This window comes from Triticum urartu, chromosome 5A, assembly GCF_056163025.1.
Source record: "Triticum urartu cultivar PI428250 chromosome 5A, HENAU_Tu73, whole genome shotgun sequence".
NCBI classification, from domain to species: Eukaryota; Viridiplantae; Streptophyta; class Magnoliopsida; order Poales; family Poaceae; genus Triticum; species Triticum urartu.
In genome coordinates this window covers 560,924,658-560,996,746 of record NC_141877.1, presented here as the reverse complement: position 1 = coordinate 560,996,746, position 72,089 = coordinate 560,924,658, and the positions used below count along the sequence as shown (strand labels likewise).

Sequence of the window (72,089 nt, the reverse complement as noted above, 5' to 3'; positions counted from 1 at the left end):
CGCTTAACGTTCGGTGACGATCGGTAATATGAGTTTATGTGTTTTGATGTACCGAAGGTAGTTCGGAGTCACGGATATGATCATGGACATGACGAGGAGTCTTGAAATGGTCGAGACATAATGATCAATATATTGCATGACTATGTTTGGACTTCAGAAGGGTTCTGGGCAAGTTCGGACAAATATCGGAGTACCGGGGGGTTACCGGAACCCCCCGGGGAGTGTAATGGGCCTATTGGGCCTTAGTGGAGAAGAGGAGGGGCAGCCAGGGCAGGCTGTGCGCCCCCTCCCCCTCTAGTCTGAATTGGACAAGGAGGGGGGCGGCACCCACCTTTCCTTTCCCTTCTCTCCTCCTTCCCTCTCTCCTACTCCTACTCTTGGAAGGGTGGGAGTCCTACTCCCGGTGGGAGTAGGACTCCCCTTGGGGCGCGCCTAGGAGGGACGGCCTCTCCCCCTCATCCACTCGGGGAAGGGGGCCCCCCATAGAAACACAAGTTGATCAGTTGATCTTTTAGCCGTATGCGGTGCCCCCCTCCACCATAATCCACCTCGGTTATATCGTAGCGGTGCTTAGGCGAAGCCCTACGTCGGTAGCTTCATCAACAACTTCATCACGCCGTCGTGCTGACGGAACTCTCCCTCTAAGCTCTACTGGATCGTGAGTTCGTGGGACGTCACCGAGCTGAACGTGTGTAGATCACGGAGGTGTCGTACGTTCAGTACTAGGATCGATTGATCGTGAAGACGTACGACTACATCAACCGCGTTGTCATAATGCTTCCGCTTACGGTCTACGAGGGTACGTGGACGACACCCTCCCCTCTCGTTGCTATGCATCACCATGATCTTGTGTGTGCGTAGGAAATTTTTTGAAATTACTGCGTTCCCCAACAAAATGACACGTATGTATCATTGCTATTAAGGATAACAAGATGGGGTCTATATATTCCCACATGAATAGATCTTGTCTACATCATGTCTTCATTCTTATTACATTACTCCGTTTTTCCATGAACTTAATACACTAGATGCATGCTGGATAGCGTTCAATACGTGGAGTAATAGTAGTAGATGCAGGCAGGAGTCGATCTACTAATCTTGGACGTGATGCCTATATAATGATCATTGCCTCGATATCGTCATAATTATTTGAAGTTCTATCAATTGCCCAACAATAATTTGTTTACCCACCATATGCTATTTTTCTCGAGAAAAGGCACTAGTGACATCTACGACCCCCGGGTCTCTTCTTTATCATATTTGCCTTCGAGATCTATTTTTATTCGCTTTTATTTTTAGATCTATTAATCCAAAATCCCAAAAATTCCTTGCTGCAATTTATTGTTATTTATTTTATCTCGTGTTCCTGCGAGATCTATTTATCCAATCTACTACAATTTTATCTATCTTTTCACCTTGTTGTGATTGACAGCCCCTCTTTTACGTCGGGTTGCAAGTATTTGTTCTTTGTATGCAGGTACCGTTTTCGTAGTGTTGCGTGGTTCTCCTACTAGTTCGATAACCTTGGTCTCATCATTGAGGGAAATACCTACCGTAGATGTGCTGCATCATCCCTTCCTCTTTGGGGAAATACCGACGTAGTTCAAGCCACAATCAGCCTCCCCTTGGCCCATTAGGCCCATAGACCTCCCGGGGCCTACCGGAACCCCTTCTGGTGATCCGATGGTTACCCGGTACAACCCGAAACCTTTCCGGTGTCCAAATAGCATCGTCCTATCAATATTTACCTCCGGAGCTCCTCGTCATGTACGTGATCTCATCTGGGACTCTGAACAATATTTGGTCACCAAATCATATAACACTATATCGTCAACGAATGTTAAGCGTGCGGACCCTATGGCTTCGAGAACTATGTAGACATGTCCGAGTCACTTCTTCGGTCAATAACCAATAGTGAAACATGGATGACCATATTGGTTCCTACATATTCTACGAAGATCTTTATCAGTCGAACCTTATGACAACATACGTAATTCCCTTTGTCTATCGTTATGTTACTTGCCCGAGATTCGATCGTCGGTATCTTCATACCTAGTTCAATCTTGTTACCGACAAGTCTCTTTACTCGTTCTGTAATACATTATCTCGTAACTAACTCCTTACTCACTTTGCTTGCAAGCTTCTTGTGATGTGTACTACCGAGAGGGCCCAGAGATACCTCTCCGATACACGGAGTGACAAATCCTAATCTTGATCCATGCCAACTCAACAAACACCTTCGGAGATACCTGTAGAGCATCTTTATAATCACACAGTTACGTTGTGACGTTTGATAGCACACAAGGTATTCCTCTAGTATCCGGGAGTTGCATGATCTCATAGTCGAAGGAATATGTATTTGACATTAAGAAAGCAATAGCAATAAACTGAATGATCATATGCTAAGCTAACGGATGGGTCTTGTCCATCACATAATTTTCCTAATGATGTGATACCGTTATCAAGTGACAACACATGTCTATGGTTAGGAAACCTTAACCATCTTTGATCAACGAGTTAGTCTAGTAGAGGCTTACTAGGGACATGGTACTTCGTTTATGTATCCACACATGTATTTAAGTTTCCGATCAATACAATTCTAGCATGAATAATAAATCTTTATCATGAGTAATGAAATATAATAATAATAACTTTATTATTGCCTCTAGGGCATATTTCCATCACAAATAAAAAAAAAAACCTTTGAGCATAAGGAAAACTAACACCATTTTCCTATTTGAAATGGGGGTCAACCATCTCCATATTGTTACCGAGAGACCAATGTCTTAAGATAAACTTGATAACCAACATTAATCCCACTAATCATGCCGTAATCAATACCAAAATACATTTAGGGTTTATATATGCAATTTCAACTTCTTGCACGACAACGCCTTTAAGAAGGAATAAAAAAAGCCTTGCGCCTCCGTCACCCCTTTCAGATGAAAATGGTCTAAGACAAAAATATTCATCCTGACTTTTGAGACCAACCATCGAAGGGAGCACATCAACAAGGAGACAAAACATTTAATGAGGTAACAACGCAAGTTTGCCGCTACTAAACTGAAATATTCAAGGTGGGGACAAGAATTTTTAGCCGCAACATGAGGCAGTGTTCCAGTTATCATCTTGAAAACGGATCTTCAGGTAGTCACGGCAGCTTGTATTCCATGATAGGACGCAACGGTATGATGGTAGCTGATGTATGGGTCATCTTCCCACCATAGACCGCTGCCCTAGTCGTTAGGGGGTCGCTCTCATGTCGTTGCGTGATCTAGCCGCTACCATTCCTCACCTGCGCAGCATCCACCATGACCCAAGGGCCACTACCCTAACACCCTTTGCATGAGCAGAGACGTCCGCCGGCATGTTTGATGCCGACTGGAAGCCGTTAGGGCGCCCGTGCCCCATCAACGATAAACGTTGCTATTGCCGACAAGGGCCTCCACGTGCAACCTCTCCGTGTGCCCTAGACAACAAACATCCACCGTCATGTTTTGTTGTTGATTCAAAATAGATTGAGTTTTTCTTAAGCTACAATGGATTTAGACAAATCAACTTTAGTTTACTGCAATATTTTTTTATTTCAGAACTTTAGTTTAGTAAAGAAGTGCAACGTTCGCTTTTCTGAATAAAAAGGTGTAAGTGGCACTTTCACTGCACTGTTTCACTTGTCTGAATTGAACAAGACTTAAAATGTGTCAACGGCTTAGACATAGACATAGACATCAGAATGACCTGTGGAAGCAGCTGTTCAGCTCGCTCGATGTGCAGCTTTGCAGGCCACGCCCTGGCATAGACCGTTACCAGCCAAAACCACTAGACCACCACAGGACAAACCGAAGGAATCTCACCTAGAACGAGATCTTTTGACCAAATCAGGGCTACCGCGCAGCCTTGCACAGTGGGTAAGAAGCAAAATTACCACAAGAAAGAGGGGGGAGAGGAACAACTGAGGAATTCATAACTGTAAACCAAAAATGTAGCCTGCATAAACTTTTCGGATTCTTTGTCTAGCAAATCTACGGCTATGCTAACCTCTTCCTTTCGCCCCTTCTCTCTTTACACGGTCCAACAAAATTGAGAAAGATATGCGGGTATAGAGTGAGAATACTATATGTATAATATATCCTAGGTAGGCAGACTGATGGACCATTGAACGACGAGCATGAGCAGATGACGGAGACGGAGGAGCTAGGTGCTGCAATGGCAGGGGAGGGACGCTATCTTCATCGTGCAGCAAAGGGGCCTGGACCCTGGGCACCGGCGATAGCGCAGCTCCATCACAAACTCATTCGCCGGAGCACCCACCGGCCTCAGGACCTCTTCCTTCGGCTTGCAGCTCAGCCACCGCTCGAGTAGGCCGTGCAGCGTTGTCGAGGGGCACACCGACTCATCATGGCATAAGATCTCCACCTGCATTTCGCACAAGTGTATACACAAGGGGTCAAACAAAAGAGCAGGTTCACATACTCTCGGTTTGTGGGCACACAGACTCGCGCACACTCACTAACAGGAAGAGATATGATAGGATGGATCATTGAGCTGCAAAATGTTTTAGTGCCGTATTCTTTGGGAGCTTTGAACAGAAAAATGGTGCAATTAAATCCTACTATGTCACCATCCAAATCTACAAATGCAGCAGGGTGGTTCCTTTTAATGGAAATCCATGGGGACAGTGGCCCCTTCACAATTTCTGAAAAACAAAATCTAGAAATGTAGCAAAGTCCAGATTTATCGGTAAATGTAGTACATGGAAGCAAGCACCTTGATAGCAGGGCACAGACTTGAGTAGGGTTTGTGGAGTGGCAGCAATCAAAAATGGAAGTACAATGACATCTAAAAGGCCCACCTTATCGTCACTTGCTAGCTCAAGTTTTTTCATAATCAGCCTCAGGATGGAGGATACCCGCATAGTTCCATCTCTGAAACAAGAAGAAAAAATCATATTGAAGAACAGAATGTATTAAATTCTTGGAATCTACTAACATGTTATTACATCAGCGAAAACTGAATTGCTGGTAGGAATGAATGAAAAAAAGCATGCAGGATTTTCGGATGAAATATCTTCTCCACCTGTCATAAAAATTCGCAAGACCACTGTTTTTCTAGGTTCTTCACCTTCATATTTTGAGATGAAGAGAAGAACTCTTGCTAATACCAGAGCAATCTATGCATCTAGTAAAAAACAATCAAAGATAACAGGAAAAGGGGCATCAGCACACTGAGCCATCTAAGCTGGGAAAATATCTCCACCAACATATGCTATGATTAAGAGGATGCTAAGTATGAGAGGCCTATATCATTGTTGACAAGGAAACTTGAAGCCTAAAGGGGAACTCACTTAATTCTGTAGAAATTCTTTTCTAGCTGAGGCAACAGTTTAGCTTCTACCCTGCAAAACAATTTTCATTTTGATGTGACAACACAAAACACATGGTCCATCAGAATCTGTATATATATATTGAATAGAGATGCTGCAAGAGGTCTTACTGGTTCGGTGAAGTGACTAGTGAAAACCAGACTTGGGTAGTTATTCCATCATGCGAGTCTGCTTCTGGGCTTTCCCTCGGAGTATGCTCTGTGGTTGTTTTATTTTTGTGACTTTCCTTGAGACAAGGACTTGGATTCTGCGATTTCTTCGCGCTTGCCACGACTAAACTCCGTAAGGGCTTCTCAAGCTCTTCCTTGTCAATCGTCCCATGATTCTTTCCATCTTCAGAAATATCTACACTGTTCTGTTTGGGATGGAAGTGTAGTTAGAATAAGAAAATGTTACAAGACAACTGGCATAAAACTTGCATATGAATTATGTGTTGATAACACTTCAATACTACCTGTTTTTTATTTGCAGATGTTGTCATCTTGGTAGATTTTAGTGCCGAGGCCTTCTCAGCCATCTGATAGCGGTCTTCAGATTTATTTGGCAATTTACCGAGAGAAAACGTCTGGGATGTGATAGTCCTTCTTGCAGCTTTGGTTCTCCGTCCTGTCAGAGTAGACTGTGTTGCCATCTTTGGGGTTTCAACCAAGGAAGAAATGGACCTCTCTTTTCTCTTCGCTGGCAATGTAATAGTTGGAGCCTCAAAAGCATCTACATCTGCCTTAGGTGGAAACAAATAATTTCTGATAGCCTGAATACTTATATCAGCCCTTCAAACAAGGAACCAATCAATCATGTTAGGTAGCAGCATATAGTTGAGTACCTGAGTCGAGATTGCAGGAAAAAAAAAATGATGGTGGCTGGAATTCTAAGATTTTGCTTCACCAAACAAAAATGTATATACACTGTTTAGCAAGCGTGTGTATTTCAGCCAGTGTTATTAGACAAGATAACAATGTAGCAGGCAGTCGGCACGAAGAGCTGTGATAGCTGTTACAACTTACGCAAGATTTATACAGTAGAATCCACAGGAGTGTAATTATAAGCTAGTATACTCTCACTAATAACCAGAAGGAACTATTTTTAATTCAAATGTGTATAGAGATATTAACAGTACATATACTCTTATTCCTCACAAAAATATTAAGTGCACTTTTCTGCGGTACAAGGGTCGTACATATACTCTTATTCTTCAGAAAAATGTTAAGTGCACTTTTCTACTGTTTTATATAAGGGTCCAAATGAGCTAATTGTTTCTGCAGCTATTAATAAATGGTGTGTGTGAACACCATATTTTACTGAAAGGTACGAATTTTAAAATGGAAAACACAATGGAAATGTATTTGAACTCCTATCACTTTAAGGATCAAGTTACAAGTGTCGACATATTTGCTTGTTGGAATCGCAGATATCCTTCATGATAGTTTTATATGGATTCTAACATGAATTTTATTAGTCTGTTTTCTCCATTCTGGCCATCTGTTGCTCTATAGTCTATACATCCTTATACTGCCAAGTTCTTAAGGCTGTGTTGGGCGTCGTCGGCGAAGGGAAAACTTACAGAGACAAGGACAGGAGTGTCGGACTGTGGGGTCTGGTCAGTCGGCTGCAGTACGAAAACTGTTGGCCGCTGATGCAGGGCTTTAGTACGTGGACCCTGAGGCAAACTGCCGACTTATCCAATGATGCTCTGACACGTGCAATAGGAGGGAGAGGAGCCACAAAATTTTGTGTTGGCCCAATTATTACTGAGATGAAACAAGCTGGAGGACTTGCAGCATGAGCCATTTTGAGGCAGCCGGAGAACTATAGAATTTGTTCTATTGTTACAGATGAACAGAAGATTTTGGATCATGTATTCTTACTTGATTTAGTATCCGTAGAACCTCCAAATGGCTCATTCTGACATGCACTATATGTACTATTAGTGTAAGAAGGCCTAAAAAAGTGGCAGCACCACTTCTTAAGGCTCACATGTTATTAACGCTATGCAGGTGTACTTACAGGAATTTAAAGAAAAAAGAGAACTGACAAGTTGGAAAAACAATGTTGTACAGCAGATAACCTTGGTATTTTAACAATTACTTACCTGAGTTTCTCTTCAGGAGTGATCCCAAGAGCAACGTCGCATACTGGGCAGGCTTCGATCTCCTCCTCATCTATTTTCTTCATAATACATTCCCGGCAAACTGCTTACAAAAATATGGTCACAAGAGGAACTCTACAGACAAGCATGCGAGTATCATACAGAGATTTGAAAGAACCGAATTTTATGTGCTCGACAGAGGAAAGCTACATTATGAGTAAAATACAAAGTAGCAACAATGCAATAAGAGTAGATACTTGACTTGCATCCAGATTGATAGCTTGAACAAGACTGACAACTGCGCTGTACTTGCGATGCAGCAGTAGCTGTCAGGCTTATCAATCAAGAACGTTTGTTTAGATAATCAGAGTGATCATCCTCCTGGCATCTACATCATGTGGTGCAGCCACTTTGTCAAAAAAAAAGTGGTGTGGCCATTTTTTTTTATAATGTGAAGCGCGGCTATACCAAAAACATAGATCTGAGATACTTCCCCAATACAAATAACTATATAAGACAGCACGCCACTGAATACCCGTTCTACTAACCAGAAGCATCGATAACATAACCAAACGGACAGGAGTCAAGCATTTGCTAAAGAGGTATGGTTGCTTGCTGGCTCTCACCATCCATGAGTAGCGAGCAATGCTCTCTCTGTAAGCTCGATCCCTGGATGATGGTGGAAGAAGATCAACAATTCTGACAAGACAAGTGCAAAGAGGAGCAGTGGAGGTGGCTTGTGCGACTGTAGTTGCATGGCATATTTGCTTGGAATGAGAGAAACAAGAGGATTTTCAGAGAACAGAATACTACGGCTGCTAATGTTTGGGAGCTAGTGAGTGTAGGATTTAGCCTCCTGATGGATGCTTTTCAAGAGTAGTTCTGCTCCTTTTTTTTGTACAGCCGAAGTGTTGTTGACACCTGCTAATGTTCGGATTTTTATTGTTTCCCTTCTGCTCTGTTTGAGCCACCCTGCACTTAATGCAACAGCAAAACACCTGCTACTTACAGTCACACGCGCACATACACACACAAAAGATTCAGCTTGGCTGCATTGTCGACTCCAGAGAACAGGGATGGCATGGCGGCTCCGGTGGGACTGGTGCGCGAGAGCACGGGCGAAGAAACCATGGCTTCGATCGGCCGCACAGTGTTTCTCCGGAGTAGCTCCGGCGCACGCGGCTACCGGAGAGGAAACGCCTGCCTCTTGGTCCAGGATGACGAAGCAGACCCAGCTCCAACGAGAACGCCGGCCAAGCAGAGCGAACGCGGCGGAAGGTGGCCGCCAGGGCCAGACCGCAGCGGCACGCAATCAGAAGCCTCGGCAATTCGCACGAGACCGGTGGCGGCTCCGGCGCTCATCTGGGATCAGGAAGTCGCGTCGAACGCCAACCTGATTACCACGCCACCACTGACAGAGAGACAGACGGAACAGGGACAGAGAAAGCAGAACATCCGACACCAAAACCAAGGAGGGCAGCGTGACGCGACGGGGGGGCATGGGGGCGTCCGCGCGCAGCGGCGCGGGACGCCGGCGCGTGCAGCGCAGACACGACGGAGAAGAGAGAGGGAGGGCGGACGGAAGAGAAAAGAAACCGTAGAGGCGGCGGGGGAGCGGGGTAGAGAGAGGGAGAGAGAACTCACAGGTATGGCCGCACTCGGTGAAGGCGCTGGCCTCCCGGAAGTAGCCGTCGCAGAGAGGGCACGTCACGCACGGGGCGAGCAGCGCCCGCCGCACGCGAGCTACCCCCGGCGCGTGCCCCATCTCCCCGCCGCCGGCAACCACCTTCGCCACCTCCTCCTCCTCCTCGTCGGCCTCCTCGTCAGAAGAGCTCGGGGCCCGGGGGAGGCGGAGAATCAGGAATACGCGGCGCGGGGCGATGGAATCGAGGGCATTGACCGGCCGGGACAACAGAGGCGCGGCGGCTGCGGCGGCGGAGCTCCGGCGAGGCGCGGGGGTTTGTGGGGCCGGGGAGTACGAAGTCTTTTCCTATTGCGCTGTATAAATAGAGGAAATTGGAGTGGCAGAGGTGATTGCGTGTTGGCGGCGCCGGGTGCGCGTAGCCTATAAGGACCTATGTGCGATTTGTATTCGGAACTGTCTTCCTATTGTTTTTCCAAATTTATCTGCTCTTTTTCCTGTTCCGAACCAGGCCGTTCCAATTTTCGTTGTTCCATAATTAGTGTAGATAAGATTCATTTTGTGTGTGGGTAGGTGGCGAATTTCTTGTACAAAGCAAAGAGACCATAAAGAGGGGTAACTTGTTGTGTGTGTTTGGTTGCTCGGCTTGTTTTCGGCCTTCCTGCACGAGTCACCCTATGAAGTCTGCACAAGCTGAAACGCCGCGGTCGGGACCGAGTTCTGCAGTTCCTTTGGTAGCTCGCATGGCATCAGTGCTTATTTTCTACACGGGAGCTATGTCTCTCATATTGCGAGATGTAGCTTGGCCTCGCCTTACCTCTGGCACTGGTTGCGCGATGGCTTTAGTGGGCCAGCCGATTAAGACGGTTTTGGGAAGATTCTTTACATGTGCTTTCTACATTGTATAAACATGTTAAAAACAACTTGAACATCTTTCTACATTGTAGAAACATTTTTCTAATATTTCATGAACATGTTTTTGAAATCCGTGAAATTTTTAAAAAAGTTCAAGAACATTTTTTCAATGTTATGAAAAAAGCAATTACATTAACTATTTTGAGCAAATGTGCTTAACATATTTCTGAACGTGTGAACATATTTTGAATGATATAAATTAAAAAAATTGTGAACATTTTATTAAATGATAGGGACATTTTCTAAAAAACACACGAATATTTTTCAAATGTTAAGGACATTTTTTTGAATGCTATCAACATTTTTAAAATTTACATGTACATTATTTCTACATTACATGAACATTTTAAATGTGTGGTGAACACTTTTAAAAATTTGAGTAAATTAATTTCTGAAACATATATATTCGAAATATTTCAAGTTACGGGTCCCTATCTGAATGGTAGTCATGCCAGCTCTTGGTTTGTTCACATAGATAGCCGACCTCCATGGTAATTTCCCCTGTGAAGCCGGCCTCAGAAGTTGGTCTCCTGGGAAACACTTGTAAAATTTTTGAACATGAGGTCTCGGTCCCGAGAGCCGGGAAGGGGGTATACCAAGATCCGACCCAACTGCCGTCATCGGGCATTTTATTTGCCTGATGGTGCATCGAAGGGTAGATACAAGGAGGTTCTAAAGTTAAAAAATTCTTCTAAAAGGTCAAGCGGTTGGATAGAAATTTTGTTGTCTACCTCCCGCTGTTGAATGGGCTTTAGAGTTTCGGCCTTTAGCGCACTTCTTGTTTTTTTAGCTAGCGTCGCCTCTGGGCTTGGATTGAGTGGGCCAGCAGAGCATTCGTTTGCATGATGAGCCAGGTGAAGTTCTCCCATGGGTCGCCAAATGTTAGAGATTATTGGATTGCAGGCCTGGAATAATGGTCCAAAATAATTTCAATCTCAAAAGGCAGGAGACTGGAATTTCTGTTGCAACTGATCAAACGTGAAACCGTTAGGGAGGTTATATGAGAGTTTGGAAATAGCTCATCCCAATTGGTCTACCCTAATGTATAGAAATACAGGACCGGAAAAAAAAATAGTAGCAGTTACCGCCTAAAATTCATCGGGACATCAGGTTGAGCCAGCAATGGTGCATCTGGGAGGGATGTGAGGTCCAATCTTCTGTCTCTCAAGGGTCACCTAGGCCCATACTTGAAGCTCTCTCAAGTAACAAGCGATCAGCCTTTTCCTTGATGGATCTAGTCCTGTGTTGGCTCCTCCTCCATGTACCTTGTACGATCCATCGATCGATCGATCAAGTTGTTTCCTATTTGGCGCTTATACCGTTGTTTACGCCAAATCCTCGATAGATTCTTTATGGGCTACCCCGTATATGGCACCAATGCGAAGCGTCCCTTTCCTGGTTTTGTGAAGCCCCGAGAAGCTTCCAGCCCAAGTTTTGGCAAGTTTGTGGAAGCTTTTGTCTGGGTTTTTTTTCGAATGGTTTTCTTTGGTTTATTCTTTTTTTTCTTCTTTTTTTCAAATGCGCGGCTTCATCCAAATTCAAACACCATTATAAAAATTACAAACTTTTAAAATTTCCTGAAGTTTTTAAAAATACATGAACATTTTCAAATTCGTAAACCGTTTTTCAAAACTTGCAAACTTTATCATATCTATGAACTTTTTTTTGAATATATCAACTTTTCTTCAAACAGATGAATGTTCTCAAATCTACAAACTTTTTTATTTATAAACTTTAAAAAAATACATTAACTTTTTTCAAAATTGATGAATTATTTCAACTTCATTTTTTTTCAAAAACCATGAAATTATTTGAGTCACGAAATTCTTTCAAAGGACAACATTCCTAGAGGTTTTTTTATTTTTGTTGAACTTTTTCTGAATTTATGACTTTTTTTGCATTCGTGAACATTTCTCAACTTCATGGATTTTTTTTGAATTCATAAACATTTCTTGAGTACATGCACTTTTCTCAAATTCATAATTTTTTCAACTTTTCATGGACATTTTCCTGAATTCTTGGTGTTCTATTGAATTCATGACAATTTCTCGGGTTTGCAAAAATTTTACAAATTTGTGAACTTTTTTACGAATTCATGAACTTTCCTTAAATTCATAAAAAATTCTTTTGAATTTCCTGATTTTTTTTGGAGTTTTTGCATTTTTTAGAAAGTCAACGATGTGCTGTTCATCAGTCAACATTCCACCTGTCACCTGATGGAATGAACAGGCGAACGAGCGAGCGAACTATTGTTGTTGGCCAGGTCCACTCGAGAGTGCGGGCCGAACGGTTTAAGAATAAGCGTAACTGCGCTATTTATAGCACACAGATTTAGAAAAACATGATATTTCCGAAAGGAAAATGTAAAGAAAATTTGAAAGTTCACACATTTCAAAACCAATCACGAATTCAACGAACTTCACAAATTATAAAAAAGTTCACATATTTGAAAAAGTTCATCAAATTTGAAAAAAGGTTCATAAAAAAAGAAAACAGTTCATCAAAATTGAAAAATGTTTGTCGATTTTGAAAAAAATATTTATAAAATTTGAAAATGTTGGTCGATTCTGAAAAAAGTTTCCAAAATTCAAAAAAAGTTCATGGATTTTCAAAAAGGTGCACAAATTTGAAAAAAAAAAGTGCATCGAATTACCAAAAAAGTTCATCCAATTTTTTTTAAGAAAATCATTAATTCGGAGAAAAAGTTCGCGTGTTTGCAAAGAATTTCTCAAACCAGGAAAAAGAAAAAAGAAAAAGAAAAAAGGAAAATGATTCTTTTATGGGCCGGCCCGTGTAAGGCACACGTGGAAAGCTGATTTCCTTGCTTTGGGAAGCTTCCAGAACCTTCCTTGGCCAGGTTTACGAAGCTTCTGGAAGCTTCCTTTCGGGGTTTTTTTGGTGGGGGGGGGGTCTGGGAAGATTTTTGTTTCGTTTTTCTTTTGGAGTTTTTTTTGGGAAGGTTTTTGTTCGTTTGTCCTTTTTCCCTTTTTTCCTAATGTGTGAACTCTTTCCAATTTCTAAAACTATTTCGAATTTCACAAAAAAATTGCTTTTTCAAATTCCTGGTTTTTTAAAAAAATTCGTGGAACTTTCTCAAATTTGTGAACTCTTTTTTGAATACGTGAACTTTGTCAAATTTCGTGCCGGTTGCGCCCGTTAAGGTGTTATAACCACAACTAGGCACATGTACGCGCAAGGTGATCGAACCCAGAATCTCCTTGTACTTGAGAAACTGCAGTAACCACCCCGGCCACAATGCCTGTTGTGATAATTTCTCCATTTTTCTTATTTTTATTTATTTTTTACTTTTATTTTATTTTCTTTTTCTTAAATTCATGAACTTTTCCCAAAATCAAAATCGATGAACTTTTTCATAATAGGTGATTTTTTTTCCAAATTTGGTTAACTTTTTCAGAATCGGTGAATGAACTTTTTTCAAACTTGTGAAGTTCTTCTAAAGATTAATGATTTTTTTTCTTCTAGATTTATGTTTTTTTTTCTCAATTATGTGAAATTTTTAGGAAATTAATGAATTTTTGCAAAAAATAATGAACATTTTTTTTACAAAGGGATGAACTATTTTTCCAAAATCGATGAAGTTTTTTCAAATTTATGAACTCTTTCAAAATCGATAAAAAATCAAATATGTTAACTTTTTTGAAAATCGATAAACTTTTCTTCAAAACCGATGTGCATTTTTTAATTCATGAACTTCTTTCTAATTCATAATTTTTCAAAAGTCTTTGAGCTTTTAAATTTTGTTTGCATTTCTATTAAAAAACTCGTTTTTTAGAAATGTTTTCGAATAATTCAAGAATCTAAGCATGGCTACAGTTTGTGCCTAGTAGCTCTAGTGGTTAGGCAACCTGGACTGTAGCTAAAGAGCGCGAGCTTGATTCCTCATAGGAGCCACTTTTGTTTTTTTTTTTGGGGGGGGGGGGGGGCGGGGGGGGGGGGGGGGGGGGGCGGGGGGGGGGGGGGGGGGGGGGTTGCACTATAAATACATTTTCTCTGCACTGCATGTTCGTGGGTTGGCGAACCAGATGCGGCAATGAGTGCCAGTTGCTTGAACCGAAGCATAAAGCGTCGTATAGGAGCTCCTAGTCGCAACATAGGAGCTATATCAACTCACATCTAAGAACTGTCGTCATTCTGCCTCATTGCTTCATGTTACGTATCGAGACATGGCCACGTGCGGACGCACCAACTCCCACTGCAAACTGGCCATGGCGTGATCTTGACATACACGGCCGCAAGATCATGTGCACGTGCACAACCAGAAGCCGATCAATACCTAGCCTAGCGTGGTTAAAAAAATTAACAAGGGTAATTTTTATAAAAGGTGTTCATTTCAAACTCTTACCATGATCTATCAAAATTTGTGTCAACTTAAACAACTAGTGAAACAAGGTGCATTAGCTAGGATTTTAACTCATAATTAGGGCACACTTTGTTCAACTAGGAAATTGTTCATGTTGTGTAATTTGTGTTTATCAGTTGCATGTGTAATATGGATAAATTTCTTTTCGAAAGAAAATCACAATTGCAAGATGCTCCAAAAGACCTCATTTGGGAAGAGGAGATTTAGTATGATCTTGGCACGAGAAAATTGATATAACACTACCATCCGAATTTCATGGCTTGGAGGAATATCCTAAAGGCAATTCTCAAAGTTTTAGTTGTTGAAGGACCTTCATTCAGGCATTTATTATGTTCTACTTGAATGTGTCATTATATTATTTATCCTATAGGTTACTGAACGATGATGTCGGATAATGTATTTAGGAATTTGGAAATGCAAGACATCATTTTCAAGTAATTTCGTCTTTTGTTTTACTCATTCCATCCCAAAATAAGTGTCTCAATTTTAGTACAACTATTATACTTCTGCCGTCCTAAAATAAGTGTCTAGAAGGAATGATTTGATTTTGGGCATGAAGAGATTCTTGAGTTTCATTTCTTGTAGAAGGAAAAAATTTGTTGATGAATGTGATTTTCAACAGTACTACCGCTCATTTATTGCATCACCAAGGCCTGTTACGTTCCATGGAATAATTGAAAAGAAAATTTTCTTCATCCTAGAGCTACATTGCATTGATTACAGCTAATAGAGCAGTTGAACATCCTAAACAAACTACTAATAGCGACGGAGCGAGCAGGAGGGTGTTGGGAATCATAGTAGGAAACAAAAAAATTGCCGTATGAATAAAAAATCAGAAACACTATGATGATAGATACAAGGTTATCTGGTCGTTACCAACTCGGAGTTGGGGTAGAAGAAGAGTTGGTGAAGATTGTTCTTGAAGTCCTTCAAACTGTCCCATGAACAGCTCCCTCAAATGAAGATTGAACACACGATCTCTCTATGGGTTGCACATGTACCGAAGTAGTGGTTCGGCAGAGCTCCGTCGTCCGAATGAAGAACCGCTGAGAAAACTAGAGGGAGAAGTAGTCTAGCGATGTCGACATCTAGATCAACTAGACGCGAGAGAGAAAACTAGGGACAGGGCAGCAACGAGGCAACCTCCAAGGGTTTTGTGTGTTCTAGGGGTTGCCCTGCCCCTGTATTTATATAGGGTCACGTCTTAAGGAGTTGCTTGGGGCAAGGTCAAGACGCCAGGGCCTTACCTCTTGGCCCAACCAAGGTGTCCTCGTATGAGGGACCCTTTGGATTTATCCGGAAGGTTGCAAAACCTTTTGGACACTAGCAGAAGTTTCCAGGACCATCTCGGAACCTCCTAGAACATTTTCGGGAGCATCCAAAATACTTCTGAAACCACCCGAAACTCTTTTGATGCACATTCTCTCATTCTCCTTTATCTCTTACCTTTCTAAGAAATCACTAGACATTAAGTGTGTGATCTTATAGGTTTGGTAAAGTATAGACATGATCGGAACTCCTTCCGTCCAATGATCAATAACAGAACCATGGAGATCTATATTGACCGCTATACCCACAAAACCAATTAGTCTAGTGAACCTATAGTTATTGTATGCTATTCTCTTTTGCTTCGCAATACTTTACAAAACCCGAGTTGATCAGGGAAACAAACACGAGACTAAGAATCTATTTTTACCGTTTATTATTTTACATGTGCACATTAGTTTTCCATTGAGCCTCGTGGTTATTGCAAACTTGAGAACCATTGTAGTTATAGCATACAAATAGGACATAAAACATTAATTATAAACTTGGAAATAAATAATAACACAACTATTATTGCCTCTAGGGCATATTTCCAACAGAGGTATTGCACACAACATGTCAATTATTACCCTGTATAGGCTTGAACTTGTTAGACATACTAGGGTTTGGAACAATGCTCAATACCCTTGGTGGGTACGACTGTCATATATTTATAAGAGGAAACCGTACAAATACAGGTTATGTTACAACACGTATATCTACTATATACTTAGTCTAACACCCTCCCTTAATCTTAACTATGTCCTGAAACACTCAGAAGGCTAAGATTGCGTCGACATCCTTCAAAAGAAGGCAAGGGCAAGGGTTTAGTGAAAATATCAGCAAGCTGATCCTTAGAAGAAATAAACTTGATATGAAGGAGCTTTTGAGCAACACGTTCCCTCACAAAGTGATAGTCAACTTCGATGTGCTCCGTTCGGGCATGAAATACTCAATTGGATGAAAGATATGTGGCACCGATGTTATCACACCAAAGGACAGGTGGCTGAGTTGGAGAGACCTTCAACTCTCGAAGCAACGACTGCACCCACATGATCTCAGCTGTGGCATTAGCAATCTCTGTGTACTCAGCTTCAGTACTACTCCAAGACACTGTAGCTTGCTTGCGGGCTTGCCAAGTGATCAAGTTAGATCCAAAGAACACAGTATGTCCCCCCCCCCCACCCCCCCCCCCCCCCCCCGTGGATCGCCGATCATCAGGACTACCAGCCCAATCGGCATCAGAAAATGCTGAGATCAGTCCAGAAGGTGCAGGCTGAAGATGAAGACCATATGAACCCGTGTGACGAACATAGTGCAAGATGCGCTTAACGACTGACCAGTGAGGATCACGCGGTGCATGAAGGTACTGGCACACACGGTTAACTGCAAATGATATGTCTGGTCGAGTAATGAGCAAGTACTGCAGCCCACCAACAATGTTGCGGTACTCAGTAGCATCCTCGAGAGAGAGCAAATCACCGACAAGAGATGTCAGTTTGTCTGTGGCAGACATAGGAGTCGTAGCAATCTTGCACTGCAACATACCTACACGACGTAGGAGATCCTAGGAGTACTTCTTCTGAGTAAGAGTCAAGCCACCATCAGAATGAAGAACCTCCAGACCTAGAAAATAATGCAGTTTCCCAAGATCCTTAACATCAAACTCAACACCAAGAGAGGACACAAGCCGATCCGTAGCAGCAACAGACAAACTGACAATGATGATGTCATCAGCATAGACCAGGATGTACATAGTCACCTTAGGTCGCTGAAGAATAAACAGAGACGTGTCTGCTGTAGAAGGCACAAACCCATGCGCACGAAGAGCAGCGCCAGGACGTGCATGCCACACCCGAGGGTCCTGCTTCAGACCATAAAGAGCCTTGACAAGACGACACAAATGATGTGGCTGAGCAGGATCAACAAAACCTGGCGGCTGACGCATATAAACCTCTTCTTCCAGAACTCCATGGCGAAAAGCATTCTGAACATCAAGCTATCAAATCGACCATCCTCGAGTAATAGCCAAGGAGAGAAGAACATGAATAGTAGTTGGTTTAATAACAAGACTGAACGTGTCTTCATAATCAATGCCATACCGTTGTTTGAAGCCCTTGGCAACCAGGCGTGCCTTGTACCTCTCAATGGAGCCATTAGCATGTTTATTCACCTTGAATACCCATTTAGAGTCAATGACATTGACACCCAATGGAGGTGGAACCAGATGCCAAGTGTTGTTTTTTGGAAGAGCATGGATCTCCTGCTCGATCGCGGCACGCCACTGTGGAATGCCTAGTGCTGCCTGAAAATGTCGCGGTTCAGCCGTAGGATCGGCCTCCGCATGCGCCACACAGGCCGCAAGCCACGAGACATTGCCGTCAGTGCGCTTCTTCGGTTGGAAGATGCCACTCTTGCTACGTGTATGAGGACGCAGGATGACAGGCATAGGTGGAGGTAGAGCTGCCACCGCATAGGAGCCACTGTACATCAACGCCGAGGAGGACGCGCCTGAGGGAGAGTCAATGATCGTGTCCGGTGGCATGGTCAAGGTCGATGCCAGGCCTGGAGTGGTCGGCGAAGACGGGCCAGGCATGGTCGCCGATGACGGGACGGGCGATGAAGACCCACCTGAAGAACCGGACGGTGAGGCCGTCGGCCCAGGTGACAGTGCCGCGGGGTCAGCCGGCCCAGGCGACAGCGAGGCTGCCGGCCCAGGCGACGCGTGCGCCCCATCGGATCCACGTGCATGGGACATGAACGCGCTATCCACGTCGGGGACAGTCGGCATAGCAGCGGAGGCAGCCGACATAGCGGCAACTGGCGTAGTTGAGGCTGCATCATCATCAACAAGCTCAAGTCGAGCACCTCGTCCAGTCCTTGCACCATGGTTAGGCAACAATAGAGGAGAATATGCAGCATCCACAAATTGATCAGGTAAAACTAGAAAAGAGTGCAACTCGGTAATGGGAGTATCAGTGGGTGATGTGAGCGTGGAAAAAGGGAAGACAGTCTCATCGAACACAACATCACGGGAAATGTAAACACGATTCACCGGAATGGGGAGACACTTGTAACCTTTGTGGAGAGGACTGTACCCAAGGAACACACATTTTTTTATCGATACTCAAGTTTATGCTTATTGTACGGACGAAGATGCGGCCAACACGCACAACCGAACACTCTGAGGAAGGAGTAATCTGGAGTTTCATGAAGCAACACTTCTAGAGGAGACTTCATGTGAAGAAGTCGTGTAGGAATCCTGTTTATCAAAAAACAAGCAGTAACAAAAGCATCGCTCCAGAACCGAAATGGGGAAGAGGCATGTGCAAGAAGTGTGAGACCAGTTTCAACTATGTGACGGTGCTTGCGCTCAGCTGCACCGTTCTGCTGATGTGTATGAGGACAAGACACATGGTGTGAGATGCCAAGCTTCTGAAAGAAGGTGTTAAGATTACGGTATTCACCCCCCAATCTGACTGAACATGGCTAATTTTGTGCTTAAGCAACCGCTCAACATGTGCTTGAAATTGCATAAATACATGAAACACATCAGATTTGCGCTTAATAAGATAAATCCAAGTAAAGCGACTGAAAGCATCGATGAAACTGACATAATAGTTGTGACCACTGATAGAAGTTTGGGCATAGCCCCACACATCTGAAAACACAAGTTCAAGAGGAGCCTTGACAACACGACTTGATACAGAAAAAGGTAACTGATGACTCTTGCCTTGTTGGCAGGAATCACACACTAGAAACTCCTTATTACTCGACTCAATGGGAAGATGATGGCGATGAAGCACATGGCGCACAATGGGAGTGGCAGGATGGCCAAGGCGAGAATGCCACTGCGATGATGACACCCGAACACCACTGAAAACTTGAGATACTCGTGGCACATCAAGCGCATATAAGCCGTTGCGAGCTCGGCCACTAAGTAGAACGTCCCCCGTGTCCCGGTCCTTAAAAAATGGAAAGGGTGAAACTCAACAAACACATTGTTGTCACGAGTTAATTTAGGAACCGAGAGTAAACTACGTGTGACTGAAGGAACATGAAGGACATCAAGAAGACGCAAGGTTTTAGTGGTACGCGAAGGGAGAGATGCCTGACCAACATGTGAGATGGGCATACCTGATCCATTGGCAGTGCGGACCTGATCATGACCGATGTAGGGCTGGCGAGTGGCCAGCTTATCAAGCTGGCTCGTCAAGTGGTATGTGGCACCTGTGTCCATGTACCAGGCAGGATCCACAGAATATGAAGGAGTGAACCCAGGCTCCTGTGTAGCGACAACAGCTTGCTTCTCGTTACCCTTTCCATTGTTCCCAATGCCAAGGAAATCACGTTTAAAGCGCCGATGGCATTCAGACGCCAAGTGCCCCACAATACCGCAGAGCTGACACTCAATCCCACCACCACATGCCTCGCAGTGGAGCCGCTTGCGGCCAGTCGGAGGAGGAGCCGGAGCGGGCGGATGATGACCCTCAAGTGTAGGGGATCTATCGTAGCCTTTTCGATAAGTAAGAGTGTCGAACCCAACGAGGAGCAGAAGGAAATGATAAGCAGTTTTCAGTAAGGTATTCTCTGCAAGCACTAAAATTATCGGTAACGGATAGTTTTGTGATAAGGTAATTTGTAACGAGTAGCAAGTAATAAAAGTAAATAAGGTCTAGCAAGATGGTCCAATCCTTTTTGTAGCAAGGGACAAGCATGGACAAACTCTTATATGAAGAAAAGCGCTCCCGAGGACACATGGGAATGATCGTCAAGCTAGTTTTCATCACGATCATATGATTCACGTTTGGTACTTTGATAATTTGATATGTGGGTGGACCGGTACTTGGGTGTTGTCCTTACTTGGACAACCATCCCACTTATGATTAACCACCATTGCAAGCATCCGAACAACAGAAGTATTAAGGTAAACCTAACCATAGCATGAAACATATGGATCCAAATCAGCCCCTTACGAAGCAACACATAAACTAGGGTTTAAACTTCTGTCACTCTAGCAACCCATCATCTACTTATTACTTTCCAATGCCTCCCTCTAGGCCCAAACAATGGTGAAGTGTCATGTAGTCGATGTTCACATGACACCACTAGAGGGATGACAACATACATCTCATCAAAATATCGAACAGATACCAAATTCACATGACTACTAATAGCAAGACTTCTCCCATGTCCTCAGGAAGAAACATAACTACTCACAAAGCCTATTCATGTTCATAATCAGAGGGGTATTAATATGCATAATGGATCTGAACATATGATCTTCCACCAAGTAAACCAACTCGCATCAACTACAAGGAGTAATCAACACTACTAGCAACCCACAGGTACCAATCTGAGGTTTGGATACAAAGATTGAATGCAAAAGATGAACTAGGGTTTGAGATGAGATGGTGCTGGTGAAGATGCTGATGGAGATTGAGCCCCTCCCAATGAGAGGATCGTTGGTGATGACAATGGTGATGATTTCCCCCTCCCGGAGGGAAGTGTCCCCGGCAGAACAGCTCTGCCGGAGCCCTAGATTGGTTCCGCCAAGGTTCCGCCTCGTGGCGGCGGAGTCTCGTCCCGAAAGCTTGCTTATGATTTTTTCCTTGACGAAAGACTCCATATAGCAAAAGATGGGCATCGGAGGGCCACCAGGGGGCCCATTAGGCAGGGGGCGCGCCCCCCACCCTCGTGGCTGGTGGGTGGCCCCCCTCCGGTACTTCTTGCATTCAGTATTTTTTATATATTCTGGAAATAACTTCCGTGAAGTTTCAGGACTTTTGGAGCTGTGTAGAATAGTCTCTAATATTTGCTCCTTTTCCAGCCCAGAATTCCAGCTGCAGGCATTCTCCCTCTTTATGTAAACCTTGTAAAATAAGAGAGAATAGGCATAAGTATTGTGACATAATGTGTAATAACAGCCCATAATGCAATAAATATCGATATAAAAGCATGATGCAAAATGTACGTATCAACTCCCCCAAGTTTAGACCTCGCTTGTCCTCAAGCAAAAGCCGAAATCAAAAAATATGTCCACATGTTTAGAGATAGAGGTGTCGATAGAAATAAAATACGGACATGAGGGCATCATGATCATTCTTAGAACAACAACAACAACAACAACAACACACACACACACACACATATATATATATATGTATATATATATTGTCATATGATCTCTTATGCTAAAGTAACAATTCAATCACAATTTCAAGTATGAATCATAAACTTCATTGAGAACCAACAAACTCTAATCTCAGCCATTGAGGCAATTGCAATTTATCATAACATAGGAAAGAGTCAATATAAGAGCTTTTCAGCAAGTCCACATACTCAACTATCATTTAGTCTTTCACAATTGCTAACACTCATGCAATATTTATGGGTATGAAGTTTTAATCGGACACAGAGAAAGATAGGGGCTTATAATTTTGCCTCCCAACGTTTTACCTCAAGGGTAATGTCAACAATAATAGTTCATGAAGACTCACATCCAATTAGCTATATATATCAGGATCTTTCCAACATATTGTGCTTGCCCAAGGATAAAATGTAAAAAGGAAAGGTGAAGATCACCATGACTCTTATGTAAGGTAGAAGATAAAGGTAAAAGATAGGCCCTTCGTACAGGGAAGCAGAGGTTTTCATGCGCTTTTATGGTTGGATGCACAAAATCTTAATGCAAAAGAACGTCACTTTATATTGCCACTTGTGATATGGATCTTTATTATGCAGGCCGTCGCTTTTATTTCTTCCATATCACAAGATCATATAAAGCTCATTTTCTCTGCACTAATAAGTCATACATATTTAGAGAGCAACTTTTATTGCTTGCACCAATGACAACTTACTTGAAGGATCTTACTCAATCCATAGGTAGGTATGGTGGACTCTCATGGCAAAACTAGGTTTAGGGATATTTGGAAGCACAAGTAGTATCTCTACTTGGTGCAAAGAAATTGGCTAGCATGAGAGAGAAAGGCAAGCTCAACATGTTGGATGATCCATGAAAATATAATTTATCTCAGATGAAAGAAAACATAACCCATTACGTTGTCTTCCTTGTCCAACGTCACTCTTTAGCATGTCATACTTTAATGAGTGCTCACAATCATAAATGATGTCCAAGATATAGTATATTTATATGTGAACCTCTCTTTCTTTATTACTTCCTATTAATTGCAACAATGACCAAAACTATGTTTGTCAACTCTCAACAACTTTTATTCATCATACTCTTTATATGTGAAGTCGTTACTCTCCATAAGATCCATATGATCTCTTTATTTATTTTTATTTCTTCTCTTTTATTTTATTCCCTCAAGATCATAGCAAAATAATCAAGCCTTGACTCAACACTAATCTTTATTATATATAACTCACGGACTCGATTACATAGGAAGATCATAAAGAAAAAAATCACAACTAGATCATACTAAAACTTTATTCTACTAGATCAAGATATTATCAAAAGGATTGAACTAAGAAAAACGGTAAAGATAAAAGTTGTGATGGTGATACGATACCGGGGCACTCCCCCAAGCTTGGCAGTTGCCAAGGGGAGTGCCCATACCCATGTGTTTATATCTCCTTCTTTGTTGGTGAAGAAGATGATGGTTTTGTTGGTGGCATAGGCTTCTTCCTTAATTTGCGCTTGATGACATAATTTTGATCCCTCAGGTCATCAATCTCCTGCTCCAGGCTTAATATCTTTTTGCATAATTCCTGCTTGCTTTCCTGCAAGAGGCGAAAAGGGATAAACTCGATCTTAAGTTTCTTTGATCTATCAGGGGGGCTTGACTTTTTGAACTCCACATGCACGTCCCCAGGTTGAGGTAATTGGACTTCATCTTCATCTGAGCTCGTCTCCTCCTTTCCCTTAGGTTCATAGTCCTCTTCTTCTTCCATAGTCCAACCACAATGCTCCACATCCCCATAGACCTTAGGATCTGCAAGGTAATCAGCTACATAACTTTCTCCTTCCGAATCCTGGGACGACATGTTGCTCTAATCTGCAGCAAGACACCTCGAAACAAAGACAAGAGATATTTGTGTGATACGGTGGTCAAAACCTTCGGGATATTATATAATGAGTTTTTACCGACCAAAAGGAGTATCTTGCAAGAAAACTGAGTCCGGAGAGCACACGAGGTGCCCACGAGGCAGGGGGGCGCGCCTCCCACCCTCGTGGGAGCCTCATGTCCTTCCCGGACTGCTTCTTATTTTCCTATTTTTCTAAATATTCCAAAACGGAGAAAAATTGCCATTAGAACTGTTTTGGAGTTGGTTTACTTACCGTGCCACATACCTATTCCTTTTCGGGGTCTAAAACGTTCTGGAAAGTGTCCCTTATGTATTCCTCCGGGGTTACGGTTTCGATAATATTAGTTTCAACATTTATAGGATTACCTGAGATATAATGTTTAATTCTTTGACCGTTCACCACCTTTGGATTTGTGCCTTTGAAGTTGTTGATTTTTATGGCACCGGAACGATAGACCTCCTCGATAACGTAAGGACCTTCCCATTTAGAGAGAAGTTTGCCTGCAAAAAATCTTAAACGAGAGTTGTATAGCAATACATAATCACCTACATTGAACTCACGCTTTTGTATCCTTTTATCATGCCATCTTTTAACTTTTTCTTTAAACGGCTTGGCATTTTCATAAGTCTGGGTTCTCCATTCATCAAGTGAGCTAATCTCAAATAACCTCTTCTCACCGGCAAGTTTGAAATCATAATTGAGCTATTTAATTGCCCAATATGCCTTATGTTCTAGTTCGAGAGGCAAGTGACATGCTTTTCCATAAACCATTTTATACGGAGACATACCCATAGGATTTTTATATGCAGTTCTATAGGCCCATAATGCATCATCATGTTTCTTGGACCAATTATTTCTAGATCTATTAACAGTCTTTTGCAAAATTAATTTGAGCTCTCTATTACTCAATTTTACTTGACCACTAGACTGTGGGTGATATGGAGATGCAATTGTATGATTAACATCATACTTAGCAAGCATTTTACGAAAGGCACCATGAATAAAATGTGAACCACCATCAGTCATTAAATATCTAGGGACTCCAAACCTCGGGAAAATAACTTCTTTAAGAATCTTAATAGAGGTGTTATGATCAGCACTACTAGTTGGAATAGCTTCTACCCACTTAGTAACGTAATCAACAACAACTAAAATATGTGTATACCCATTAGAGGAAGGAAAAGGTCCCATATAATCAAAGCCCCAAACATCAAATGGTTCAATAACAAGTGAATAATTCATAGGCATTTCTTGACGTCTACTAATATTACCAATTCTTTGGCATTCGTCACAAGACAAGACAAACTTACGAGCATCCTTGAAGAGAGTAGGCCAATAAAAATCGGATTGCAATATCTTATGTGCAGTTCTATCTCTAGAATGGTGTCCTCCATAAGCATTGGAGTGACACTTGCATAGGATCTGTTCATGTTCATGTTCAGGTACATAATGTCTAATAATACCATCTACTCCTTTATAAAGATGTGGGTCATCCCAAAAGTAATGTCTCAAATCATAGAAGAACCTTTTCTTTTGCTGGTATGTGAAACTATGTGGTATAAATTTAGCAACAATATAATTAGCATAATCAGCATACCATGGAGCAGTTAGAGAAGCATTTATGACATTTAATTGTTCATCAGGAAAGCTATCGTCAATAGGTAGTGGGTCATCAAGAACATTTTCTAACCTAGACAAGTTGTCTGCAACGGGGTTCTCAGCTCCCTTTCTATCGATAATATGCAAATCAAATTCTTGTAGCAGGAGAACCCATCTAATAAGTCTAGGTTTAGCATCTTTCTTTTCCACAAGGTATTTAATAGCAGCATGATCAGTGTGAATAGTTACTTTAAAATCAACAATATAAGGTCTGAACTTATCACAAGCAAATACAACTGCTAAAAATTCTTTTTCAGTAGTAGCATAATTTCTCTGGGCATTGTCTAGAGTTTTACTAGCATATTGAATAACATTTAATTTTTTATCAACTCTTTGCCCTAGAACAGCACCTACAACATAATCACTAGCATCACACATAATTTCAAAGGGTAAATTCCAATCAGGTGGCCGAACAATAGGTGCAGAAATCAATGCTTTCTTAAGTATTTCAAATGCTTCTACACAATCATCATCAAAGAAAAAAGGAATATCTTTTTGTAATAGATTAGTCAGAGGCCGAGAAATTTTTGAGAATTCCTTAATGAACCTCCTATAAAATCCGGCATTACCAAGGAAACTTCTTATACCTTTGATGTCCTTGGGACGCGTCATCTTTTCGATAGCATCAATTTTAGCTTTGTCAACTTCAATACCTCTTTCAGAAATTTTATGTCCCAAGACAATACCTTCATTAACCTTAAAGTGGCATTTCTCCCAATTCAGAACAAGATTAGTTTCTTCACATCTCTGCAAAACTCGATCAAGGTTGGTCAAGAAATCATCAAAAGAGGATCCATAAACGTAGAAATCGTCCATGAAAACCTCACATATCTTTTCACAAAAGTCAGAAAATATAGCCATCATGCATCTTTGAAAGGTAGCAGGTGCATTACATAAACCAAAAGGCATAAATCTATAAGCAAAAGTACCGAAAGGGCAAGTAAAAGTGGTCTTTGCTTGATCATCAGCTGACACAGGTATTTGAAAGAAGCCAGAGTAACCATCTAGAAAGCAAAAATGTGTATGTTTGGATAATCTTTCTAGCATTTGATCAATAAAAGGTAAGGGGTAATGATCGTTTTTAGTAGCCTTATTTAATTTGCGGAAATCAATTACCATCCTATGACCTGTAATAATTCATTGCGGAATCAATTCATCTTTATCATTAGGAACAACAATAATACCTCCCTTCTTAGGGACACAATGGACAGGACTTACCCACTGACTATCAGCAATGGGATAAATTATACCTGCCTCAAGGAGCTTTAATATTTCCTTTCTTACCACTTCTTTCATCTTAGGATTCAGCTGTCGTTGGTGATCAATAACTGGTTTGGCGTATTTCTCCAAATTTATGTTGTGTTGACATAAAGTGGGACTAATGCCCTTAAGATCATCAAGAGTATATCCAATAGCAGCACGGTGCTTCTTCAGAGTTTTCAATAATCTCTCTTCTTCATGCTCTGAAAGGTTAGCACTAATAATAACAGGATATATCTTCTTTTCATCAACATAAGCATATTTAAGAGTATCAGGCAATGGTTTAAGCTCAAACACGGGATCACCCTTGGGTGGAGGAGGATCCCCTAGGATTTCAACAGGCAAGTTGTTTTTCAGAATAGGTCCCTGTTTAAAGAACACTTCATCTATTTCCCTTCTTTCATTCATAAATATATCATTTTTATGGTCTAGAAAATATTGTTCTAAAGGATCATTAGGAGGCACAACAATAGAAGAAAGACCAATAGTTTCATCTTTACTAGGCAATTCCTCATCACGGGGTTGTCTATGAAATTTAGAAAAATTAAACTCATGATACATATCATCCAAACCAATAGTAACAACATCCTTCTTGCAATCTATCTTAGAATTAACAGTATTCAAGAAGGGTCTACCAAATATAATGGGACAAAAGCTATCTTGAGGGGAACCAAGAACAAGGAAATCAGCAGGATATTTAGCCTTCCCACACAAGACTTCAACGTCTCTAACAATCCCAATTGGTGAAATAGTATCTCTATTAGCAAGCTTAATTGTAACATCAATACCTTCTATCTCAGTTGGTGCAATATCATGCATAATTTCTTTGTATAAGGAAATAGATATTGCACTAGCACTAGCACCCATATCACACAAGCCATGATAACAATGATCTCCTATTTTAACAGAAATAACAGGCATGCCTACCACAGGTCTATGTTTATCTTTAGCACCAGGTTTAGCAATTCTAGCAGTCTCATCACAGAAAGAAATAACATGCCCATCAATATTATCAGCCAAGAGATCTTTAATAATAGCAATATTAGGTTCAACTTTAACTTGCTCAGCAGGTGTATAAGTTCTAATATTACTTTTACAAACCACAGTTGAAGCTTTAGCATGATCCTTTATTCTAACAGGGAAAGGTGGTTTCTCAACGTAAGAAGTAGAAACAATAGGATCATTATAAGTGATAGTCTTTTCTTCAACTTTAATAGGTTCAACTACTTTTACTTCAATGGGAGGATTATATGTAAACACTTCTCCTTAGGGAGATCAACATGAGTAGCAAAGGATTCACAAAAAGAAGCTACTATCTCAGAGTCAAGTCCATATTTAGTGCTAAATTTAAGGAAAACATTGGTATCCATAAAAGATTTAACACAATCAAACTTAGGTGTTATACCTGACTCCTTACCTTCATCGAGATCCCAATCTTCAGAGTTGCGTTTAATTCTCTCCAATAAATTCCATTTGAATTCAATAGTCTTCATCATAAAGGAACTAGTACAATAAGTATCGAGCATGGAGCGATTGTTGTCAGAAAGTCGAGCATAATTTTTTTGAATAATCATTTATCTTGAGAGCTCATGATTGGGGCATGAATATAACATTGACTTAAGCCTCCACCAAGCTTGAGCGATGCTTTCTCCTTCGCGAGGCCAAAATATATATATATATATATATATATATATATATATAATTACGATCACGATGAACAAGATGCATAGGATAAAACTTCTGGTGAAATTCCAATTTCAATCGCTTATAGTCCCATGATCCCATATCATCACATAGCCTATACCATGTCAATGCATCTCCCTTCAAAGATAAAGGGAAGACCTTCTTCTTGATAACATCATCGGGCATACCTGCAAACTTAAATAATCCACAAACTTCATCCACATAGATTAAGTGTAAGCCCGGATGCAATGTTCCATCTCCTGCAAAAGGATTAGCTAGCAGTTTCTCTATCATACCCGAAGGAATTTCAAAGTAAACATTTTCAGTAGGTTCAATAGGTTGAGGGGTAACTAATTGTGGTTCCGGACGAGGTGAAGATACCCCGAACAAACCCCTCAAAGGATTACTTTCCATAGTAACAAGTGACAGTAAATTTCAGCACACTATATAAATTTTTCCTTACCAAATTCCACCTACCAAAGGCGCTTCACTCCCCGGCAACGGCGCCAGAAAAGAATCTTGATGACCCTCAAGTGTAGGGGATCTATCTTAGGCTTTTCGATAAGTAAGAGTGTCGAACCCAACGAGGAGCAGAAGGAAATCATAAGCAGTTTTCAGTAAGGTATTATCTGCAAGCACTGAAATTATCGGTAACAGATAGTTTTGTGATAAGGTAATTTATAACGAATAGAAAGTAATAAAAGTAAATAAGGAGCAGAAAGATGGCCCAATCCTTTTTGTATCAAAGGACAAGCCCGAACAAACTCTTATATGAAGAAAAGCGCTCTCGAGGACACATGGGAATTATCTTCAAGCTAGTTTTCATCACGATCATATGATTCACGTTCGGTACTTTGATAATTTGATATGTGGGTGGACCGATGCTTGGGTGCTGTCCTTACTAGGACAAGCATCCCACTTATGATTAACCCCCATTGCAAGCATCCGCAACTACAACAGAAGTATTAAGGTAAACCTAACCATAGCATGAAACATATGGATCCAAATCAGCCCCTTACGAAGCAACACATAAACTAGGGTTTAAGCTTTTGTCACTCTAGCAACCCATCATCTACTTATTACTTCCCAATGCCTCCCACTAGGCCCAAACAATGGTGAAGTGTCATGTAGTCGACGTTCACATGACACCACTAGAGGGATGACAACATACATCTCATCAAATTATCGAACGAGTACCAAATTCACATGACTACTAATAGCAAGACTTCTCCCATGTCCTCGGGAACAAACGTAACTACTCACAAAGCATATTCATGTTCATAATCAGAGGGGTATTAATATGCATAATGGATCTGAACATATGATCTTCCACCAAGTAAACCAACTAGCATCAACTACAAGGAGTAATCAACACTACTAGCAACCCACAGGTACCAATCTGAGGTTTGGATACAAAGATTGGATACAAGAGATAAACTAGGGTTTGAGATGAGATGGTGCTGGTGAAGATGTTGATGGAGATTGACCCGCTCACGATCAGAGGATCGTTGGTGATGACGATGGTGATGATTTCCCCCTCCCGGAGGGAAGTGTCCCTGGCAGAATAGCTCTGCCGGAACCCTAGATTGGTTCCGCCAAGGTTCCGCCTCGTGGCGACGGAGTCTCGTCCCGAAAGCTTACTTATGATTTTTTTCCTCGACGAAAGACTCCGTATAGCAGAAGATGGGCATCAGAGGGCCACCAGGGGGCCCACTAGGCAGGGGCGCGCCTAGGGGGGTAGGGCGCGCCCCCACCCTCGTGGCTGGTGGGTGGCCCCCCTCTGGTACTTCTTTCGTTCAGTATTTTTTATATATTCTGAAAGTAACTTCCGTGAAGTTTCAGGACTTTTGGAGCTGTGCAGAATAGGTCTCTAATATTTGCTCCTTTTCCAGCCCAGAATTCCAGCTGCTGGCATTCTCCCTCTTTATGTAAACCTTGTAAAATAAGAGAGAATAGGAATAAGTATTGTGACATAATGTGTAATAACATCCCATAATGCAATAAATATCGATATAAAAGCATGATGCAAAATGGACGTATCAGCGGATGGGGCTGGTTGCCCGTGGATGGCGGCGGTTTCTGCTTGGCACCACGGGCACCCCCGGGGTGAGCAGCGTTCACAGACGGGACCTCCGTGTAGACTCCGACAGAGCGGCGAGTAGCGAGCCGCTGTTCCGTGTTGAGGAGGCGCGCGTAGAGGTCACGAGGCGGCATCGGCGTGTCACGTCCATTGACGTTTTCAACAAGAGTCATAGTCCTCATCAAGCCCATTGAGAATGAACGAAGTAAACTCCTCATCACAGAGGCTGCCCAATGGAGGACATTGTATCAGCCAAAATTTTGACCTTGTTGAAGAAGGCCGTGACGGAGAGGTCATTCTTCTTGACCTCACCCGGCTGATTACGAATGGCAGAAGAACATGCCAGCTACTGCGAGGAGAAGCTGGAGTCGAGTATGGTCCATGCATCCCTCGACGCCGCGACAAAGACTACCATGCCGGCCACAGACGGAGTGAGCGAAGACTGAATAGCCCCCAGGATGGCTTGATTCTGAGCGATCCACCGACGATGAGCAGGGTTGGGTACCATGACGGAGCCACCATGGGACGAGGGTACTGGAACCATGGCCGGAGGGCACGGCAACGAGCCATCAACATATCCCTCAAGGTAGTGGCTACGCATCAGCTGCAACACTTGAGCGCGCCCCACAGGAGGTAGTTATCGGCAGAGAGCTTCACCGTCACCAGATGAGCGAAGTGGAACGGTCCTGGATCGGCCACCGGCGCGGAGAGCTGCGGTTCAGGCGTCGGGACGACACTGTACGGAACAAGTGCATCGGCCGACGGAGGCACACGGGAGTGTTGGTGATGACTGTAGGGCTGGTGATGACCGTAGAGCACCGAAGGGGCACACCGTAAGGGAGTGCGGGAGGCGCGGCGTACGACACAGGGGCGGCGGCATAGGGCGCACCATACGACGCGTACGACGCCGTTGATGGCGCGACGTACGGTGCGGGGTACGGGCCACCGTAGGGCGCCTGTACGGGAGCGCCATAGGGCCCCGAGACCAGCGGCGCGTCGGGGGACTGGGCCGGGGCAGGATGACCACCGTAGGACGCCTGCGCGGAGGCGCCGTAGGAGGCCGGCGGTGGAGGCGCGTCACACGACGTGATCGGGGGGCCGGCCGTGATTGGGTGCATCGCGGGCGATCGAGGCAGCGCGGGAGGCTATGACCACGACACAACAGATCGGGCCCAGGCGAGCGGAGGCGACGCTAGGAACGGCATTCCGTCGCCAGGGTGGAGAGAGGCGGCGCGGCGGAGACCGACGCGGCAGCAGCAGAGGAGGCGGAAGCGCTGCGCGGATCGAACGCGTCGTCTGATACCATGTTAGACATACTAGGGTTTGGAACAATGCTCAATACCCTTGGTGGGTATGGCTGTCATATATTTATAAGAGGGAACCGTACAAATACAGGTTATGTTACAACACGTATATCTACTATATACTTAGTCTAACAGAACTAAGGGGCGGCATGCAAAAGCAACGATTATATGCAGGGGCGAGTACCAAAATGACCCATGGTGGAGCGCCCTCTAGGGACGAACAAGAGATGGTTATGTCTCGAGTCATTAGAGATCATGGAGACCGGGCAACAAGGAGGACATGATGCTAATGATTTCCTCCTTAGCTACTCCGTAGATCAACGCAATGGCCACTAGGGCAGAGTGAGATGCGGGGCCGGGTTCGTCCATGTTGATGATACCATCCTTATCACTGATCTTGGCATCTACGAGAGCATCAGCGAGATCCTTGGATGCAGAGGAGAGATCAAGCTTTTTTGCCTTGGCACAAACCGCATGCGCAGTCACGGATGAGTAGAAAGCCTGCTCATTTTGGAGGAGCGGCTGTTCCGATGAAGCACACACTCGTGGGGTGGAGGCTCAATGTCATCATCAGCATGGGTGCCAGTGTATCAATGACGACGGGAAGAGATGGTGGCTCATTGTCAATAGCAGGAGGTGGAGCCGCGATGAACGTGACAAGCATGTCGTGAGCCACAGGAGTAGGGAGTGCGAGGAGCGACAGTACTACCGAGCAATAGTGACACTAGATGAGAGGCTATGACAACATCGATGACCTCCACCGAGAGGGAACGAGTAGAGAGACAAGTGCACCATTGGCCATGACCGTGATCAGGGGAGAGCCGCCGAGAACGACGCAATCGGAGGAGTGTTTCATCGGGAGGGTGGAGGCCCGGGAGGGAGCTTGGGGACAACATCAAATGCGAACTTGCAAGCGATGGGCGCCGCGAGGGAGCGTGGTGCCGTGCGCCGCCACGACGAGCTCTCGCATGCTAGTGTTGTCGCCCTCAAAGCAATATTGGTTAGCTGAGCAGAAATCTCCCAAGTGGGAGAAGAAGTAGTGGGCACCCTTCGGATGCCAGAGCTCGTCGAGGGTTTTTTCAAGAACATGCAAAAGCGTTGCATGTCTTTTCCATTAAGAGGGGGGACCGGGGGGGGGGGGATTGTTTCAACAATTGCAAGAGACGACGCACAAACGCGCAAGCCATCACCACCATCAGGGAGGTGCCCTAGTGTACTTGAAAAACATGCCTACCATTAAGGCATTAACCATAGCCTGTCCAGGTAGCCAATGGTCTAATCTCTTTCATTGTCCTTAAACAACGTGATGGGGCGGTTGTCGGCGAGCTCCGGCTGCTCAAAGAAGAGCGTATTGCCCTCATGCAGGATGGAGCCCTGTCTAGCCAGCAGCATCCCCCCCCCCTCCCCCGGCAGAATGTGGCCCTATCCAACAACATGTTGCCGCTTTCCGGCGGTCAGGGAAGGTGAGAGCATGACGGAGCCCACGACTAAAAGAGGTGAGCTTGTACATTGAGTACAAGATAGACGTGCACAATAAGCATATACACACAACATCACCAACATAGGTCACACACTTGAACAATGTCAACATAGGTCACACACTTGAACAATGTCTACACAAGATAAAAAACACAGAGCTTTGTATTCCTTTTGTTTTTATTTACTCCGCATATTAGAGTTGCTGAAGTCAAACTTTCTATAGTTTTATAGAACAGAATATAAATATTTATTATAAGAAATCTATATGATGCGCAAGTACATTCAATAATGAATCTATTGTTATTGTACATGTTAATATTTTTGTCTATAAACTTTGTCAAAGTTTACAAAGCTTGACTTTGATCAAAGCTAATACGCAGAGTAAATAAAGACGGAGGGAGTAACGACGAAGTCATCGCAGAAGCTCAATACAGCGCGCGTGTTTGTTTCAAATGAAACCAAATCAGAGAACGACACGTGCACTACCGAATCTACACGATCAGTATGCAAGTACGTCCGCGCAGCTGCCCAAGCCAATTAAGATTGAGCATATCCTCCTGCTCGACGAAACAATTCACGCTACACTGGATCGGCCCGGCAGATTAATAATTAAGCTAGCGGCTGCTTCCTTGCACGAGTCCGGGCGAGCAGCCACATAAAATAAGCAATGATCGGCCGGCGAGCCAATCACCACTCGGTGTTCACAGATACAGCTCGCGTGGCAACCGTGTCATGCATGTGCGCGCCCTTTGCTTGCGCCCATGGACTGGACTGCTCCTGCCAATTATTGCAGCTAGCGCGCGCCGTTCACTTGCACGTAAAGTACGCACGCACGTACGGCCGGGTCATTGTTGTTTACTTGATCAGGCAATTAGCTACGTACCTTTTATCTACGTACGCAGGCACGCACGCACGTACGGCCGGAGTACGTAGTACGTGTAGTGTTACTGTTACCGGCCAGCCGTGAGGAGGGTAGTAGCATGCGTGGGACTAATTAACACCGGGTGCGGGCGGTAGTGGTTACGATCGTACAGATTCTTGCCGAAAAGAGGCCAGGCACCGGCAGATGGCGTGTAGATTTACAACCCATGCAACTCCGTGTAATGTAAACGTCCCGGGGATACACCGTGATCTGTCATCTGTGTGCTCTCAGCCTCAGCCCCCATCGATCCGGCCAACCATCGACCTCCCACGGCACTCGGCATATAATCACTACTCCGATCGAGTAGTGTGTTTCTCCAGGGAAGTGGGTTACTGCGCGCGCACACACACACACACACACACAGAGAGAGAGAGAGAGAGAGAGAGAGAGAGAGAGAGAGAGAGAGACGATGGATCGGAGGAGGATCAGGGTGCTCCTGGTGGAGGACGAGGAGATCCACAGGGTACGTGATACATACTATTCTGTTCCTCAATTGATTCATGTCGCAGAGTAGGCGATCGAGTACGAGCAGTGCGTACGTGATGCTTGCTTACGTGATCATACATGTTGGAGCGGCAGGTTCTGGCAAGAGCGGTGCTGAGGGCGGCCGGCGTGGAGGCGGATGAGGCGGAGAACGGCGCCGAGGCGGTGCGGCGCGTGCGGGAGCGCGTCGGGGGCGGCGGCGCGTACGATCTCATCCTCACGGACAAGCAGATGCCGGTCATGGACGGCCACGAGGTATATACATGCACCCATGCGCGATGGCTTGTGTGTGCGTGTGGCCCGGGCCGGCTGACGAATACGTGTGGCGGCACTGCCGACCACGCGCGTGCGTGCATGCAGGCGACGAGGCAGATCCGGGCGATGGGGGTGACCACGCCCATCGTCGCCGTGTCCAGCGACAGCCTCCCGTCGGACGTCCAGGCCTTCACCGCCGCCGGCGCCGACGACTTCACGCCCAAGGTGACGATCCATCCAATCCATCGGATCAATCTTGTCTTACTCCTGATGCGCGTACCGAACGCCCATGACTCTCGCTCTGACCGTTTGCTGGTGCACGCACCCATGCTGCCATGCATGCAGCCCCTGACGAAGGAGAAGGTGGGCCACATTCTCTCCAAGTTCGGGCTTGCGTAGCGGCCATTAACTAGTACGGTACTTAGCTTGGTTCAGGACGCGAACATGCTTGATTCCTGCAGATGACGAGGCACAGGTGCCCTTTCGACGACAGAACATGAGGTGCCACACTACCTCCCCTGCTTCCCGTACGTAGATGGATTAGTGCTAGTATTAATATATTGTTTCCTCCTTGCTTCGCTGATATATATATATATATATATATATATATATATATATATATATATATATATATATATATATATATATATTAGTTTTTTGGGGCTTATTTAAGGATTAATTTTTCTTTTAGCTATAACTGTGGATTAATTTTTCTAGCACAATATAATTATGGATTAGTGAATAATATCGGTTGGACATTTTCTTTTGAGAAACATGTCGTTTGGACTTGTAAAATCGAATCCTTGTATATGAGCAGCTACTGGCATTATTGGTTGGCCTATTCCGTTAACGGGCCTTCTGGCTTAGGGCCTGTTTGGATTCATGCCAATGCACGCCCGACCAAAAAGTTGGCTAACCCACGTATTTTGGCTGCTGTTTGGATCGACGCCAAAAAATTGGCTCGCCCAACTTGCCCGGCTCTCCTCCGTGCTATTTGCGCCAACGCATGGGCGAGACGCGGGCGCCGGAATGCTTCGCCAAAAAATTGGCGTGGTGACTTTGGTTGTTGATTGGTGGGCCCTGCATGCATGCAGTAGGATTTGGCGAATATTTTGGCGGTGGCCTTTGCGTGATTAATTAGCATCAAGTAAAAGAAATCTGCATGCAACGCTGCACAGAATTAGCGACTTCCAAGTGCTGAACTGCAGCACATCTCTCGCTTGTAATTGTACTAGTAAACATGCACGTGCAACGCACGTCTCAATCAAACCACATCAAAATTTATGTGGGTATACAATTTTGAATTCATACTCTGGAAATGGCCCCTTCTCTATAAACAAAAGGACAAAGTACAAACCCATCAATTATCTTTTGAGAATGCCACTGAGGTTCAAGCAGACCACAAAGAAATCATAATTGTACAAAAAAAAGTTACAAATCAATGGGAATTAATTGGATGAACAACTTCTACATAGAGAATATATGGGTGTGGCCTATTTAGTCTATTGTATAGTAAAAATGGAATCAAATTAAATATCCGATGAAGATTTCAGAAATTTTATTTTCTTGGGTGAACTTCAAAGGAACATATAAACATTGTCCAAATGAACATGGTGTCGTCAATGCAAAGTTGGAACAAAAACCGCCCTAAAAATAGCAATCTTGGAAGAACTGAATTAGCTTCCTTCTTGGATTTTGGGCTGCTTGTTATCTTCTGAGTTTGAAGGCTCGGCGGTGAAGGTAATCCCACCCATGGGAGTCATAGCGGGTACCACCTGCTAGCAGTAAGAGTCGGACAATTTTTCCTCCATTTTCAGTTTATCTCAGCATCTCCTGGAGTGGAACTATGGTGCAATGGGGGTATGCATATTGTAGTTAAAACACACACTGCTCTCCAAGTATACATAGAGAAAGCTGTAATGGAAAGTAGTATGATCTGAAGTAATTACTCATCTTTTGAAATTGTCGTAGATTGTATATATGAGAACTCAAACTGGTGGTGGCACCTATTACTAAAGCCCGTAGATCTAAGGAGGGCACTTAACCTTATAAGAATATATTGCACTAATCTATGTAAGCTGGTAATCAACAAAAGCAACAGACAGCTTAAGCATAACATATGGTTTGATGAAAAATAACAGTTGATAGCATTATAATAGAGGATCAGATTATTAAATTATGGAATTTCATTTGTGTGGAAATAAACTGACCATCAAAGTTTTATATGAGTAATATGGACAATAGATGCAGATATAAAAGGAAGCCAGAAGTTGATTACATGCACCTTTATAAGAATCTGCATATGTACAACACTCCCAGAACTCAAAAAATCTAGCATGCCATTAGCCTTGAGATAATTGTAACTGCATCCCAATAGAAATACTGTTGCAACCATAGAATATTCTAGCGAGGAACTCCAAAGAATTTGGGGCTTAATTCCCAGAAGTCCATAGAATGCAGTACACCACTCCCAGAAGTCCGAAGAATTTGAGGATTAATTCCTTGGTACTACACTACCACAATCTCCCTTGTGGTGATACAACAGTTCGGAAGAAAGTTAATCGGCATAATGTACATTATTTTTTGCTCACATGTCAAGTAAAATGTTCTGTACAATAGCACATTCGGCGGAAAATATAATTCTTGCAGAGAGCTTTTGTTTTACAAATGTTTAGCGGACTTAATTAGGAAGTAATGTAAACAATAACAAAAATGAAATTTGAGTCCTCCAATGCATGTCATGATATGCATGGACTTCAATAGAAGAAAGGAGAATAGTTTCATTATGATGTGTCATGTGTGCTGTAAAAGTGATGATCCTTAGCCAGATTTCCTAGGACGAAGCAAAGTACAAACACAGATAAAAGTGAAACATCAATACTCGTTCCATTCCTTCCTTATAGGAGTCACTGCATGATGTATTCTTCTGAGCACTTTGTGTACGATGCAGAGGTGGTCATGCAAAGACCAAGAAATGAATTTCGCAGAATGTTGAATCAGTTATACTACAGAAAGCCTACTGATATCGATGCACTTGGGTGTGCACTTACATGTACAAATAGTAAAGACTCCATGACTTTTGCCATACCTGGAGAAATAACTACCACAAGGATTCCATGGATTTCTGCAATTATAGAAAGAAAGATTTGTTTTGCTTCTTAAAAATGTCTAAAGGGCATTTTTCTTCTTCTTCAAGTAACTTGTAGGGAATAGCAATGGCAATGCTTTTGCTGGATTAAATTTCCCCCACAAAAAACTTGTCATGTGTGTATATAGTATGTAAACTGATACTAAATTCATGTATTGTAGGCAGATCTCAAGAAATTGTTACAAAGATTAGTCTGAATAGTGATAAACCAAAATCTGAACTTCACAAAATCACCAAAGCAAAAAGTGGCTTCCACTATTACTCCAGTATATTTCCAACCTAAATCTTAAGGGGGAGTCAGACGTTCAATAGAATATGGTCGGTTAAAAAGCACTGCACATGCAACTGTGTTAAATTTTTCCAATTAAGCTGCTATTCAAACATGTCACTCAACAAAAACAAAGCTAGGTATCAATATATTTTGGTTCCTGTCCTGTTGTCATCTATCCTTGTTCAGTTTGCAACAAAAATTTCTACAAGGAACATAATATGAACAAAGGACATCACCAACAATTATTTCACAAGGAGATGTGTAGGATGAGTGTCAAGGAAGTGATCAGTGCTGGTACATCTAGCTTACCATGATCAAGTTACATGTATAGGCAGACCATAAGATGATCCAAGTCCACTAATATTCAATGTACTCATGTTCACCTGGTTGGCAAAACAATAAATAACTCATCCACACAGCACAATTTCTAGAGAAAATCGAACAACATAAGTAGCTAAGCCTTGGTCTGGTGGGTTACCTCCAGTTATCTTCTCGAAGCCCTACCATTTGGGCACACAGACCGCCGCGTCGTATCTCGAGTAACTAAGGAGCTTCATGAGTAGATGGCGACTGCAGCTGCCAGTACATTGGCCTCTTACAAAAACCTGGAACCATGTCTCGTGGATCGAGAAGAGGGAGTGAACAATGGAGAGCAGCTTGTTTTCTTTCTCATCTCCTGCTTTCTTGTACATCTAAAATGTAACATGCAGATATGTAGGATGTCAGCTTCAGCATACAACAATACACTAAGTTAAGTTATCCAGTTATTACTTTGGGTAAAAGTTAATGAGCAAAACAGATAGCCCAGTGCATTCTCTGAACCAGAATTGATAAGGGCGCACGCACATGGCACGGTTGATTAGATTACAAATTAGCTAGCTCGTGATTAGATTACAGGAGGGGAACAAATCGTGCCCACGCTGATGTATTTCATGCCTCAGCAATAAGGCTAAAAGCCTGAAAAATGGTCTCTAGAATGAATCATGGTAGATGAGACTAAATTGGACCATTGTGCAATCGAAACCTCATAGAAACTAAATTGTACTACTGTGCAATCAAAACTTGAGAGACAACCAGTTACAGCTGCAAGCCAGCAATGTCAGTAGACTTTTGTTTTGCACTACACTCCTGCAGTCAAATAAGATCAAACATGTCAGACATATCAAAATTGATGTCAATGTTATCTTGGGCGGTGGTTTTAAGGAGTAAATTCAGAGCAGAAGACGCTAGCAACATTAGGAATACTAACGACAATTCACTTGGAAGCAACTGCTACAAAAAATGTAGTACTAACGACAAATTCATTTGGAAGTGATCGATATACATGTGATTCCAGAAATGTTCCTACAACCTGTAATTATCAGAGGTTGGGAAGCGCTAAGTCGGCAGTTTCATACGGTAGCAGCCAGCCAGCTAACCAACCCGACGAACAAAATTTGGGGCAAGCCATGGTTGCAAACATACAATTCAAATGAACAGAGCTGACGGGGGAATATACCTTGATCTTGTCTGCGAAGTGGCCGAGGTCGGGGAGCCCGGGTCCTCGCCGCCGTTACCCTTGAGGCAGTCGCTGACGAGCATGGCCAAGTCCAACTCGCTCTCGTGGCTCCCGTTGTGGCTCCCGGGCCCCTCACCCCTTCTCGCGTCCGCTGCCATATCCCATAGGTCGCCCACCGGCGACCCCTTGCCCCCGCCGCCCCTAGGCGACACCCTCGCCGGCAGTGAAGAAAGAACCCAGATTAAGAAGCTTTAGAGAGAAATTTATGCAACGAATCAAACTGGCTGCTACTCACCTGCGAAGCACATCCAACGTGATGTCCGTTCGCCTGCCCCTCCCTCTCCAGATGTGGTGGCGCGACGTGCCTCTCTGCCTCTGCTGCCTCCGATTGGGGTGGAAGGAGACACGTGGCGGACGGCGCTGCGGGCGAGGCGCGTCGGCGGACGACGATGGAGGTGATCCGAACTCGGGAGGCAGCTGGGGAGGCGTGGAGAACTCGGGAAGAAGAGATTGATTTCGGGAACTGGTAGCGATCAGAATCGCGTGATTGTAGGGGACGCCGGACCAGTAGTTGGAATATTCGTCCGCTGGTGGAGTATGGTCAGTCATTGAAAATTGCTAACTCCACACAATAGACTTATTAGATCAATGATGACTGTTAGATTAAAATTTATGGCCTAATCGTGTGGTGCTGATTGGTTGGTGCGATGTCTTGGGTCTAATTACGGGGTGCACCTAAGAAAATTCTTGTTCGATTGTTTAATAGTAGTGGAGATCCGTTTTCGCTTATAGGAAAGAATAAGAAAATAGAAGCTGACCTGGGCAGAATAAAGCCCAACAAACAAAGTAAAAAAATTGTCTTTTCCAGCCCACCGTCCAAAGCTTGCCCTGACACACACAAAAAACAGGACAAAAACGCAGCCCACCCAGTTCGTCCCCTACATGGGCTCGTTTACAAGTCAACAGGGATGCACACATCATAAAGCAACACAGAAATCTAACGGTAAAGAGATTCGACTAAGACTTCATAAAAACTCAGTCGACTGAGTTTTAGGGCAACCATAAAAATATAGATACATGCTTGTACTCAATTCAAAGAGGGGGCAAAAATGCCTCTAATCCATGGTCCATCCGGAAAGGAGAGAGTATCATTACCATTTGGGACTCGGGGATTAGGTGACGACTCATGCGTCCGTGGAGGCTGCATGTCTCCGGCGTATCTCCAACGGCCGAGGCTCATGTGCCTGTGGCGGCGGCAGGTGTCTCACGCGTCTCCGGCGAGGGCGGGTGCGACCGGGTGCCAGCTGGAGCAGCAGAGGCAGGCCGTGAAGGCAGCGGCTGTAAGAATAGTTGGGCACCACGGGAGCAACAGAGGTGCGGCGGCGGTGGGGCGGGCTCATAGTCTTCGTCATGTGCGACAGACTTTCCGCCCTTCTTGGCCGGCGGCTTCTCCGCGGTGGTGCAGCAGCGTAATCCTGCAGCAGGAAGTACTCGTCGTCGTCAATGGACTCCTCATCGCAACAATAAAACTCTTTTTTTCTGCAATTTGTAGAAATGAAACTCAGAGCAAAAACCACAAAGAAGCCATCACCTGTGCTTGGCATTCCATCAAACAAGTGCAGAGTAACCTCATCCAAAACATATGTATTATTTCTTCATTGCGACCACATGAACCGGCGCAATTTATTTGAGTTGTCGCCACATCTTGCGAGGAGCTCCCCACAGGCCGCATGCCCCATCTTGCTAGGCCATGGCGTGAATCCAACAGACGAAGATTGAATCAGGCCCGACCTTTGTTTTTTCTTGCGTCTACACAGGGCGCCCGAGTACCTACATTTATGTGACCAGAACTGTTATACAACCCTGTAATCAGTTAACTAATTTAATTACATACAGGTTGCAGCTTCCTGGGTGCAGATCGGTCGTGCGGAGGTGTGGCCAATGGACATAACGCGAGGATCGTGACGGACCCGCGGCCAAAAATACGGGCTATCTGGTTCGATTAGTACCTTTGCGTTGTCTAGGGCTAGGCCATGGCGTGAAGCTCCATCGGCACCTGTACTGGCATGAATGTGAACGGCGTAGAGAGGAAACTTACCGGATTCTCTAGCTCACGGATCAGGTTGGCGGCCACGCGAGCGACGACAGAGGAGTTAGAGGAGGAGCGGCCTGCGGCGGCGGCCTGCTTGTGTCCATCGGAGAAGGAGCGGCGGGTGACGACGGCCTGCTTGTGTCCATCAGAGAAGGAGCGGCGGGCGGCGACGACCTGCTTGTGTCCATCAGAGGAGGAGCGGCGGGCGGCGGCGGCCCATGACACAAAAACGGACTCAACGCTACTCGCGCGGCAACAATCCGCGATGGCGATGGTGATGGCGCGACCTTACGGTGCAGTGCCGCGAGGTCGGCGTGCAGGCATGATACGGTGTTAGTGGGCGGCGTTGAGGTTAAGGGCGATGTGAGCCGATTTCAGTTTCCTCCGTTTCCGATGATAACCGCGTGATTATAGGAGATGGACGGGGGCTGGTATTTCTCTGTTGGTGGATGGATCGTGGAGGTGAAGCACGACCAGTCATGAGAATTTGCTAAGTCCACACCGCAAAGGCATTAAATCAATGGTAACTGTTAGATTTAGATCTGTGGGACTAATCGTGTGGTGCTGATCGGTTTGCGCGGTGTTGTGGGCCAATTTGCTTGGTGCACGTAAAAAATAATTTGTTTGATTGTTTAATAGTAGTGTAGATTGGCGACTTTTTTCTTCACGCTCTCTCTTAGTATCAATTTTTGTGTTTTCTTAATTTTATACAACATACGCATTTAAATACTTCCAGAACCAGTATCTGAAATTTTGGGGCTATCATGGTCATAAGCCAAACAACAACATGCCAGGAAGTTGTAATGGTCACAATCCAAACACCAATAGCTTGCCAAATTTTTGGTCATACCAGAATTTTGTAGTCGCGTTTACTCCCGTTCAATTCTAGACTAAAAAAAAAATCAGTTCAATTCTGGAACCTAATTTGTAATTCAGATATACAGAACATACAAGTATCTTTTAGCAAACAGAAACCCTGTGTAATAACATTTGGGTAAAAACTTGAACTGAGCTATATGAAGCCGAAAACAGTAATTCCCAAAACCACAACCGGCTATTTCAGCAAAACCATAGTCTATCCGAACCTGCTAAAGAGTGACAGAGGATGCCTGAACTAAAACTTCCATCTAATTAAAACACCTTGTCTTGGTTAATTAATAGTTCCAGTAACATTCTGGACAGAGTCATGCTGTTTATAATTTTCCATAAAAGACACAGTGCCCAAACAAAAAACAGAAAAAGAGACTGAGGTACATCGCATCCTTGTGACAAATAGTATTAGATTTTGTATCCAGATTCCAGAGTTCTGAGTAACATTCTGGATAGAATTGCACCTGTCTTGAATGCATGCATCTATACCTCGTCAGGTCCATGCCCTTGATTTTCTTCTCCCGAGTCAAAAAGCTACAACCTTGGACAAGAGGAGATCCTTCAGAAGACCGGGGCAGTGCTTGGTTAAAAACTCAAGGCCTTCAGACTATGAGTGCATTCAGATTCGCTGACGAGCTGAGGAATACCAAACATGCTTTCTTAAGCCCATGGCAGTGGTGTCGCTCCGCCAATGTCACCATGGCTGCCACGGAGCCCCTATCGATATGATTGCTCAGTTTATCTTCACAAATCACCTTCAGCCTCACCAAATCATACCTGTCCGCTACAACAAGCAAATGCTGAGCCATGTCATATTTTCTTCTCGCTTCATATCCGGCAACGCGTCCGTGTACATGAAAGTGAGCAGAGCACTGAACACTTGTGCCTCCATGTCATCTATGCGTATGGCATTTTTGGTGGTGCTCTCTTCCATGGAACCAAAGAACTCTGCTTTGAAAACAGGAAAGCGCGCCGCGAGCACGTATCGGTGCGCGAAGAAAGTCTCACCGCCGACTAGGAACTCGACATCGGCGCCTGCCTTGCTTGACAGGAGATCCCCTAAGTGCCGGTGCAAGTCAGACGGCGGTACCACGATGGATGGAGTCTCCAGCCCGTGGAACAAGCCAGGGACAGCGACGTCGACCTTGATAGTGAAGGAGTCGTCCTTGAGATGCTCTGATTTCTCCAATTCCTCCCTTTTGATGAACTTATCATACCCCCAGGTTTTATTCACAGCGTAGTTGTTCCTGATGGTCCGCTGGGTATAGGACGGCACAGGATTCCCATGTTGGTCGAGTAGGCTGAACTTGGCTTGCGCCTCCACGGCCCCGGCCTCCGGGACGACGGTATCATCGAATTCGAGAAAGACGGATATGTAATCGATGTCTTCCGTCTTGTTCCCGTTGGGATAGTAACGAACATGCCATGTGCGGCCTCCCAGCTGGAACGGGCTAGAGTGGATCGACTTGCCATTGGGGACCTCCTTGGTGCGCGAGTAGCTGACGATCTTGACCAAGTGGTAGCCGCACACGGCGCTAGCGACGATGGAGGAAGCGGATACGGAGGGGAGGCCGTCGCCGGCGACGTGCGCGGAGGTCGGCATGGTGTACGTACGGCGTGATCGATTCGGCCGGTCGGTGGCGACGGTGTGGGGGTGAGGGTTTTAGGGTTTTGGATGGACTCCGCTGCGGACATAGGCCGCGTATATGATGCAGACCCGGCGCCCATGCATGTACATACGTGCCAGAAAAGGAAAAGAAGAAAATCGTTTTGGACAAGGAAACATGTGATATAGTCCACCACTTGTCGTAAAGTAACCAATGTCTTTACCCATCGCCTCCCTAGCCACGCCTCGCCCCAAATTCTTCATTCCACCCCACCGCGGCTTCATCTTGGCCGAAGAAGACCAAGGCGGCCACGGCAACTGCTGCTACTTCTATGCCGTCGTCGTCCATGGCTGTTGTTGCTGCCGATGGCGCGTCTCCTCCCCCCACCACCTCACGCCCCGCCGCCAGCCGTGCAAGAGGAGCCGTCGACGCCCACGGCCACCTTCTCCTACGTGTTGGCCGAGAACTTTGAAGCGTAGTTCTTCAATGTCACTAGGATTAGCACCTTCATTGAGGAGTTTGAGAAATAATTTTTTCTGTCTTTTTCTTCTTTGGTTTTCTCTCGGTTTTTACCGGATATTTTATAGTCTTCGACTTAGTTTCCCTTACCAACTGTGCCACTCTGTATGTTTTTTCTATCTTAATTAATGAATCGGCAGAGTTCCTCCCTTGCACCGTAAAAAAGAACTAAATTTTTGGAATTGCCGCTTCAAAGAACGGTCGTCCGCGCCACTAGTTCCAAATGTGATTGTTTACTTTCTTTCGTGGGAGGTAAGTTGATCTGCAACGGCTATTTCTACGACGGCTGTGACCATTCTTCTGCCAAGTCCACAACGTTCATCCCTCTTCCTGTGCATTCGTGAGCAATCCTGTGCGAGCAAAACCACCTGAGCAGAATAGTGAGTTGTCATTCAGCATCACCAACGAAGATGTTCGTTCCTAGCATTCCAACTTGTTACTCTTGAGAAATTGGCATCATCTACACGGTTAGGTGTTGTTCGGTGAGCTCCAACGCGTGGATTCACCGAAGAACAAGTTTCTACAGGTTTGGAGAATCACCGCAAGATATACCACGGCTGTTGGGCGAGTTTTGAGGTACTCGGATAATCTGATCAAGTATAACAAGATGGTGACTAGACCCCCCTAGCGCGGCGCCGGGAGCAATATGCTCAGCCTTTCCAAACAAGACGTAGAGTTGATGCTAACAACTTGGACTTGGTTAAACAAATCATGTGTCTTCATCAGCTTTACGGTTATGATTTCTCAATGCTTATGTTTCTGTATTTGTACCGTTCTGAGGAATTTTGTTATGCTTATATAGGCACATAACTAGACACGCTTATGAGGGCGGGTGCGGGGGCGACCAGAGGGGCAACCTTGGCCGCGCTGTCATCATTGGTCAGGGATCGCAGGCGGGTCGGCGGCTGGTTTTGGGCTTTGGCGGACTCCGATGAGGATGATGCGGCCGAGGATGGGGATGGGAGCGCGGCGGCCTCCCCATCGTCGCCGACCCCATCTGATCTCATCTGCGAGCTTTCCCATTCAGGCTACGACGAAGATGAAGTGACAACGATGGTCGACGCCGTCTTGCCCCCCGACGATCCGGCCAGAATCGGACTTCATGTGGGAGAGAAGAAGGAGATGATCCGCCGCGTCATTCATCGGAGGACGGCGGGGACAACGATCAGGCCATGGAAGGCCCCCCTGCCTAAGGTAAGTCTCCCAAACCTAACGCTTTTCGATATGATTCGTCTGGATTCGTGGATTATTGTTACGAGAAGGAAGAAAGCGACTCGGCGGGCCTCGATCGGCGCCGGTGGTGACCGCGGCTTGATATGGCCACAACTAATGCTGGTGTTCATGAATTATTGCCGCATGCCGATGGATTAAAGGAAGAGAATTCCCTAGACGTGCATATTTGCATGCAAGGTGAAAGGGTATTAAATCAAGGCAAGGAGTTTGCTTCCAAAACTGATCAGACTCAGTTTGGCAAGGAGTTCACTAATTTCTGGAAAGAGTGTAGAGCCTACGTTGATGCAAGGGACCTTTGGATTTGTGATTTATTTGGTCCAATCAAAAATATAAGATGCAGAGATTTCTTGCCATTCGCACGTAAAGAAAAGATTGTCAATCACATCAACAGACCATGCAAGATTAGAGACGTGCTTTGCTTAAGAGGATGTGGATGGGGTCCACCGTACAAGCAGATCACGTACGAGGAGATGGTGCACCTATTTTTAAAGGGATCAAGTTTAAGTCCGTATGTTAGTTTTAGAAGTAATAGACAAAGCTATCTATTGAGATGTAAAAGTCAAATACCTTTACGTTTTAGGAGAGTCCATATTTTATTTGAGTCAGAGATAGGGTCGTGTCCTTAGTTTTGCAAGTCTAGACGTGGGCTATTAATAGCCATGGTGCGGCAATGTAAAGGGGGGCGCTATATTTTGATAATAAACACGATGTGTTTTTAGGGTAAATACCCGTATCGAGTTTTGGGGGAAGCTGTCTAAAAATCCCTAAGTTTTGGAGGAAGCTTTAAAAAACCTCTATGTTGCGATTTCTCGGTGAGGAAATTGTTTTGCGCGGGAGTACTGTCGTTGAGATTGGTTTTCTCGTGTTGAGCCGCAAGGTTCAAACCCTCTATTTCGTGTACATCGCGTGCGCGGGCGAGAGGTTGCTGCTGCTGGTGGTGGTGTGTTGTGAAAGATCGGTCCGCAACAACAGATTGAATCTCGCCATCGAGGTTCGGTCTACATCAGGTGGTATTCAGAGCAAGGTTGTTCACGACACTGTGCAGAAGATGACTGGTCTATCATGGAAGCTAAGCTATGGATTTCAGTTGGAGGAGGAAGGCCGATGGGATGAACTTTTTCATACTCGTGTTGTGGTACAAGAGAGATCATGTTCTATGACAATCGACCACATGGGTTTGATAAACGCGGCAAGCATCGAGATGGTGGAGAAGTTGGAACTACCGATGACACCACGACCACAACCATACTCGTTCCGTTGGGGTCATGAAGAGCTCAGTGTAACACATCAAACCAAGGTGCCGTTTTTTTGGGAAAATATTATTGCACGGTTTTGTGTGACGTGATTCCGACACCGATGGTTTCATGTCACTTATTGTTGGGTAAGCCATGGTACAAAGAGCACGATGTTGCCTACGATTCTCAAACACACATATATACCGTTAAGAAGGGTAAGAACTACGACCTTGTGCCCATGGGCCAGGATCGTTTTATTTCTTGGAGGAAAGAATATCTTGAGAAGATAAAAGAGCAGGAAAAAGCAAAGAAAAGGGAGGCCAAAGTTGCTGAAATTTTTACGGTCGTTGTTCAGTCTACAAATAAAAATATTGTTGAAAAGATCGACCCGAAACCGAGGACGGTTTCGTTTCAAGGGAGAGAGGATGATATGGCCACAACTAATGCTGGTGTTCATGAATTATTGCCGCATACCGATGGATTAAAGGAAGAGAATTCCCTAGACGTGCATATTTGCATGCAAGGTGAAAGGGTATTAAATCAAGGCAAGGAGTTTGCTTCCAAAACTGATCAGACTCAGTTTGGCAAGGAGTTCACTAATTTCTGGAAAGAGTGTGGAGCCTACGTTGATGCAAGGGACCTTTGAATTTGTGATTTATTTGGTCCAATCAAAAATATAAGATGCAGAGATTTCTTGCCACTCGCACGTAAAGAAAAGATTGTCAATCGCATCAACAGACCATGCAAGATTAGAGACGTGCTTTGCTTGAGAGGATGTGGATGGGGTCCACCGTACAAGCAGATCACGTACGAGGAGATGGTGCACCTATTTTTAAAAGGATCAAGTTTAAGTCCGTATGTTAGTTTTAGAAGTAATAGACAAAGCTATCTATTGAGATGTAAAAGTCAAATACCTTTACGTTTTAGGAGAGTCCATATTTTATTTGAGTCAGAGATAGGGTCGTGTCCTTATTTTTGCAAGTCTAGACGTGGGCTATTAATAGCCATGGTGCGGCAACGTAAAGGGGAGGCTATATTTTGATAATAAACACGATGTGTTTTTAGGGTAAATACCCGTATCGAGTTTTGGAGGAAGCTGTCTAAAAATCCCTAAGTTTTGGAGGAAGCTTTAAAAAACCTCTGTGTTGCGATTTCTCGGTGAGGAAATTGTTTTGCGCGGGAGTACTGTCATTGAGATTGGTTTTCTCGTGTTGAGCCGCAAGGTTCAAACCCTCTATTTCGTGTACATCACGTGCGCGGGCGAGAGGTTGCTGCTGCTGGTGGTGGTGTGTCGTGAAAGATCGGGCCGCAACAACAGATTGGATCTCGCCATCGAGGTTCGGTCTACATCACGGCTGCCAAGCCGGCGAACACGGCGATACAGATTGCGGCGGCTCGTCAGGCGCGTTTGAATTCGCTCCTAGGCTGTAGTGGGCCGGTTATGTCTGAACCTTCTCTGCAATTCGTTGGGCCAGGGACAGCTGGGTATGAGGCCCAGGCTAGTCCGGGTTCTATCGATAATGAACGTGCAGTCGCATGCAACAGGTCGATCATATCGACTATGCATTCGTTCTTGCGGCGCGCTAGGGTTCTTCGGCGAGGGAAGCCCGGCTTCCGTTCCTGTGGTCTTGGCCGCGCTAAGCGTATTCCTCCCCTCGGGGCCATGACTGGCCGAGGAGCTGGAAGGCTGCCGGGGAAGAAGCCCGCTGTCCTGGCCGGGGCTGGCCGCGCCGGGGATGCGCCGCCACCGGCTTCTGGCACTGCTCGTGGAGTAGGGCCGTCGCCGGCTTCTGGCTCGTGTCATGGAGCAGCGGTGCTGCCCGGCCCTAGACTCCCGGTGGTCATCGGGACAGCGCACACGGCTGCGGGGCGAGGAGGTGGTCACCCTGAGGCTCGGCCGCCGTCACAGGGCCCGGCCGCGGTGCCTGCTTTGGGTCGGGGCGGGACAGCTCAGGGTCCTTGGCCGCAGGCGCAAGGCCCGGCTGTGGTTGCCGCTGCGGGGCGGGGTGGTGCGCCTGGTCCGAGGCCGCCTACGCCCGGGAACCAGGTCGTGACACCAGGTTTTCAGCCTCAGGCGGCTCCGCCGCCTCACTACGTCGCGAGGCCACCGCAGAAACGGCCGCCGCCTCAAAACGCGAGTGCTGGAGGTGCTAATGGACCGCCCCGGGGACATTGGGGTGACGATGGGTACAATGCGTATGGTGATGGTCAACACCGTGGTTCGTCGTCGACGGGTGGTGGCCGCGGATATGCTTGGCAGAGTGATGGTACTGCAGAGAGACCTTTTTTTGGTCCTCCGGGTGGTTTTGTTGAGGGGGCGTCTGGCCCTGACTATCGGCAGCGGGGTGGCTACCGTGGTCATCGTGGTGGTCGAGGTGGTTGTTTCCGTCACCGGCAGCCTCCTCCGCCTGTAGCCGTCACGCAGACGGTTGCAGCCAAGGCTGCCGAGACGCCGGAGCTGTCCGGTCAGGCTATGGATGTGGTGACAGCGCTCGCCAATGCTGAGGTACCTGGGACTGAGAACACGACATCAGCCTCGGTTGAGGCGGCAGACAGGGCTGACTCAGATAGAGCTTCCAAGTGGGCGCGCAAGAAGGAGAAAATGTTGTGCTATCGCTGTGGAGAGAAGGACCACTTTATTGCTGAATGCATGGCTGAACTTTGTGATACTTGTGGCAAGCTGGCACATGATACGGGGGAATGCTCGATTTTCATAATCAGGTGCCGTCTCTTATGATTTATGGAGTGTACTGTGCTGAGTTAATATTCTTTGAGTCTCCTAATACGAGGGAGGTACCAGAGGAGGCCCAGAAAATGCTCCCGTGCTCCAGATCACGTTCGTGCGTCCGATCTAGACCGTAGGAACAGATGAAGTCCTTCTCAAAAATGTACAGCGACACCCTTGGTCATTCAGCAATTCACGGACAAGTACATACCTGTTCCATCCTGTGCGACTCTTTCCTGCTACTGTTTCTCTTTTCTTTGAGAAGGATTGTCCCCCCGCCCCCCGCCGAACACATTGAGCATGCCCCAACGCCGCCGCCCACCATGTTGTACTCTTGTGAATTTGTGGATTACAAGACAAGTGGAGCACCTTTTATTTTGTGAAGTGCTTTTGTTTCCAGTAATCTTTTGATGATATGAATGTATTCCCCGTACTTGCCTTGTGATCACATAGTACTCATGATTGTTGTATTAGCTTTGTCTTGCTAAAGTCTTCAGGACAGTGAGCAAGGCAAACAGATGTGAATACATTTTTCTTTGTTTATAATTATTGGGCTCCTTATTCTGGAAAAGGCAAATATATGTGAATACATTCTCTTTTGTTTATAATTATTGAGCACCTTATTTTGGAAAGAGAAAAGTATTTTTTGGTCCTTCAAGTTCCCAAAAAGTAAACGAGAACTTGGTCTTCGCTTTCTTCTCCCAGGAGAAACGGCGACGGTTGCTTATCCTTGGTGAACGCCGGCAAGGCTGCAGTTTCCACCCCTCTCTGTCCGCTGCTCCGGCGGTGAATGGAGGGGGGGGGGGGGGTGCTCTCTTTCCTCTCCTGGTCTGTTCAATTAGGTAGGGCTAGGTTTTCGTCTAGTGGCGTCGGAGCGGTGAGGACGACACCGTGTCGAATAAATTGTCTCCGGTCCTGTCTTCACCACGACGATGCTCTCCAAGGCGACGTCGATGGGCCAGTGGTCTCGTTTGCTTGCCACCCAATCGGGCGGTGAGCTTTATTTTTTTTCCTTGTGGCTGATAATTGCTCTTTTACCAAACAACGAAGTCAATGGGGAAGAGATGGTGGTTCTGGAGCAAGAATGTTGGTCCGTGTGTGGCGGTTCTAGTGTTCTTCCCCTTCTCCGGCGGTGGGAAGCGGCAGAGCCGGATCTGGGTCATCATGGGGACAATCCCCGGCCGACATGCCACATCGTCAAGTGCCTCGTTGCAAGCATCGAGCCTGTTCATCGGCTCGCAAAGCCTCGTTGGAGATGGTGGTGGCCTGGATTTGGGGCTGTTGGAGGCTTGCCTCAATTTCCAATGTGAGTCACAGTGACGATGGGAGTTGGCGGCGGCTACATAATCGATTGTTTGCAGGGACTTCAAATGAACCTTTTGTTTTTAATCCTTTTATTGGGGTTCCTTTTGCATAGTTTCCAGGGCTATGGTCTTTTTCTGATCTCTTTTGTAGTTTTCGTGTATGTTTGTATTTGTACCAAGTATATTGTCCAATAATGATACACGGTTTCCCTAAAGAAAGTTCTCAAAAAAGTATGGACTTGATTCCTCAAGATTTTTTTGTATACATTTGATCCCTCAAGTCTCAAAAACGGATAAGTTTAATCTTAAACCAGATTTTGAGCACGTTGACCGGGTTTGACTGCCACAAAACCGCCCGATGAATAGTAAATTGAAAAAAAAAGAACTTAAAAAAATCAGAAATCTTTTGGGGTCCAGTATGCTTACATGCGCAAGGTGCGACCATTTCCGTGGTCTTTTGACACTCGAGGTGCTCGTGACAAAAAATGCACGATGAATAATAATTTCAAAAAATACAAAAAAATAAGAAAAATCTGGAAATTTGTAGCATCCAATATGCTTACATGTGCAAGGTGCGACCAAACTTTTGTCATGAAATGACAGCGGACGGGCTAGCAAAGAAAACAAATTTTGGCTATATTTTTTTGAGCAAAAATTTGTTTGTTTTTTGCCACGAGCTCCTCGAGTGTAGAAAGACCATGAAATTTTGGTCGCACCTTACGCATGTAAGCATATCAGATTGATTTTTTTTTCAAATTTACTGTTCATTGAACGTAGATATTTTTGCTTTTTTGCCACGAGCTCCTCAAGTGTTGAAAGACAACAAAAATTTGGTCGCACCTTGCGCATGTAAGCATATTGGACCCCAAAAAATTTCAGATTTTTTGGAGCTATTTTGAAAATATATATATCAAATTTACTGTTTATTATGCGGTTTGGTGGCGGTCAAACCCGGTGAACGTGCTCGAAATCTGGTTTATGACCAAACTTATCCGGTTTTGAGACTTGAGGGACCAAATATATACCAAATAAATTTATGGAACCAAGTCACTTTTTGGAAACTTGAGGGACGAAATACATATTTTTCTCTTCTGGAAAAGGGATTAGCATGTCAGCACTCAAATCTCTTCTTTGCATTCCAGTGAATGAATGTGTTGCAGAAAACAAATTCTGTACATGAACTTGCAGTGCCCCCCTAATAATCTAGTGTAAATTAGCTTAATCTGGCCCTTTAGGATGTTGGCAAGGAGCAAACCGAACCCACCAGGATGCCCAGTTCAGTACATAATTGTCAACCGAAACCCTCTTGACTCTCTCATGTAGGATTGACCAGGGCGTGCTCTAGGCACGAACCCCACTAACCTGGCACACGTCGCCCATGTAACCTGCGCTATGCATGCGCCTGTAACACTATATATTGGTAATCAACACGATGGGAGCACACAAGGTGCCATTTCCCCAATCCTCTACTTGCTCACATGGTATCAGTCGCCGGTTCCCTTCTCTGGCTGTAACCCTCCATCTTCCGCTGCCCAACCTCTGCCCGCACCTCGTCATGGCGGCTCTTTCCCCGCCGCTTCCTCCTCCTCCCCCTCCCCCTCCCCGTCCCAGCCATGCTGCCCCTGGCACTTCCCCAGTGACGCCGTCTCGCTCTCAGCCGCCGCTGATCACACCCGCTGCCCTCGCGCGCGGCGGGCCTCTCTTCCTGCCCGATCCCGCCGCGGAGGCCCCCTACGGCTCCCCTCTCGTCGGCGTCTACATCAACCAGCATGTGCCGATCGTCCTCAGCCTCAACCCTCCGAACTTCTCGCAGTGGCGGACCCTGTTTGAGGTTATGTTCCAGAAGAGCGGCGTCGTCTCTCACATCACCGGCGCGGCTCATCCCGACGATGCCGCCTGGGTTCAAGACGACGCGCACATCCTCTCCTGGCTGTACACGCGCGTGAGCCCGGAGATATTCCGCCTCGTTCATCAGCGTGGCGCTACGGCCGCCGAGGTCTGGGCCGCCATCATCTCGTTGTTCATGGAGAACGCCGAGCACCAGGCGGTTTTCCTCGCCACGGAGTTCCGGCGCATCGAGCAGGGCGGGTCGTCCATCATCGACTACTTCGGCCGCCTGAAGGAGTGCGCGGATCGCCTCGCTGACCTGGGGCAGACGGTGCAGGACCGCGACCAAGTTCTTAACATGTTTCGCGGCCTCCACCCTCGTCTCCGCTACGCCATCCCCATCCTCACGATGCAGACGCCGTTCCCCTCCTTCCTTCGCTGCTGCGCCTTCCTCCTCCTGGAAGAGAGCCGGCAGTCCAGCGATGCTACCACCTCCGAGATCGCGCTCCACATCGCCCGCGCGCCCACTCCTCCGAGCACAGGCGGTGGCGGCAACCGCCGCGCTTCCGGCGCCAACAACTCCGGGCGGGGGCGCCACCGTGGCAAGGGGAAGGCTGTGGACCATGGCGGGGCTTCCTCCTCCCGCCCGCCGGCGCCACCACCCACGACCACCACGCCCTGGACCGGCATGGTGCATGCCTGGCCCATGCCCTGGCGGCCGCATGCTCCCAGCGCAGGTGTGCTTGGTCCCCGGCCAGGCGCCTCCGCCCCGTTCGCCGGTGCCACCACGCACTACTACGGCGCGCCACACCCTTCCTCTGCGAGTGCTCCGGTGGCGCCGTGGCATGCAGGCGCTGTGAACCACCCGCCGTTTGCCATGCCACCCAGCTCCGGTGCCGGACCCTCTACTCCAGCGTGGGATCAGTCTGCCCTAGTGCAGGCGCTCAACAACATGCATCTCCAGCAGCAGCAGCTCACGCCGCCGCTTGCGGATTGGTACCTGGATACTGGAGCCTCTACGCATATGGCCGGGTCGTCTGGTATGCTATCGTCCTCCCAACCCTACAACTCTTCTGGCATTATTGTTGGCGATGGTAGCTCGCTTGCGGTAACACATTCTGGCCGTGCCTCCATTCCCACTACCTCCACTCCCCTCTCTCTAAACGATGTCCTAGTTTCTCCACATCTTATCCGTAATCTCATCTCAGTTAAGAAACTAGCACGTGATAATCCCATTACTGTAGAGTTTGATGACTTTAGTTTTTCTTTCAAGGATCGAAAGACGAAGCGGGTGACCCTCCGATGTAACTCTGCCGACGATGAACTCTACCCCGTGTTCGCGCCACCTCCTCACCATGCACTCGCTGCGGTCACCACAGACACCTGGCATCAACGCCTCGGGCACCCCGGCCGCGACACCCTCTCCAGCGTGCTGCGTTCCTCCTCCATCACCACCCGCGACTTACAGTCGCCTATCTGTCAAGCATGTCAACTAGGAAAGCAGCACGGCCTTTTGGTAGTTCAGATCATGTGTCATATTTTCCTTTTCAACTTATGCATTGTGATGTCTGGACATCTCCTATAATCAGTTTATCAGGCTATCAATATTACCTTGTGCTCTTAGATGATTACAGTCACTTTGCGTGGACATTTCCCCTCCAACACAAATCTGACGTTTTCCCCACACTTAAGCACTTCCATGCGTTCATCCGCTGTCAGTTCAACCTTAACCTACTAACCATCCAGAGCGACAACGGGCGTGAGTTCGACAATATCCCTGCCTGTGCCTTCTTCGTCTCCGAGGGCATCCAACTACGCATGTCCTGCCCCTACACCTCGCCTCAGAACGGGCGGGCCGAACGCGTACTTCGCACCCTCAACGACATCACCCCCGCTCTTCTCACTCACGTGTCTATGTCGTACTCGTTCTGGGTCGAGGCACTTAACACATCCACTTTCTTGCTCAACCGCCGCCCGTGCAGTGCTCGCCATAGCTACACACCTTTCTACCTCCTCTACGGTGTTCACCCTGAGTATTCCACCCTGCGCGTGTTCGGCTGCCTGTGTTACCCTAACCTCACCGCCACCAGCCCTCACAAGCTCGTCCCACGCTCTCATCCGTGCGTGTTTCTCGGCTACTTGGCGGACCACAAAGGGTACCGCTGTCTCAACCGTGACACCAACCGGGTTATCATCTCCCGGCATGTGGTTTTCGATGAGCGCACCTTCCCCTTCGCATCACCCCCCGCCGGCGCCTACCCACTGCCGGAAGACGCACACCACCATCACCCTCCCAACACCACTCCCGCCCCACGTCGGGCCAACCAACCTATCGCTACCAACCCCAACCCCACGACCACCCAGTCTGCTGCGGTCGCTCCCCCAGCCGACGCCATGACAGCACCCTCACCAGCGCCCCCGGCTGTTGGGGAACGTAGTAATTTCAAAAAATTTCCTACGCACACGCAAGATCATGGTGATGCACAGCAACGAGAGGGGAGAGTGTTGTTTATGTACCCTCATAGACCAGAAGCGGAAGCGTTATAACAACGCGGTTGATGTAGTCGTACGTCTTCACGGCCCGACCGATCAAGCACCGAAACTATGGCACCTCCGAATTTTTGCACACGTTCAGCTCGATGACAATCCCCGGACTCCGATCCAGCAAAGTGTTGGGTATGAGTTCCGTCAGCACGACGGCGTGGTGACGATCTTGATGTTCTACCGTCACAGGGCTTCGCCTAAGCACCGCTACAATATTATCGAGGATTATGGTGGAGAGGGGCACCGCACATGGCTAAGAGATCAATGATCAATTGTTGTCTCTGGGGTGCCACCTGCCCCCGTATATAAAGGAGTGGAGGAGGGGGCCGGCCAAGGAGTGTGGCGCGCCCAAGGGGGGGGAGTCCAACTCCCACCGGGAGTAGGACTCCCCTTTTTCCTATTAGGAGTAGGAGAGGGAAGGAAGAGGAAGGAGGAAGGAAGGAAAGGGGGGCGGGCCCCCTCCCAATTCGGATTGGGCTTGGGGGGCGCCCCTCCCTTGCTCCTTTCCCCTCCTTTCCACCAAGGCCCAATAAGGCCCATATACCTCCCGGGGGGTTCCGATAACCTCCCGGCGATCCGGTATTGTCCCAATCTCACCCGGAACCTTTCCGGTGTCCAAATATAGTCGTCCAATATATCGATCTTTATGTATCTACCATTTCGAGACTCCTCGTCAAGTCCGTGATCCCATCTGGGACTCCGAACAACCTTCGATACATCAAAATATATAAACTCATAATGAAACTGTCATCGTAACGTTAAGCGTGCGGACCCTACGGGTTCGAGAACAATGTAGACATGACTGAGACACGTCTCCGGTCAATAACCAATAGCGGAACCTGGATGCTCATATTGGCTCCTACATATTCTACGAAGATCTTTATCGGTCAGACTGCATAACAACATACGTTGTTCCCTTTGTCATCGGTATGTTACTTGCCCGAGATTCGATCGTCGGTATCTCAATACCTAGTTCAATCTCGTTACCGGCAAGTCTCTTTACTCGTTCTGTAATACATCATCTTGCAACTAACTTAAGTGATGTGCATCACCGAGAGGGCCCAGAGATACCTCTCCGACAATCGGAGCGACAAATCCTAATCTCGAAATACACCAACCCAACATGTACCTTAGGAGACACCTGTAGAGCACCTTTATAATCACCCAGTTACGTTGTGACATTTGGTAGCACACAAAGTGTTCCTCCGGTAAACGGGAGTTGCATAATCTCATAGTCATAGGAACATGTATAAGTCATGAAGAAAGAAATAGCAACATACTAAACGATCGGGTGCTAAGCTAATGAAATGGGTCATGTCAATCACATCATTCTCCTAATGATGTGATCCCGTTAATCAAATGATAACTCATGTCTATGGTTAGGAAACATAACCATCTTCGATTAACGAGCTAGTCAAGTAGAGGCATACTAGTGACACTTTGTTTGTCTATGTATTTACACAAGTATTACGTTTCCGTTTAATATAATTCTAGCATGAATAACAAACATTTATCATGATATAAGGAAATAAATAATAACTTTATTATTGCCTCTAGGGCATATTTCCTTCAGTCTCCCACTTGCACTAGAGTCAATAATCTAGATTACACAGTAATGATTCTAACACCCATGGAGCCTTGGTGCTGATCATGTTTTGTTCGTGGAAGAGGCTTAGTCGATGGGTCTGCTACATTCAGATCCGTATGTATCTTGAAAATCTCTATGTCTCCCACCTGGACTAGATCCCGGATGGAATTGAAACGTCTCTTGATGTGCTTTGTTCTCTTGTGAAATCTGGATTCCTTTGCCAAGGCAATTGCACCAGTATTGTCACAAAAGATTTTCATTGGACCCGATGCACTAGGTATGACACCTAGATCGGATATGAACTCCTTCATCAGACTCCTTCGTTTGCTGCTTCCGAAGTAGCTATGTACTCCGCTTCACATGTAGATCCCGCCATGACGCTTTGTTTAGAACTGCACCAACTGACAGCTCCACCGTTTAATGTAAATACGTATCCGGATTGTGATTTAGAATCGTCTGAATCAGTGTCAAAGCTTGCATCAACGTAACCATTTACGATGAGCTCTTTGTCACCTCCATATACGAGAAACATATCCTTAGTCCTTTTCAGGTATTTCAGGATGTTCTTGACCGCTGTCGAGTGATCCACTCCTGGATTACTTTGGTACCTCCCTGCTAGACTTATAGCAAGGCACACATCAGGTCTGGTACACAGCATTGCATACATGATAGAGCCTATGGCTGAAACATAGGGAACATCTTTCATTTTCTCTCTATCTTCTGCAGTGGTCGGGCATTGAGTCTTACTCAACTTCACACCTTGTAACACAGGCAAGAATCCTTTCTTTTCTTGATCCATTTTGAACTTCTTCAAAACTTTGTCAAGGTATGTGCTTTGTGAAAGTCCAATTAAGCGTCTTGATCTATCTCTATAGATCTTAATGCCCAATATGTAAGCAGCTTCACCGAGGTCTTTCATTGAAAAACTCTTATTCAAGTATCCCTTTATGCTATCCAGAAATTCTATATCATTTTCGATTAGCAATATGTCATCCACATATAATATCAGAAATGCTACAGAGCTCCCACTCACTTTCTTGTAAATACAGGCTTCTCCAAAAGTCTGTACAAAACCAAATGCTTTGATCACACTATCAAAGCATTTATTCCAACTCCGAGATGCTTGCACCAGTCCATAAATGGATCGCTGGAGCTTGCACACTTTGTTAGCTCCCTTTGGATCGACAAAACCTTCCGGTTGCATCATATACAACTCTTCTTCCAGAAATCCATTCAGGAATGCAATTTTGACATCCATCTACCAAATTTCATAATCATAAAATGCGGCAATTGCTAACATGATTCGGACAGACTTAAGCATCGCTACGGGTGAGAAGGTCTCATCGTAGTCAATCCCTTGAACTTGTCAAAAACCTTTTGCGACAAGTCGAGCTTTGTAGACAGTAACATTACTGTCAGCGTCAGTCTTCTTCTTGAAGATCAATTTATTTTCAATTGCTTGCCGATCATTGGGCAAGTAAACCAAAGTCCACACTTTGTTCTCATACATGGATCCCATCTCAGATTTCATGGCTTCAAGCCATTTTGCGGAATCTGGGCTCACCATTGCTTCTTCATAGTTCGTAGGTTCATCATGATCTAGTAGCATGACTTCTAGAACAGGATTACCATACCACTCTGGTGCGGATCTTACTCTGGTTGATCTACGAGATTCAGTAGTAACTTGTTCTGAAGTTTCATGATCATCATTAGCTTCCTCACTAATTGGTGTAGGTGTCACAGAAACCGGTTTCTGTGATGTACTACTTTCCAATAAGGGAGCAGGTACAGTTACCTCATCAAGTTCTACTTTCCTCCCACTCACTTCTTTCGAGAGAAACTCCTTCTCTAGAAAGGATCCATTCTTAGCAACAAATGTCTTGCCTTCGGATCTGTGATAGAAGGTGTACCCAACAGTCTCCTTCGGGTATCCTATGAAGACACATTTCTCCGATTTGGGTTCGAGCTTATCAGGTTGAAGCTTTTTCACATAAGCATCACAGCCCCAAACTTTCAGAAACGACAACTTTGGTTTCTTGCCAAACCATAGTTCATAAGGCGTCGTCTCAACGGATTTTGATGGTGCCCTATTTAACGTGAATGCGGCCGTCTCTAAAGCATAACCCTAAAACGATAGAGGTAAATCTGTAAGAGACATCATAGATCGCACCATATCAAGTAAAGTGCGATTACGACGTACGGACACACCATTACGCTGTGGTGTTCCGGGTGGCGTGAGTTGCGAAACTATTCTATATTGTTTCAAATGTAAACCAAACTCGTAACTCAAATATTCTCCTCCACGATCAGATCGTAGAAACTTTATTTTCTTGTTACGATGATTTTCAGCTTCACTCTGAAATTCTTTGAACTTTTCAAATGTTTCAGACTTATGTTTCATTAAGTAGATATACCCATATCTGCTTAAATCATCTATGAAGGTGAGAAAATAACGATATCCGCCACGAGCTTCAACATTCATTGGACCACATACATCTGTATGTATGATTTTCAACAAATCTGTTGCTCTCTCCATAGTACCGGAGAACGGCGTTTTAGTCATCTTGCCCATGAGGCACGGTTCGCAAGTACCAAGTGATTCATAATTAAGTGGTTCCAAAAGTCCATCAGTATGGAGTTTCTTCATGCGCTTTACACCGATATGACCTAAACGGTAGTGCCACAAATAAGTTGCACTATCATTATCAACTCTGCATCTTTTGGCTTCAACATTATAAATATGTGTATCACTACTATTGAGATTCATCAAAAATAGACCACTCTTCAAGGGTGCATGATTAGAAAAGATATTACTCATATAAATAGAACAACCATTATTCTCTGATTTAAATGAATAACCGTCTCGCATCAAATAAGATCCAGATATAATGTTCATGCTCAACGCTGGCACCAAATAACAATTATTTAGGTCTAATACTAATCCCGATGGTAGATATAGAGGTAGCGTGCCGACCGCGATCACATCGACTTTGGAACCATTTCCCACGCGCATCGTCACCTCGTCCTTCGCCAGTGTTCGCTTAATCCGTAGTCCCTGTTTCGAGTTGCAAATATTAGCAACAGAACCAATATCAATACCCATGTGCTACTGCGAGCTCTAGTAAGGTACACATCAATAACATGTATATCACATATACCTTTGTTCACCTTGCCATCCTTCTTATCCGCCAAATACTTGGGGCAGTTCCGCTTCCAGTGACCAGTCTGCTTGCAGTAGAAGCACTCAGTTTCAGGCTTAGGTCCAGACTTGGGTTTCTTCTCCTGAGCAGCAACTTGCTTGCTGTTCTTCTTGAAGTTCCCCTTCTTTTTCCCCTTGCCCTTTTTCTTGAAACTAGTGGTCTTGTTGACCATCAACACTTGATGCTCCTTCTTGATTTCTACCTCCACAACTTTTAGCATTGCGAAGAGTTCGGGAATTGTCTTATCCATCCCTTGCATATTATAGTTCATCACGAAGCTCTTGTAGCTAGGTGGAAGTGATTGGAGAATTCTGTCGATGACGCAATCATCCGGAAGATTAACTCCCAGTTGAATCAAGTGATTATTATACCCAGACATTTTGAGTATATGTTCACTGACAGAACTGTTCTCCTCCATCTTGCAGCTATAGAACTTATTGGAGACTTCATATCTCTCAATCCGGGCATTTGCTTGAAATATTAGCTTCAACTCCTGGAACATCTCATATGATCCATGACGTTCAAAACGTCGTTGAAGACCCGGTTCTAAGCCGTAAAGCATGGCACATTGAACTATCGAGTAGTCATCAGCTTTGCTCTGCCAGACATTCTTAACGTCGTTAGTTGCATCAGCAGCAGGCCTGGCACCCAGCGGTGCTTCCAGGACGTAATTCTTCTGTGCAGCAATGAGGATAATCCTCAAGTTACGGACCCGGTCCGTATAATTGATACCATCATCTTTCAACTTTGCTTTCTCAAGGAACGCATTAAAATTCAACGGAACAACAGCACGGGCCATCTATCTACAATCAAACATAAACAAGCAAGATACTATCAGGTACTAAGTTCATGATAAATTTAAGTTCAATTAATCATATTACTTAAGAACTCCCACTTACAAAGACATCCCTCTAATCTTCTAAGTGATCACGTGATCCAAATCAACTAAACCATAACCGATCATCACGTGAAATGGAGTAGTTTTCAATGGTGAACATCACTATGATGATCATATCTACTATATGATTCACGCTCGACCTTTCGGTCTCAGTGTTCCGAGGCCATATCTGCATATGCTAGGCTCGTCAAGTTTAACCTGAGTATTCTGCGTGTGCAAAACTGGCTTGCACCCGTTGTAGATGGACGTAGAGCTTATCACACCCGATCATCACGTGGTGTCTGGGCATGACGAACTTTGGCAACAGTGCATACTCAGGGAGAACACTTTTATCTTGAAATTTAGTGAGAGATCATCTTATAATGCTTCCGTCAATCAAAGCAAGATAAGATGCATAAAAGATAAACATCACATGCAATCAATATAAGTGATATGATATGGCCATCATCATCTTGTGCTTGTGATCTCCATCTCCGAAGCATCGTCATGATCACCATCGTCACCGGCGCAACACCTTGATCTCCATCGTAGCATTGTTGTCGTCTCGCCAAACTTATGCTTCTACGACTATCGCTACTGCTTAGTGATAAAGTAAAGCATTACAGGGCGATTGCATTGCATACAATAAAGCGACAACCATATGGCTCCTACTAGTTGCCGATAACTCTGTTACAAAACATGATCATCTCATACAATAAAATTTAGCATCATGTCTTGACCATATCACATCACAACATGCCCTGCAAAAATAAGTTATACGTCCTCTACTTTGTTTGTTGCAAGTTTTATGTGGCTGCTACGGGCTTAAGCAAGAACCAATCTTACCTACGCATCAAAACCACAACGATAGTTTGTCAAGTTGGTGCTGTTTTAACCTTCGCAAGGACTGGGCGTAGCCACACTCAGTTCAACTAAAGTTGGAGAAACTGACACCCGCCAGCCACCTGTGTGCAAAGCACGTCGGTAGAACCAGTCTCGCGTAAGCGTACGCGTAATGTCGGTCTGGGCCGCTTCATCCAACAATACCGCCGAACCAAAGTACTACATGCTGGTAAGCAATATGAATTATATCGCCCACAACTCACTTGTGTTCTACTCGTGCATATAACATCAACACATAAAACCTAGGCTCGGATGCCACTGTTGGGGAACGTAGTAATTTCAAAAAATTTCCTACGCACACACAAGATTATGGTGATGCACAGCAACGAGAGGGGAGAGTGTTGTCTACGTACCCTCATAGACCGGAAGCGGAAGCGTTATAACAACGCGGTTGATGTAGTCGTACGTCGTCACGGCCCGACCGATCAAGCACCGAAACTACGGCACCTCCGAGTTTTTGCACACGTTCAGCTCGGTGACGATCCCCGGACTCCGATCCAGCAAAGTGTCGGGGATGAGTTCCGTCAGCACGACGGCGTGGTGACGACCTTGATGTTCTACTGTCGCAGGGCTTCGCCTAAGCAGCGCTACAATATTATCGAGGATTATGGTGGAGAGGGGCACCGCACACGGCTAAGAGATCAATGATCAATTGTTGTCTCTGGGGTGCCCCCCTGCCCCCGTATATAAAGGAGTGGAGGAGGGGGCCGGCCAAGGAGGGTGGCGCGCCCAAGGGGGGGAGTCCAACTCCCACCGGGAGTAGGACTCCCCTTTTTCCTATTAGGAGTAGGAGAGGGAAGGAAGAGGAAGGAGGGAGGAAGGAAAGGGGGGCCCGGCCCCCTCCCAATTCGGATTGGGCTTGGGGGGGGCGCCCCCTCCCTCGCTCCTTTCCCTCCTTTCCACTAGGCCCAATAAGGCCCATATACCTCCCGGGGATTCCGATAACCTCCCGGTGATCCGGTATTGTCCCAATCTCACCTGGAACCTTTCCGGTGTCCAAATATAGTCGTCCAATATATCGATCTTTATGTCTCGACCATTTCGAGACTCCTCGTCAAGTCCGTGATCACATCCGGGACTCCGAACAACCTTCGATACATCAAAATATATAAACTCATAATGAAACTGTCATCGTAACGTTAAGCGTGCGGACCCTATGGGTTTGAGAACAATGTAGACATGACCGAGACACGTCTCTGGTCAATAACCAATAGCGGAACCTGGATGCTCATATTGGCTCCTACATATTCTACGAAGATCTTTATCGGTCAGACCGCATAACAACATACGTTGTTCCCTTTGTCATCGGTATGTTACTTGCCCGAGATTCGATCGTCGGTATCTCAATACCTAGTTCAATCTCGTTACCGGCAAGTCTCTTTACTCGTTCCGTAATACATCATCTTGCAACTAGCTTAAGTGATGTGCATCACCGAGAGGGCCCAAAGATACCTCTCCGACAATCAGAGTGACAAATCCTAATCTCGAAATACGCCAACCCAACATGTACCTTTGGAGACACCTGTAGAGCACCTTTATAATCACCCAGTTATGTTGTGACGTTTGGTAGCACACAAAGTGTTCCTCCGGTAAATGGGAGTTGCATAATCTCATAGTCATAGGAACATGTATAAGTCATGAAGAAAGCAATAGCATCATACTAAACGATCGGGTGCTAAGCTAATGGAATGGGTCATGTCAATCACATCATTCTCCTAATGATGTGATCCCGTTAATCAAATGGCAACTCATGTCTATGGTTAGGAAACATAACCATCTTCGATTAACGAGCTAGGCAAGTAGAGGCATACTAGTGACACTTTGTTTGTCTATGTATTCACACAAGTATTACGTTTCCGTTTAAGACAATTCTAGCATGAATAATAAACATTTATCATGAGATAAGGAAATAAATAGTAACTTTATTATTGCCTCTAGGGCATATTTCCTTCACCGGCGTCCCCCGCCGTCTCCCCTCACCTCGCTTCGGCTGCGGCTGCCGCGCCCGTTTCCCCTCCTCCCACACCTTCCCTTCCACGCCATGCCCGTCGGCTTGTCCCAACCCACACCATGGTCACCCGCGGCCAACTTGGCAAATTCAAACCAAACCCTAAATACGCTGATGCCAATCTAGCTACCACGTCCACATCCTCTGTCTCCCCGGTTCCCAAGTCTGTGCATGCCGCATTACGAGATCCCCATTGGCTAACAGCAATGCAGGAGGAGTACAGGGCTCTCATGGCGAACCAGACATGGAAGCTCGTGCCGCGGCCCGCCGGCGCCAACATTGTCACCGGAAAGTGGCTCTTCCGCCGCAGATTCAAGGCGGACGGATCCCTGGAGCGGTACAAGGCGCGCTGGGTCATGCAAGGCTTCTCCCAGCACCCCAGTGTGGACTTTGACGAGACGTTTTCGCCGGTGGTCAAGTCCGCCACGATCCGAGCCGTGCTCTCCATTGCCGCTGCTCGGGACTGGCCCGTCCATCAAATGGACGTGAACAACACTTTTCTTCAAGGCTTCCTCACCGAGCGGGTCTACTGCCAACAGCCAGCTGGTTTTGTCGACGATCGCCACCCCAACCATGTGTGCCTCCTCGACAGATCGCTGTATGGTCTGAAGCAGGCGCCGCGGGCCTGGTTCGACCGCTTCGCCGCCTTCCTCCGCACCATCGGCTTCACAGCGGCACGCTCGGATCCCTCCTTGTTCGTTCTTCATCATGGCACGGAGGTGGCGTACTTGCTACCGTACGTTGATGACATCGTCCTCACCACCTCCTCGCCACGTGTAACGCCCTCGATGCGGCTATATCTCCCACGTGTCGAAGCACGACTTAGAGGCATAACCGCATTGAAAGTAATGTCGCAAGTGAGGTAATCTTCACACAACCCATGTAATACAATAGGGGAAAAAGATACATAGTTGGCTTACAATCGCCACTTCACACAATTACATGAATAAAGCATTACATCATCCAAATACAACCAAGGTCCGACTATGGAACCAAAATAAAAGAAGACCACCCCAAATGCTACACAGATCCCCGATCGACCCCAACTAGGCTCCACTACTGATCAACTAGAACGAAACAACACAAAGGACAAGATCTTCAAAGAGCTCCTCCTTGAGCTTTGTTGCATCATCTGCACGGACTCATCGGCACCTGCAAGCTGGTTTCGGAAGTATCTGTGAGTCACGGGGACTCAGCAATCTCACACCCTCGCGATCAAGACTATTTAAGCTCATGGGTAAGGTAAAAGGTATGAGGTGGAGCTGCAGCAAGCGACTAGCATATATGGTGGCTAACAAATGCAAATGAGAGCGAGAAGAGAAGGCAAAGCACGGTCGATAAAAGTATGATCAAGAAGTGATCCTAGAACAACCTACGTCAAGCATAACTCCAACACCGTGTTCACTTCCCGGACTCCGCCGAAAAGAGACCATCACGGTTACACACGTGGTTGATGTATTTTAATTAAGATCAACTTCAGGTTTTCTACAACCGGACGTTAACAAATTCCCATCTGCCCATAACCGCGGGCACGACTTTCAAAAGTTCAAATCCCTGCAGGGGTGTCCCAACTTAGCCCACCACAAGCTCTCATGGTCAATGAAGGATATTCCTTCTAGCGGGAAGAACCGATCAGACTCGGAATCCCGGTTTACAAGACATCCTCGACAATGGTAAAACAAGTCCAGCAAGACCGCCCAATGCGCCGACATCCTGATAGGAGCTGCACATATCTCGTTCTCAGGGCAACACCGGATGAACACTACGTACAGCTAAAACCAGCCCTCAAGTTTCCCCGAGGTGGCGCTGCAAGTGGCTCTAGTTTGGACCAACACTTAGACAAGCACTGGCCCGGGGGGGTTAAAATAAAGATGACCCTCGGGATGTACGACTCCCAAGGGAAAAAGGCTAGGTGGCGAATGGTAAAACCAAGGTTGGGCCTTGCTGGAGGAGTTTTATTCAAAGCGAACTGTTAAGGGGTTCCCATTATAACCCAACCGCGTAAGGAACGCAAAATCCGGGAACATAACACCGATATGACAGAAACTAGGGCGGCAAGAGTGGAACAAAACACCAGGCATAAGGTCGAGCCTTCCACCCTTTACCAAGTATATGGATGCATTAATTAAATAAGAGATATTGTGATAACCCAACAAAATATCCATGTTCCAACATGGAACAAGCTCCAATCTTCACATGCAACTAACAACGCTATAAGAGGGGCTGAGCAAAGCGGTAACATAGCCAAACAACGGTTTGCTAGGACAAGGTGGGTTAGAGGCTTGGTTCAACAATATGGGTGGCATGATAAGCAAGTGGTAGGTATCGCAGCATAGGCATAGCAAAAGAGTGAGCAACTAAGCAAGCAAAGATAGAAGTGATTTCGAGGATATGGTCATCTTTCCTGAAATCCCGCAAGGAAGAAGAACGAGTCCATGAAGAAGACAAACGGACGAAGTCGAACGAATCATCACAAACGCGACGTTATCGGAACTAACCCGAAGAAGCAACACAGGAAAGAAAGCAAACAACATGGTAAACAACCACCACATAAGCATGGCATGATGCACAACCAAGTATGATGCATGTCCGGTTTAAATATGCATGGCATGGCAAAGTGCACAAACAAAACTACAAATTAAGTGGAGCTGAATATGCAACGAGTTGCATATAGACGAAACACCACAACAATTATTTAGTTCTCTCTCGTTTAGGTACCCAACAATATTAAAAGTTGATTTACATGGCAAGAGGTGAGGCATAACAAAACTACACCATCCAAACAATTTAAATGGGGCCGGATATAACAAATAATGAATCCGGTAAATCCCCATATGCCTTAGCAATTTATTGCAACAACAATTTAACATTTTAATTGTTGTTATCACGATGCGGATGACATGAACAAGTTTATGCAATTTTTATTAAAATTTGACAAGAGCATTATGAAGCATTTGTCACCGTGGTGGAAAGGAAAGGGGTGCCACGGCAACGATAACGAAAACGGTGCCACGGCAGCGTTCCGGTTCCGGTAACTCGATTGAGATACCGATGCAAAGGAGAAATGTGCGGATGCGTGCAAAAGATGGTGGGGCGCTCCCGGATTCCGGGTGTCCCATGAGACGACGGTAACAAGGCAAAAGAGGGGAAACGTGCATCGACAATTCGAACACGGTTCGAACATGAGCATCTCAAACATCGCAAGCATTCGATCACGGATGTCGTCTCGATGGTTATACCTTCGAAGCGTGCATTATCCGAACGGTTCGGGTCAAGCGGTGTAGTCGTTCACGATCGTCGTGGGAAGTAGTGGTACTCGGCGATGGTAGAGGAAGTAGTTGCTCACGGTTCGTTGTGGGAAGTAGTCATTCTCGTGGCGACGGTAGTAGTTCACGTTCTTAGTCTCACAAGTTTCCGTAGATGTTCAGGGGTACGACGAGAAACTTGACGTCCACGGAGTCTTCGAGGGTCGACGGTAGTGGTACTTGGCAAAATGCACGTCGATGGTAGTTGTTCTCGTATCGTCGTGGCACTTGGCGATTTCAGAGACGGCAGAAGACGAACTTGGCGGTTCTCGTTGACCTAGTACTTAGCGTTATTTCCGGTTCGGTGATCGTTTTAGGCGTCGGGCGTCGAGGTCTCCGGCCGTAGTGATACTTGGTGAATCCCGAAACGGTCTTGGCGTCTTCGCGCGTAGGGGTACTTGTTCGTTTACTCCACGGTCTTGGCGGATCCACGCGATGGTAGTGGTACTCTCGAAGAGGTACTCGGCGGTCGTCGTGTAGATGTTCACGTGTCTTCGGCGACACCAGGATGCATCTTGGCGGTCTCGTCTCAGTCTTCAATCCAAAACGAAGCAAGGCAAAAACTCGGGGCGGTGGTACTTGACTCAGGAAGGGGCAGCGCTGGAGATGACGAGTTGCTGCTGAGCAGGGGAAGTCGACGCGGGGCTGCAGCAGAGGGACTCCGGTGAACTTGCCGGGTCAAGGCGAGGTCGCCAGCAGCAGGGGCTGCGACACGAGCGGCGGCCTCCTGCTGGTCGCGGACGGTGGCGTTACAGAAGGGGCAGCGGCAGCAGGGCTCGGTTGCGGGCAGGAGGAGAGGAAGACGGCGCGACGCTCTCCGGTGACGAGGAAGCAGGGCGTAGGCGCGGCGCTCCGGTTGAGGTACTTGGCGCGCAGGGGAACCGGGTAGGAGGAAGGAGAGGCTGGCGGCTGCGGTATAAGAAGCAACCGAGGCGCGGCGAACTTGGAGGCGGGGCGGCGTTGGGCGCGCAGGTACGCAGGGGCCGCGGGTGAGCTCGCTCGGGGAGCTCGTCGGGCGCATCTAGTCGATGACGAAGCCAACAGAGGCGCAGCGAGAGGAGCTCAGCCCCTGGCACGTGTGAGGACAGTAAGGAGTGGCGCGGCTCCTCGGTAGCCGGCGACGGTAGAGGGGCTGGAGGACGAGGGGGATCGGCGCGGGGTTCGTCCCAGATGAAGAGGATGGCGGCGCTGAGGGAACGTGGGTAAAGAGAGGGGCGCGCGCGAGCTAGGATCAAGGGGAGAGGCAGGTTCGGTCGTGGGGCTACTGGCAGCGCTAGAGGAGGAGACGAGGGAGAGTGGGGGTTGGGCTAGGGTTAGAGGAGTTAGGTGGGCCGATGGTCCTAAGTGGACGGCTAGGCTAGGCCTAGGAAGGCCGGCCCAATGGAAAGGAGAACATCCAGGACCTGCTGGACTGCCTCTCCTACTCTTCTCTCTTAACCAAAAAGAGAAAAATACAAATAGATAGATGGGAAAAAAGAAAGAGAGGGTATGGATGGAATTTGGGCATGGAAGTTAACTTCCCGGACTCACAAGAATGATCTTGATCCAAGAAAAAATATAAATGGGCATGTGTACAAAGTTTGGATTGGAACTCGTTTGAATTAAATTCAAATGAGTTCGAGAAAGAAGTGGACGTTAGAAAGGTCCCAAAATGTTGAGATTTTTGGTAGACCTCCAGAAAAAGATAAAAGAATTTATGGGCGAAGTTTGAGGAGAAAACTCGAAGCAGAAAAGACATGAGATTATTTACAAGTGTGTTCATGGGTGATTCCGAAAATGGAATATTCAATATAGCTCCCTAATATCGGGAGGATACGTTATAAAGAGAATCATCATGTGAATTCCCTTGGTTTAAATGGACCGAAGATCCATGCAATTTATTTAGTTGATCTGAGATGCAAAGATTAATGACATGATGGCATGATGACACGATGCAAATGCACATGATGCAAAGATGAATGCAATGAACCAAACAAATCACACGACGAAACCTGGAAACCCTGGAAGACATCTGAAGCTCCAGTCTTAGGGCGTTACAACACTCCACCACTACGAGAGGATCTCGTCCCGAGATCTAGAATGGCACCGGAGGGAAAAACGGAAGAGAAAGAGAAGAGGTAAAACTAAGTTGCTTCTTTGACAAACGAGTGAGACCAAAGAACCTTGAAAAGGTTAAGCCATTTCGAGAAAAGAATAACGGAGATGACAAATTTGAAAACACTCCGTTAGAAAAGAGGGACAAGGAAGAACAACTTCGGGCAGCACTCCGATTGAAAAGAAAAAGGAATTGAATAAGAACTTGGTAAGGTGAGAAGATGCTTGATGAAATGACAACACACTGCCTCCGGAACTGTTGAATGAATGGAGCAAGGGGTAAGAAAGGTCTCAGACAACACTCCGGTTGAAAAGAGATGCAAGGCTTGATAAGGTGAAAAGAACTTGAGCAAAAGGCACAACCCTCCGGTTAAATGGATAGGCATGAAAAGAACATGATCTTTGACAAAACGAGATGATGGGTTGAAAAGAGCAACATGACAATGCCTCCGGAACAAAAGAATAGAAGATAGATAATTGAAATAGGAGAATGGAGAAGAAAAGGCCAACCTCTGCCCCAAAAGAGCTTGAAAAGGCATCTTTAGGAGAAGGGTCGAACGGAGTTGTTGGAAAACCAACAACGAAAAGGATAATCTTGATATGATCTTATGGGATACATCTCAAATTATGAGGTGACAACCTGCCACTCACGGGAAGAAGAATTGGATTGATAAGAACAAGGAGACGAGAAAGCTATATCGCACCGGAAAGGATAAATGAAGAACTTGGATCATTTATAAGCGCCATAATAGCAACAAACCTTAGGGAAGGCTAGGTGAAATATAACCCAAGGTAACTCCAATGACGAGATTGATGGATTTAAAATACCTCATTCTTAATAACATGTGAATCATGAAACATGAACTCAAATTATTAAGAATGACATAATACCACCTCCAAAGATGCGGTAGAAAGAAATTGCACTCCGGATTGCAAGATGAACAAAGATTGAGCTCCCTAGAAATGAATCTCGATGAAAGCTTTGAGAAGGAATTAAGTCCTTGATGAAACACCATGTCGAGCCTCCATGAAGAACTCTGGTAACAAAGGAATGAAAAGAAAGAGAAATTGAAAACACAAGGTGAAACCTTGCAATGATTTAGATGGATCTCCGTGATAATTAGAGCTTGGAACTCCGGAAAAGAAAGATGAGCTATTGAACCCAAGAATTTGATGAGCCACCAGAATAGGGAATTAATCATTTGGGTGAATCAAGAATAAGAATTATGTTATGCTCATCCTTCACCAATTTAAATTGATGACAAGCAGCGGATTTGGCATACTACTTATTCTCGTAGAAAAGATTAAGATAGATATAGCACAAACTTGAGAAAAGACTTCAACGAACCACCGTTAGCATTTGGAAAGCACGAATGAATTGATATGATAACCAAGGAAGAGAACTCTTGAACGAACCACCGTAAGAATTGAAAAAGAACAAATAAAAGATAACGAATCACCGGGAAGAATTTGCAAATGAACGAAGATGCTCAAGATAATCTAGATACATGAGAACGAAGGGATCACGAACTGATTAGAGATCACTTGAACGAAGCACCGGTAAGATTTGGAGAACCATAGCTGAAAGCTGAGAATGAATAAATTCTGAGATGATGGGCTCCGGAGAAACAAACTGAAAAGAATCTTGAATTGCTCCAGGTGGGTGAAAAGAATTCTCACGATCAAAACAATTATGAGAGGATGGCATCAAGCTTGAACCACGAGTCTCTGAGAGAACAGATAAGATATGGAGGAAAAAACTCTTCTTCGGTCTTCAAATGTTTAGACACTCCGGAAGAATCAAAATGAAGAGGTTGAGCCAACGATGAAAAGAATTCGACAGATCTTGGATAAAAGCATTTGACTGGTGATAAATCATTCTTACGTCAAACTTCAAAAAGAATTTAGGATAGCTCCGGAAAAATAAGAAGAGTCAGGTAAGATCCTGGTAAAAGACCTGTGGGTTAGGGCCCACTCAAAAGAAACACCGTTGAAATGATTGCTTGAAAAGAGAGATTCCACCAGTTGAATTAAATGGCTTGAATGAGGTGACATCCTCGAAGGATCTTGAATGAAAGCAGAGTGGAAACACGAATCTTCGAGATATCTTGAGCACTCCGGAACAATTGAATAGCGAGAAATGAATGAATATGAGGAGCATCGGTATGAGAAGGCATTTGAAGCAAGGAAAAGAATATGATCAACACAGAAAAACTAGAATTGAAACCACCGGAGAAGAAAAAAATTAAGGATGATGAACTAGAAGCTCCGTTAGTATCTTCATGAGAATCACCGGATAAGAACATTGAAGGAAAAGAATGGAGAGGCTTCACATCAATAAGATGGATACT

At 45.5% G+C, this 72,089-nt stretch overlaps 2 protein-coding genes, 1 long non-coding RNA gene and 1 pseudogene across 5 annotated transcripts; 1 reads left to right on the top strand and 3 right to left on the bottom strand.

The window, feature by feature from the left end:
• Window positions 1-3,970: 3,970 nt before the first annotated feature.
• Window positions 3,971-9,510, bottom strand: LOC125505959 (E3 ubiquitin protein ligase DRIP2-like). The gene is made up of 7 exons (XM_048670855.2): window positions 9,114-9,510; window positions 7,473-7,572; window positions 5,838-6,153; window positions 5,494-5,738; window positions 5,345-5,395; window positions 4,853-4,925; window positions 3,971-4,416 (listed from the first exon to the last, which is right to left on the bottom strand). Exons 1-7 carry the CDS (start codon window positions 9,232-9,234, stop codon window positions 4,195-4,197), a joined length of 1,128 nt encoding a protein of 375 aa, XP_048526812.2. The 5' UTR covers window positions 9,235-9,510; the 3' UTR covers window positions 3,971-4,194.
• Window positions 9,511-34,472: 24,962 nt separating this feature from the next.
• Window positions 34,473-48,416, top strand: LOC125505958 (two-component response regulator ORR41-like). Of its 3 annotated transcripts, none has more exons than XR_015602691.1 (4): window positions 34,473-34,615; window positions 34,732-35,115; window positions 35,236-35,391; window positions 45,698-48,416. XR_015602691.1 is itself a non-coding variant. In XM_048670854.2 (4 exons), the coding sequence occupies exons 1-4, from the start codon at window positions 34,562-34,564 to the stop codon at window positions 35,287-35,289; spliced, it is 387 nt and encodes a 128-aa protein (XP_048526811.1). In that variant the 5' UTR covers window positions 34,473-34,561; the 3' UTR covers window positions 35,290-35,480. The 3 variants fall into 3 exon arrangements, 2 of the variants coding, with proteins under 2 accessions (XP_048526811.1, XP_087377850.1); XM_048670854.2 differs by lacking the exon at window positions 45,698-48,416 and having other exon boundaries at window positions 34,732-34,890; window positions 34,996-35,115; window positions 35,236-35,480; XM_087521724.1 differs by lacking the exon at window positions 45,698-48,416 and having other exon boundaries at window positions 35,236-35,480.
• On the bottom strand, window positions 38,529-41,537 carry LOC147972872 (uncharacterized). The gene is made up of 2 exons (XR_015602690.1): window positions 39,808-41,537; window positions 38,529-39,437 (listed from the first exon to the last, which is right to left on the bottom strand). It is a non-coding gene; the product is annotated as an uncharacterized LOC147972872 (long non-coding RNA).
• On the bottom strand, window positions 43,269-45,690 carry LOC125507355 (BTB/POZ and MATH domain-containing protein 1 pseudogene; annotated as a pseudogene).
• Window positions 48,417-72,089: the final 23,673 nt, after the last annotated feature.

Bases quoted from the DNA above. Each gene is read 5' to 3' on its own strand.
- LOC125505959 (XM_048670855.2), bottom strand. From the start codon at position 9,234: ATGGGGCACGCGCCGGGGGTAGCTCGCGTGCGGCGGGCGCTGCTCGCC. The intron at 6,154-7,472 runs GTAAGTAATTGT...CCTTGTTTGAAG, and splicing joins ACTCCTGAAGAGAAACTCAG to GGCTGATATAAGTATTCAGG. The intron at 5,396-5,493 runs GTAAGACCTCTT...ATTGTTTTGCAG, and splicing joins CTAGTCACTTCACCGAACCA to GGTAGAAGCTAAACTGTTGC.
- LOC125505958 (XM_087521724.1), top strand. From the start codon at position 34,562: ATGGATCGGAGGAGGATCAGGGTGCTCCTGGTGGAGGACGAGGAGATC. The intron at 34,616-34,731 runs GTACGTGATACA...TTGGAGCGGCAG, and splicing joins AGGACGAGGAGATCCACAGG to GTTCTGGCAAGAGCGGTGCT. The intron at 35,116-35,235 runs GTGACGATCCAT...CCATGCATGCAG, and splicing joins CCGACGACTTCACGCCCAAG to CCCCTGACGAAGGAGAAGGT.